At 41.1% G+C, this 72,089-nt stretch overlaps 1 protein-coding gene and 2 long non-coding RNA genes across 3 annotated transcripts; all 3 read left to right on the top strand.

The window, feature by feature from the left end:
* The first annotated feature begins 10,867 nt into the window (after window positions 1–10,867).
* On the top strand, window positions 10,868–15,952 carry LOC124276962. Its single transcript, XR_006898703.1, has 3 exons — window positions 10,868–10,933; window positions 12,092–12,592; window positions 15,915–15,952. It is a non-coding gene; the product is annotated as an uncharacterized LOC124276962 (long non-coding RNA).
* Window positions 15,953–16,381: 429 nt separating this feature from the next.
* Window positions 16,382–28,160, top strand: LOC124276950 (fibropellin-1-like). Its single transcript, XM_046712609.1, has 11 exons — window positions 16,382–16,438; window positions 18,661–18,802; window positions 19,411–19,524; window positions 20,454–20,567; window positions 20,966–21,079; window positions 22,636–22,749; window positions 23,930–24,040; window positions 25,165–25,278; window positions 25,458–25,571; window positions 26,175–26,288; window positions 27,495–28,160. The coding sequence occupies exons 1-11, from the start codon at window positions 16,382–16,384 to the stop codon at window positions 28,067–28,069; spliced, it is 1,683 nt and encodes a 560-aa protein (XP_046568565.1). The 3' UTR covers window positions 28,070–28,160.
* Window positions 28,161–39,998: 11,838 nt separating this feature from the next.
* LOC124276963 lies at window positions 39,999–43,425 on the top strand. The gene is made up of 3 exons (XR_006898704.1): window positions 39,999–40,354; window positions 42,775–42,842; window positions 43,233–43,425. It is a non-coding gene; the product is annotated as an uncharacterized LOC124276963 (long non-coding RNA).
* Window positions 43,426–72,089: the final 28,664 nt, after the last annotated feature.

Here is a 72,089-nt window from a genome sequence, read left to right on the forward strand (position 1 = left end):
TATAATTAACATGTTTCATGTGGTATTTGGGTTTGCACTTATTTGTATGTGAAAGGCACACAACGGATACGAAACGATGTATTGAAACCATTGCGGGTGGATTGTAATCGCTTTTAAAACCTTCTTCAACCCGCCTTTCTGACCCTTCGATCTCCCGGCAACCATGAGCCCTAATCTTACCCTCTGCATTACTCCAACAACTGTCAAGTACTCTACGAATTATATTTTCTTCAGCATCAGCTGGATGTCTTTTCACACAACGTTTAATCAGACGAAAGGGTTGATTTGGTCATTTCGATGATCATTTTAAATTATTTTGAGGGGGGTTGCAGTAAACGATATGGGTCACCATGACATTATTCCAGTTTATCACGATTGAACAAGATGGCGCCTCTCTTTCCCAACGTGAAAGTACGACATAAAAACATCGACAAACTCAACGCCGATTCTTCGGATTAGTGCATCAGTATGACATCCAAATTTCATTGCTGAGCAAGATGAAGCTGTGTGTGTCAAGGAGTAGATAGTCGTGACGTGAGAGAAACAGCCCTACAAATACGTCTGAGGTGTTACAAATACGCCTGGAATGCTACATGGAATACGGGCATGAAAAGACATGTGCATGAAAAGAATCATAAATGTGAATGTTGATAAGAAACTCATGGTGTTGCCAGATTGCGTTAAAACGTTTTGAGCTAATCCACCATTCCACAAAACACTGGACACATGAATTTATGGACGAGTCAGGATGACTATAAACTATAAACCAAGCGAGGAAAGAAGAAAATCCTTAATTAAGTTGCCCAAATTTAGTTTGTCGCAAGTACAGGAATGATAAAGCTCAAACACATCAGTTGTTTTCATTATATCACTATTGATTGATTACGTGCCTTATTATCTTGATATATTTGACAAATTCATAGATCCTAGAAAAGTAGAAAATATATTTTCGCGCATATGGTTATTCAGATTTGGCATAGTCTAAATGCTCTTTGACACAAATACATGTATCTATTCCTTCCCCTTTCAAAAACATCATGTTATGATGTTATGCTTTACAATCGATGTCTTGTATTGCTGAATGGTGCCATGTTGGATTCTTGGACGGGCTATACTATTTCAGTTTCAATACCAAGAGATGCTAAAAACAAGCATCACTTTGCCATATCCCTGTCATATCCCTGCCATATCCCTGTCATATCCCTGTCATTTTCATATCCCTGCCATATCCCTGCCATATCCCTGTCATATCCCTGTCATATGCGTCTTTGTGACCGCTGGTCAGGTTAGGTCATTCCGAGATACGCAGTACGTTAAACAGTCACTGGTATATTTTAACCATAAAATTTTCATCTTAAAAAAACACCTAAATGTCTGATCATTCATTTAAGCAAATAGACGAAATGTGTTTTGTTACTCAACCCTTACCATTGTTTTGTCCATACAGTATTAACAAGGTTCAGGAAAAGAAGAAGAGGTTACTGGTTTTGGGTACCTTTAACTTTAAGTGGCCAGTTTAACAGATACTTACATCGAAATTGTTTCTTCGAAATATTATAAAATTTCTTTGTAGATAAGCAAGACAAATACTGACTTCTTTGGTAATGAAATTTTGACGGGATACTCCCAGCGCTATTATATAACAAGAAATGAATGAAATTGTGTAATGTCTGCTACTCGTGAAAGTCCGGGTTATAATTAATCTTCAGCAACCCATGCTTGTCGTAAGAGGCGACTAACGGGATCGGGGGGTCAGGCTTGCTGACTTGGTTAACACTTATCATCGTATCCCAATTGCGTAGATTGGTGCTCATGACCACTGGATTGTCTGGTCCAGACTCGATTATGTACAGACTGCTGTCATATAGGTGGATTATTGCTGAGTACGGTGTTAAACAACAAACAAACAAAAAACAAGCATAATGTCTGGACTGAAACCGAACCTGTGGGTATTAAAACAATTAAGAATACTCTACACTGCACACAGAGTTTTCATCTCCCTTTGGACAACTGTCCGTTTTCATGTCACTGGTCAACATCCTTGTGCATGTCCGGCTTAGAACTGATGTCCAGCACCCCATTCTCAAGGGGCCAACTATCAGTGCGGGTGATGAAGTTAGAGTTCAGCAACCCATATTTGCAAAGGGCTCGCTGACATGGTCAATGAATGTCACGATGCCCCTGTTGTTACTGGAGTCCAAGCTGTTTCGTGATGAACGGGTCAGGGCCAATTGGTGTTTCATATCACAGACATTGTACGGATTACATTATATCATCATTGACTTTAAATTTACATAACCTAAATGAGCCTTAGTATAAATAAATCACTTTGCACAACAGCCTCTGTTTGCTTTCAAATTGCAGTGTTTGCAAACCCGAGCGTACTGCCTTGATGTTTGATTTGTGTATTCAAGGAGCACAGTCTTAAAGATCGTATATCCCTCGTTATAAGCCAGTAGCTTTATTACCTAATCCTGGTCAACTCCAATAGAGACTGCAATTAACGATCATGTTGTTGTCATTTCAGAGATTCCATCAACTCATTTTCCCGAAGGACAAGAACATAAAGATGTAGACTATTATGATATTCCGTATGGAGGTAAATACCACCTGCTGCTTTTTGTTGTCAAAACACTCCGGTCCACTCGGCAGATCAAGGCACCGACATAAAGAGTGCACATCAGGCAACACTTAAATATCTCGCTACCTCGCGACTGATTATGTGAACTAATTACGACTGCTCATAAATATCTGTCGACTCGTGACTAGTTAACCATTATGATAAATTTATTGATGGGTGATTGAGTGAGGGTGAGTGAGGGTGAGTGAGTGATTGAGTGACACGGGTTCGATTCCCAAAACGGGTACATTGTTTGAAGCCCATTTCTGGTGCCCCCCGCCGTGATATGGCTGGATATTGGTGAAAGTGGCGTAAAACTGAACTCACTCACTCACTCACTCTCTACAGTTTCATGTTACAATATTTCTATGGTGAGAGGGGGATTAACAATATGTGTCGTTTATGAAAATGCACTTTGACAGTTTTCCATTTGATTCTGAAGATGATGACCAAGGGTCGGGGAACAACACGCGTCAAGACGATGCTCTTCCGCCTATTGAGGCACAAGGGTATGTATGATGTTTTGTCACTGTGTCGTGAAGCATGTCCTTGCTGGCTCTCACCCATCTGATCTAAGACAAACACATACTAAGGTCCTCCATTATTTTTATTTTTTTATTTTTTTTTATTCCATTTCAAGTCTCACATAAAATACATATGGCAAAGAGGACAGCATCCAAATATATATGTATATAGCTTCAGTGATGTTCTGTAAGGTTCTATATGACATAAAAGACAGTATTGCAAACATATACACACTCGCGCACACATACATATATACATATACATACATATGCACATACATACACGCATGTATACATATATATAAATATAACATCATGAGATGACAACAATTATATAGATACCTAAGATGTCATTAAAGTTTCTGTGGAGGGAATATGAAATTTGAGGGGTAAGGTTGAATAGTATGGTTGTAGTGAGTAGGGTCTCGAGGTCCTCAATTATTTATAGACTATGTACATACGTTTACTCACTCGTAAACACTTGAGACCACTTCACTGTGTAATACTGTCATTAATACTACTAGTTACACGACTATTTGTCATATAGTATAGGATGGTACGGCCCGGTTGGATCCGCCAAGGAATTCAAAAGTGCAGTACCATTCCAAATTACTGGCAAATGGCCCTGGAACGAATTAATTTTTATTTAACAATTTCTTGGTGCTTTTGTGCGTTTTCCAGAACCGTGTTCATCCGTTTCTCATCTATATCTGCTGCGGTGTGGGACGCAAAGCGTTTCGCCATGTTTGTTTTCGTAACGAACATTATCGAACGATATTCAAACGGCCATAATTCTTGCAGGTTTAAAAGCTATGTTCTGAAGGACTTGTTATTTCAAGTGATATAACCGTTTAAGACAGATCTTTAGGTCCAATCGGTTTCCTCTTCATACACAAAAATAATATATTCTCAAAATACATGTGATAAACACAACTTTTCGTGATAATAATAGTTGAAATATCCAAGCCAGTTGGGTTTCCCTGAATGTCATTACATGATGATTACGGTAAACACTGAAGTGTGACAAATGCGACAATGTGTCAAATGCGACAGCCGCGATATTAAGATGCGTGTCCCTGTAGGTGCACGTTCAGGGCATACAATCCTCTGACCATCACTTTGGAATAGTCCATAATTGTCTCAGAGTCCATTACTATGGGAGGCCTACATGACAGCAGACTGGTGGTCAGGTCATAGTCTGCTCTGTCATGTAGTTTGACACTACACTCTACACAAATGATGTTGCACCATAAATCTTCTCGCAGGTCCTCTAAACTGGTACAGTGACATATCTGGTGGATGAGGAGGTCACCATACATTTGTCCGCGCATCTCACATCGTCCCCAAGCAGCACCTGGTCTCCATGCTGCACAAAGGTTCACTAAGAATCTGGCAGCAGTCTTCAGAGAAGGGCACACCTTCGCAACCTTCCAGGCCATGTGAGCGGTGATGTCTGGGTGAATGACCAGGAAGTGACGTGTGTCTGGGTCCGCAGCTAACCGTTGCTTCCACGCTACTAGTTCATACAGCCTAACCGTCTCCTTCACTTTCCTTTTTCATAACTTCTGAGCCATAAACGAACCGGATATAACAACTGTATATGTCCTGGACAAAACCTGAGCCAGATGCAGCACAGAGAGTTTTGTCAAAATACAACTTCTTTGGAAGGAGGTGGTTTGCACAGTGACAAAGATGCCCGAAGAAGAACAATTTTCGTGTATTTATTCTGGCTTCAACTGGGAGCCAACCCATGAGGGAACTAGCTATGTCCGTTCTGGTACGTCGAGTAGTTTCAGAGCAAAACGTTGGGCTCTTTCAAGAGCAATGAGTTCATGTGAGGACAGTTTCGACCAGAGTTCACAACCAAAGAGGGCTTTTGGGAAGCAAACAGACATTAATCAGTTTAGAGCTAGTTAGGGGGTTCAGTGCTTTAGCGTGGAGACCTGAGCTTATAAGGGCAGTAGAAGATGACCTCAGTTTGGAAACTGCATCAAGAGGTCTCTCCCTTGTATTGGTAGACGCTTCCAGAATGATCCCTACATGTTTGATTTCTGAAATGGTCGGGATTATTTTGCCATAGAGACGAAATTCTTTTTATACCATCTTCTTTTTTGAGAACCTCGTCAGTTTGCTTTTAGAGGGCGAGAATGTAAATCGCCAACTCGCACTATAAGCCTCACATATTGATAGCATGTGCTACACACACGTTGAGACCGGGCTCATGATAGCTATGGGCTCATGATAGCTATGTCGTCTGCTTGAGTTGAGGTGACGAGATCTGTAGGTCAAGGACAATGACACCTTTGCTGCTTGTGGACAGTTGCTCGAGGAGTTGATTTATGTATAAGAAGTAGAGTTTAGCGGAGAGCACACGGCCTTGTCGAACACCTCTGTACTGTGCGAACCATGAGGATACTTTGTTATTAACAAATACACAACTTTCCACTGACGTATAAATGTTGAAAAATATTGTCCATAGGCTGTTAGGGATTCCTATATTGTGCAGTTTGTACATAAGGCCGGTGTGCCAAACTGTGTCAAAAGCTTTTGAGCTATCTAAGAAAACAACATATAGGGAGTCAGATCTCTCCATTTACAGTTTCTTGCACAATGAATGGTGTGTCACAAGAGGACAATCCTTTCATAAAGCCGCACTGTTGATTGGATGGAAGCATCTTACTGTCTGTGAGCTGGGGTATCCTTTTGCTTATGACCATTTCAAAAACTTTATAGATCACTGGCAGTAGAGTAACGCCGCGATATGAGTCTGGAGAAGTACGGGGTTTCTTTCCTCCTTTATATATTGGCACAACCACGCCTTTCTTCCATTGTAGAGGGATGTATCCAGTGTAAAGTATGAGATTAAAAAGGCTGGACAGCATGCTGTATAAATACTTCCCACCATGTTTAAGATGCTCGTAGAAAATATTGTCAAGACCACATGCTTTGTTGTTTTTTTAGGTTTCTACACAGGTTGTCTATCTCCTTTTGAGTTGGGAGATTGAAGTTGATAGATTTTCTGGAATGTTTCTGGATGAGTCTAATCTCGTTGACACGTTTTTCGATATCCTGCCGAAATTCTGCATCAAAATGGGAGTCGCTATTGTCAGCAAAGACTTGTTGCATATGTTCTGTTATAGCTTCACAAAGCTCTTCATCATCCCGCATTTTCCTGTTGCCCACTTCAAGGGATACTATCTGTTGCTTCTTGTTTCGACGAATAAGTGACCAAAACTTTTCGGGTCAATCTCCCCGGCACTGTCAATTTGGTTGAAAAAATCTACTTCATATTGCGAAGATGCCTCTTGGCTTCTTTGTATGCTCTGTAGGATGGGTGTTCTGCGCCTCTTGGCTGTCCATCGATGATCTATTTAGATTGCTTATCTAACATGCGTTTGTGGCACTCCTTCACTGCTCCTTTCCAATATGGCTTGATGTATTTCCTGAATTTACGTACCTGTAGATTCATCTTGCTGCCAGAAGAGAATCAATAATCTGCATGCAGAATGTTTCAATGTCAGACTCGGGACATCCAGCCTCAGGAACCCACAGCAGGTGAGAGACTGCAAATGTGTAGTTTGTTATACTGTTGTCCTGTACAGCCTTGTCCGTGCAAAACTTGGAGTACACTGGATCTCCATTGTTGAAGTTGTGATTTGCACTCAGCAAGACACTGTATATGACTGGGTGGTGGTCAGAAACGTTTAGAGGGTTGTCATCGAGAACGCGTGCAGACTTTGAAAATTGCTATGTCATCAGATAGGAGGATATAGTCCACTATTGAAGAAGGTCCCCCAGCATAAGCTTGAAATGTGGTAGTTGGTCCACTACAATAGGCTTGGGCATTAACAGGCACTAGCTTTAGGTCACTGGTGAACTTCTCTATATGTTCCTGTTTCTTCTACTGATCGATGCTTGGAATCTCGGGCCACTCAGGGAAGCGGTCAGGTCACCCATGACAATGACACTACCATTCTGCAAATATCCAAGACATATATCAGTCAAATAATCAACGTAGTAGTCGAAAAGTTCATCTGATCGATTTGATGGTGGGAAATACACCGAAAGAACATACAGAGTCTGATGTTGGTTACAGAGAAGCTGGATACCAGTTACCCTATCACAGTCAATGTCTAGCTTCACAATGTTGTTTTCAAGGCCAGTTTTTCACAGAAGAGCAGTTCCACTGCAGGAGACCCCCTTTAAGAAGTCTGGGACCTGTTGCAAAATACAGAAGTAGTTCTCGTGAACAGAGTCCATGAAACACATGTTGAAGTCTCTAAGATGGTGGTCAGCAATGGCGCATATATCCTCTTTGTAGTCCTGTAGACTCTGGTTTAGGTGAAGCACACTGGACATTATCCCCTGACATTCCATGATATCAGAGATAAGGGTTGGGCGGAGTGTGACGTCAAAGTGTTGTGGGGACTTGCTCATGTTGACCTTGGTTTAGAGTAGTCTCCCGTTCTCTAATTTGACGCCAAAACTGTTCCCGTGACAGCCATGGCTTGATTATTATATTTTCCAGCCAGAAAGCTGCACTTTCTAGTTGTTCCTTATGCTCAGCAAGTACGTTAACTTGAGCAGATGCAGTTCTCTTCTCAGGTCGGTTGAAGAACCTTACGAACGTAACAACAACGTTGTGTTTCTCCAGGAAGCGTTTTAGGGACACTGAAGAATTATTTTTATGGATCCCACCAATATTGGGGGGCAGCACGGAATTCAGCTTGGTCTCGGGTAGCAGCACATTTGTCTGATCCTACATGTACTGCTATATTTGACGTCATTTCCTCAGATACACCATTGTCTGGTTCTACTTCTACAGCCGGTGTTTCCATACCACCAGCACATTGGGGCTGTGTGTTTGTCTTGGTTTAAACATATTTGATTTATGAAAGTGAATTTGAATTGGTGAACAAGCATTACTGCTTATGTTAACACCGCTCCCATGCAACATATAACACAACATGAAATGGAGGATTTGACTTCATCGATATTGACTCTTGCATAAATATAATATTTTAAAATATATATATAAATATATAGAGATTACATCAAATACAACTATTCTCTAGTAGTCATAAGTAAGAGAGTTACAGTTGTGTGTGTCTAATGAGCCATTGTAGAAATCAATCATGAGAAAGTTGTTGAGTAAATTTAATTATTTTCCTGAGAAAATTTGAAGCGTTGTGTCTTGATGATATAATCGTTGACGGATTCAACTATTTTCTGGTTAACACAAGGAGTAAATTCTTTGTTTCCATTCAAAATAGTATCCAGGTTATATCTGGTAGTGTAAACATACATATTTAATCCTATCTAAGTATAGTTACCGCAAGTGAGGAAATAGTGTAGGACGTTTTCACTCTGATATCCACAAGAACAACATGGGCTGTCTATTAAATGTCTGTTATACTTATCGGCGTTTAGGTCGCTACATGTGTGTGTTTGTCTTCAGACAGGAGCTGTACGTCGGTCTGTTGGCGAAGGTTGTGGGTATACTCTGTGGGTAGTCCTGGAAGTCGGTGTCTGTTTGCTGACGTTGGTTGACTGTTTCTATGCACACCGGTTCATTGTATTGCAAGATGCCAGAAGTAGTCTCTCGCAGTTTATTTTCACAGGTAAGGTCTTTTCTTGGTTCACTACCTGAGGATTTCTGGTGGGATTTTGCATCTTTGTCCGACGACTTGTTTCTGGATAGTGACTACAAGTTTTTCAGCTGTTTCTCTACTGTAGCTAGCCTACGTTTTAACTCAGTCTCTGACTTTGTGTTAGCACGACACGATTCCTCAATTCTGGCTACGTCATTCTCTACAGTATATAATCCCTTGTTGAGTAGGGTAGCTGTGGATTTCAAGCTTGATATTGCGAGACTACGGTCGTCTGAGATTCTTGATATTTCCAAGCATGTGTCATTTACTTTTGATTTAGATTCATGGACATTTTTTCTTCAAATCTCTGATCTTCTGTTCAACGTGGTGGATGAATTTGTAATTTTGATTGCATCTTTTTTCATGCCATCAATTTCTGATAGCAAGTTTTTGTAGGATGATTTCAATACACAAATCTCCGAGGTCTGCTCAGTGACTACTGAGTGTAACTCTGCACACTTTGTCATACGTTCACTGAGTTCTTCACGTCTCATCTTGTCCTCGTTACGCAGCTGTTCAACTGCTTTTACACTGTTACTTCTCAGCTTTTCAATTGGTCCCTTCAATTTGACAGTTTCACGTTTTGCTTCATCAAAGTTTTCAACTAGTCGTTTGTTCTCGACCTGCATTTGCCTTATCTTCGTCGATAAGCAATGAAGCTCCTGAGCAAACTCGCCTTTGATGTCCGACAGGTCACGCTCAAACCGAGCTATTGTCTCGTTGATTGTACTATTGTAAGGAAGCTGAAACACATTACCCTGGTCAGCTTGTGTTTTCCTACGTGACCCACTTACTACATCATACAAGTCTTCACAAAATCTCCCAATATGCCCGATATACTGTAAGAATTATCTTTTGCAAGTTTTCTCAATAACGTCTCACCATTTTTTGAACGTCGGTCCATTCTACGACGTAAACCTCCTTCTGTTAATGGAAATTTTTCTCTCAGTTTACAAACTTGTAACAACATATGTCTGATATCTTCTAGAGTGTTTGGCTCACTTTTAACTCTTTCAGTTAGTCTTGATATAACATCTTCTTTAGGACAGTTTCCTAGCTCTGAATTGAGAAACTCAAAATATTTTGAACTCATACCTTTGGTGTTTGAAATGTCCTCGGCACAACATTATACATCAGTTCTGTCTAGAGTTGTAATATCTTCATTCCGTGAATGATGTGTTTGATTATATCCCCATCCCGTGAAATCAAACACTTTAGGCACACGTTGTGTCAATTCAGAATGTCCACTGTCAATTGCTAATCCATTCAAAACTTGATTTGTTTGCGAGAGCAATTCACACACGTCTACACCAGCCGCCATATTGGATCTTTAGGTCAATCGGTTTCCTCTTCATACATACAAATAATATATTCTCAAAAACATTTGATAAACACAACTTTTCGTGATAATAATAGTTGAAATATCCACACCAATTGGGTTTCCCTGAATGTCAAAGTTCGGAAACTCTCAAGGTCGTCCATACTATCCGTTGAAACAGGGTAAGATGATTCATACCACAAGTCAAGCACTTGACTACAGTTTCACATGCATTGGGCATTAACCAATCAAAAGTCTTACAATTTATTAAGAGGTTAATAATGATCCACCCTGCTGTCAGATATTGTCTGATCCATTGTGAACACCCACGTGTGAACCAGTGGTCCAGGTCTTCGTTCAGTGTATTTAGGGACCGTTCATAATTTATGGCTGGGGGTGTGGGGGCTGGGATGTGTGTGTGTGTGTGTGGGGTGATGATAATTTTTATGGAGAATCATGTACAATGTGAATGACTCACCCCCCCCCCCTAAAATTTATGTACAAAATAAGCCCCACCCCTGCATGTCTTGTACAAAATCAATGACCCCCCTCCCTTCCCATAATTTCTAAGCATAATTTTAAATATATTTTCATGTACAAAATTGCTGACCCCCCTAGCCCCTCAGAACAAAATGAGTGACCCTCCCTGAAAATCATCATCCCCCCCCTCCCGAGCCATAAATTATGAACGGTCCCTTATTACCGCCTTATTAAAACTAAATCCATCGTCCTATTACATATTTTATTCATTGCAGATTGTCCAACGTCAGCAATGCTGTTATGGACATACTGGAAGATTACATCGACGGTACTGTCGACGGTAAGTAGAATTATTGATCTGTAACGAATGGGAACGTAATTGTTATATGCCAGGGTGTTGTTGTACAAAACAACCTTATAATTAGTACAAAGACTACCTTAGGTCTATGTTAAGGTATGGGAGTAACGATCACCTTGGTGCTATGATCGCTCTGTGCAACGGCACCCTGGTTGACAATTCCGGGTTAGAATTGGTCTTCTGCAACCCATGCTTGTGGTACGAGGCGATTAACGGGGTGTGGTGTTCATGATCAGATCGATGGTTATGATGCCAATCAGTGGATTTGTCTGGTCCAAACGTGATCACCTGCAGACCGCTGCAATATACCTGGAACTTTGTTGAATCCAGTGTTAAAGAACAAACACACAGTCATAAGACCAGGGTCCCCATAGTTTGTTTTATTGGCTCTTTGATTAATATTTTAGTATCATCTTTAGACCCCCAATGAGATGTATGGGTGAAATGTTCGGTAGTAAAACCTGGAAACACGAGAACTCTTTTCACACTTATTGTGTTTTTAACGATGTATGCAGCGCCGAGCATCTATGATGGAAGCAGGCGCTATACAAGCCAATTATTATTATTATTATTAACAACAATAATCATGACCAGGGCATATCCAGGATTCGAGCCTACAATATGTGCATCCAGGCTAGCTATTCTCGAAACGTTCGTAGCCCTTCGAACTTCTTAAGCCCATTCTTAACACATTGGCTACGATCAAAGTTAAGAATTCTCAGGATTACGAACGTTTGGAGAATAAGGGCCCAGGCTCCGCGAGCAGGGTCGCCCAACAGCACTTGATCATTTTCGGCCCTGAAATAGGAAAGCGATCAATGGTGTTCATTTCATGAAATCTTTATATACAATGCTGACAACGAAAGGAGTTGCTATATTTTATGTAGAAACAGTGGGTATTTATCCTATATACGTGTCTACCTTTCGCTAGTTACACGTAATATGTGATAGTCTAGTCGGTACGGTGTTCACTCGTCTCGCTAACGTCTCGTGGCCTCACCTGGGTACATTGTGTGGAGCTCAGTCCTGGTGTCCCCCGTTGTGATACAGCTGCAATGTTGGCTAAAAGCAGCGTCAAATAGTACTCACTCACATTCGACTGTATTTAAGCAGCAATAAACTATTTTGGTTCCCTTACAGAAGAAGACCAAGTACAAGACTCCACGCCTGACGACTCCACGACAAGCAAACCAAATGCCAGTGCCGGCCAATCGGGAAAACAACCTGAATCTAAACCTGATGATAACCCCAACAGAGGCACAAACAATCAAAATAAAAATGAAATAACCTCTCAATCAAGCAGAAAACAAGCTGTTAGTGATAGTGCCAGTGATCCTTCTGGTAAAGCACGAACCACCACACCCGGTTCTGGGAACATAATCTCCACTCTGTCTAACGGACAGAAACCAAAACAGACTACGGATATATATGCCAGTGAAACTACAACAGGACTTAATGGAGACAGGCAAAAGACACGTCAAAGGTTACAGGTGGCAGCACACCCCTCTCTTCAAGAGAGGTCACCACTCAGGCTGACGTAAACGGTCCCCAACAAACAACAACAAAGTCGGCAAATGAAGTCACGTATCCGTCTGACAGAACAGATCAGCCGAACCCAAAAGAGACGAACACTCCAGAATTGTAAGTTCAGCCTGATCAAACTGATCGAAGTTACATACCCTCCAGTTTTGTTTTGTCGCGGTTATCTGCACAATCTCCCAACCATATGTGCCAACATCCATGTCATTCTGCATCTGTAGCTTTAAAAGCAGTACAGAGGGGCAGGGTACACACGAGCAAAGGAAAAGCTTTCCATAATGTGCAGAAGGATCTGCTACAAGCAGAGTCCACAGTACATATACTGTATCTGAGCCTATGTTCATGAATCACTGACAAATGCTGATCAGAAGGTAACGATACATATGTTCCCGATATGGCGAGTGCATCTTGCTCCGACTATGGCACACATCACAAACACATACAAATATGAGTCATAAACAAATACAAATGTGCGTCACAAACAAATACAAATGTAAGCCACAAACACATACAAATATGAGTCACAAACACATACAAATGTGAGTCACAAACACATACAAATATGAGTCATATACACATACAAATGTGAGTCATAAACACATACAAATATGAGTCACAAACACATACAAATATGAGTCATAAACACATACAAATGTGAGTCACAAACACATACAAATGTGAGTCACAAACACATACAAATGTGAGTCACAAACACATACATTACATGAGGGTGAGTTACACATACAAATAATGTTGGCATATGATGCATAAATGCATATACACATACAAATACAGTCATAAACACATACAAATGTGAGTCACAAACACATACAAATATGAGTCATATACACATACAAATGTGAGTCATAAGCACATACAAATGTGAGTCACAAACACATACAAATGTGAGTCACAAACACATACAAATATGAGTCATATACACATACAAATGTGAGTCATAAGCACATACAAATGTGAGTCACAAACACATACAAATGTGAGTCACAAACACATACAAATGTGAGTCACAAACACATACAAATGTGAGTCACAAACACATACAAATGTGATATAAGAAGGTGACAAGATGGAGTTTACATACAAATTTGAGTCACAAACACATACAAATGCTGGTCACTGGTAGTGAGTCACAAACACATACAAATGGCGTAAAGTAAGATAGATAAGATAAGATAAGATAATGCGTTATTGCCCGACAGGGAATTTTGTGTACATCAGAGTTAAGAACATCAGAAAACAACATGTAAGACATGAGCAGCAACAATGACACTGAATGCATAGTAAACAACAGTATTTATGAGAAAAACATCTTACAATAAATATACTAAGTAAATAATGTTTAAGACTTGTTTATAAAGGATATGTTAACTGGTACAAAAGAGTGTTTACTTCTCTTTGACTTTACATTTGGTAAAACGATACCTACAGCCAGATGGTAAAAGTGTACAACAAGGGTTTGAAACATGTGTTGGGTCTTGTAAGATTCTGACAGAAAGATTTAATACTGATGACATGTACAGGGTGTCTGAACTATCAAAATTACAACAAACATTTTTTCCTGCAACTTTAACAATGTTGAATATTGGAAAGTTAAGAAAATTTAACCAATCCAACTTATCCCGAAATAATTGAAGCGGTATTGTCCCTCTGAAGTTGTCAGATATCAGATCAAAGATACATCTGAGGTTAAGGATCAACTTACTGACAAGCAGAACGTGTGATTGATATTGACAAAGAATCTGATTAGAAAAGATAGGAGGACGACCGATGCCTATTAATGTTCATCGTGCCAAATTGTGATATCGCCTGGTTTCACCATGCAGAGTCTCCAGCATTTCAGTCATTGATTTCTCAATAAACCTCAGAGGATATCCACTTTCTTTTTCGACACACTTTCCTGAATATTAGAAAACATGGTGACCACATTAAGTAACAAATGCCCCATAGTACAAGGAATGGACATATATTATATTTGTCGTGTGGGATAGTGGCGTAACAAGAGGAAACACTTTCAAACATCTTTTTTAAGATTTTTAAAAATGATACCAATCCACTGAAGTCAGGAATCTACGTGGTATCATTTCAAAGTGCCTCATATCTTGTTTGCCATCAGTTATGCGATATAGAAATAGAAAATGAAATTCACCTTGTGTTCGTCTGTCCATTTTATAGTGACCTTCGAAAGAAATATATAAAAGATTATTTGACAGGGATGCCGCCATTGAAAGCTTTCGTATATATTTTAACGACTAAGAACGAATCCCATATATTAAACCTTTCACTATTAAACATGCACTAGTTAAAAGAAATGAACTGTTTAAAGAACGTGTTACTTCCTGTGTGTAACAGTATGATGTGTATATACTCCCATGTATATGGGCCAGAGGCCTTCTGTACAATAGACCCTCTTATGACTTTTGACTTTGACTGTCGTGTTTGATAGTGGAGTAAAGAGTGGAAACACTTTCAAACATCTTTTTAAAGATTTTAAAAATGATACTAATCTACCGAAGTCAGGAATCTACGTGGTATCATTTCAGAGTGCCTCATATCTTGTTTGTGAATATGTGTATAAAAAACGCCAATCATTATAGCATTAATGATGTTGGAATCTTCGAGATAGTGATTTGTTTGTACACATGCTGGACCCCACAACGTATATAGATGGGCCTTTTGAGTTAAATGTTGATAGTACTGACGCATTGTGTGGGCAGATCTCTGCCTCGGTGAACACAGTTGTTGTTTATATTGCATTGTTTGAAATGTTAGCTATACCAAGTCCTTCATCTTTCATCAAATAGTCAACCCGTGAAGGTCCGGGTTAGAATATTGATCTTCAGTAACCCATGCTTGTCGGAAGAGGAGACTAACGGGATTGGGTGGTCAGGCTCGCTGACTTGGTTGCCACATGTTATCGGTTCCCAATTGCGCAGATCGATGCTCATGTTGTTGATCACTGGATTGTCTGGTCCAGACTCAATTATTTACAGACTGCCGCCATATAGCTGGAATATTGGCGTAAAACTAAACTCACTCACTCACTCACTCACTCATCAAACAGTCAGTGCAGCCATGGGAGTTATTTTATCGCGGTACCTGTAGATACATGGACAAGAAGGCATTGCCTTTAGGCAAATTATGTAGGTAAATTAATGTGTTAGATAAAGAAGAAAGGTTAGGTGCATGTAGTTAGATAATTATAGTACTTTACCATGTGAAATACGAAATACTGGATATTGTTAGCAAATACTTGCAGTGTGTAACTGGACATTTTACAGGCGGAAACAGTGGTTTTCACTGACTAAACGGTGAAGTAAAAACAGACAGTCGCTTGTAATCTATGCCTCCACATACGTTTGTCATTAGATGGTAAACCTTTAGAACATTGGTATTATGTTTTCAGGAACGGTACGGTTGCTGAGGACACCACTGAGAAAAATGGTAAGCAGTGTCTCTCAGGTTAAAAGAAGCCTTAAATGAAACGAAATATTGCCTCAGTAGTTCAGCACACCATTTTGTCCTTATATATATTCGGTGAGTGTCAGGTTCTGGAAAGTGATATAAACTGCCAGACCAATTTTAAAGCTTATTAACCTCAGCACCCGAGATTAAATTGGGAAGAAATGTAACTCCAGTCTTGCCAAAAGCGACAAATTGAACAGAGGTCAGTCTTGGTGTTGTGGTTGATTGCATATCATCAAATCCCAGCTGCGTGGATCAATTCTTGTGATTTTAGAAACTGGGTTGTTTGCCCAGACTGGATTATCTACAGACCGCTGCCATGAATAATGCCAGAATGTGTGTTCCCTCCAGATGTTCCTAACTGTGCGAGCCACCCCTGCATGAACGGCGCCTCGTGTGTGCAGAACAATGGCACCTATACTTGTATCTGCAGACCAGGCTTTAGTGGAGAAAGGTGTGGTTCAGGTAGGAGTTATTTGTCTGGACTTATGGACATCAGTGAGGACACAGGTTATGACACACACAGTGACAACCTTTCACATGGTCTCTCAGAGGGTGAGGTCATCTTTAGTATCTTCATCTTCGGCAACCCGTGTTTGAAATTCATGTTCAGCAACCCATATGTTTCGTAGCCAGAATGTTAAACTGCATCGGACATCATTGTCACTGATACGTCAGGTTTGGTTATATCCTCCTCGTGTCTAATGTTTTGAAAGCTTTACTGAAGCCTGGGTGATGCACAAAAGCATATGATAGAACTTTGACTCTGGTGCTGAATAATGTCTACATAATGTACTTTCTGTCTGTTATTTGTAAGTCATCCGTTTAGTTTGGCATGATTACAAACCCTTCAGTTCGTTGGATGTTATATATCCACTATGTACATCAGTTTAAACAGTTTGAAATAAAACAATTTCGGCCAGAAACGTCTGAAAGAAAAAAGAAAATCTTGCTGAAATTTCTGCAGTAAAAACAATTCATGCAGACATTTCTGCAGAAAGGCATTTTCTGATCCCATTTGTGGGCAAATTGTAATAAGTGCATATTGGAACAGGTTAGTTAGATTAATTCATCTAATCTTTCCATTGATATAAAGCATGTGTTTGTAGCTCGATCCCTTCTGTTGGTTAAGTTAGGACTACTGGCCACTCCTTGGTTGTCCACTCATTCTCAGTCAGCCTGTACATTTGTGATCATGGAAATCGGATTTTTTTTTATCTGAACACAATTTCTTCGATATGACAACGACAAATATTATTTACTTGACCTATGTACAGAATGATAGGATACAATGTCTTATGGTTTGTTAATAAACGGCAGTTACTAACTAGCAGTTGGGGTATTTTCTAGTGTATTTTATGTCACACAAAATAATTTGATGTTAGATATATGTAAAACTATAGTACAACTTGTTTTAATTGTTTGCTAAAATCCTTTAACAAACTAAAGTTAATTTCAACACAAATAAAGAAAAAGAAGTATTCAGATGTTACACAGAATCTTACCGTTACATTGACAATTGGTGAAATTCAAACAAGAATTTCCAAATAGATTCTCTAGTTCATCTAAAGTAATACTGAATGCCTTACACTGACATGTCTATATTTCTAGACAACGTCAAGGAGTTATGCGACCTGGGAATATATTTATTTGCCCCATATTGGTTATCGAATGTATCACTGTGAGGTAATAGACATTTAATACAACTGTAACGTAAAATACTGTCAAACATAACGGATGCAGTTTTTGTCATTTTCAGAACACTGCAAATACAAAAAAATTAATTACATGTCTTTAACAAATGTTTAGCAACAAACGTCGGACTATATAGGCATTTGACGCATACCCTCAAATATTAAGTTAAATTATTACCTCTTTGATTGGCATTCTAGAAGTTGGGTAGATGAATAGATGAAGAATGATGACTAGTTTATGGATATACAACTTCTTTATTCTATATAGGCGACATTTCGACATAGATTCTAATGTCAGTGGTGCTTGACACTTGCTTGACATTGACATTAGAATCTATGTTGTATATCCATAAACATAGTCCTCATTCTTCATCTATTAAATTATTACCTGACAGTAAAATTCAGCATGATATATTCCACATGATGCATGAAAAGATAACGTTCACTATCACTAGTGTTATTTTTGATGTAACAAATATATACTCCGTGGCTGGCGACATCAACTTTAACTAAAATGGGATGTTATACATATCGTAAGAATATATTTTTGATGTATTATGGAAATGGTAATGGTAAATTAACACAGAATACCCAAAGTATCTTGATTTCCAAATGAACTTTTGTGAAGAAGTTCAATATTATTGCACTTACAATCATGCGACAACGCAATAGAGTAAATGTGCATGTTGAGTGAGAATGAGTGTGTCCTGACCTACTTTACTTTAAAACTAACACATGCAGATATAGTTGAAATGACAAATCACCATGGTGACACGGTTGCCGCTTCAGTACATGCATTTCTACACCATAAACATGGCATCATCAGAAAAGAGATGCATGGGTGTAGGAAATGTACCACGACATTGTTACTGAGTGAGACGTGGATGACTGGTGAGCACTTTTCAGCTCTGGTTTCTTCTCACAGTGAACGTCTAAATACACGTCTGATTTCCCTCTCACAGTGAACGTCTAAATACACGTTTGATTTCCCAGATATACGTACGTGTGAGAGCCAGCCCTGCCTCAACGGTGCTACGTGTACACAGAACAGTGACTCCTATAACTGTAGCTGCAGAACAGGATTTACAGGACGAACTTGTGAAACAGGTGGGAAACATCTCCTTCTTTATCATACGTTTGTCGTTACGGGCAGTGACAGTGGCCTTGGTTGGTGTCTAATCATCCTTATACATGAGAATGTATGATACTATCTGTAAAATCATAAAATACTTTCAAAAACAGACAGACGAAGGGGAACGAAGGGGGAAATGCTATAAGGTGTTTGAGGAAGTGATACAATGATGTAGAGGAAGGTGGTACGGAAGGGGAACGAAGGGGAAAAGCTATAAGGTGTTTGAGGAAGTGATACAATGACGTAGAGGAAGGTGATACGATCCAGGTAAACAGAGTATTTGATATTGTCATTCATAATCTTACAGTGACATACTGACCATCCAAACAGTATCGCAACCTGTCGACAGTAACTTTATTCCACACAAACTGCTACCAGAAGATCAACTTACAATGCTAATCTGTACATGTCTTTAAATATTTGTGACCATTTTGGACCCCTGCAAAATCTTTGTTTCAAGTAACCCGTGGTCTGTGTGAGGGGCGACATAATAAATGCAGGGGACCATTTCTCATGATATGGACAACCGATTGCTGTTGTCATGACTTCCATTTCTTAAAGGATACCTTGATATGTATTTAATCTATCATCCTCTCACATTTTTGTACCAGACATTGACGAGTGCGAAAGCAACCCTTGTCATCATGAAGCTACTTGTGTGGACGGTGCTGGCACCTACACGTGTGTCTGTAAACAAGGGTTCGTTGGAGGAACCTGTCTGAAAGGTAAGACCAGTCAGGACTTGCTTGAAATATCACCAGAAGGAACGTCATGACATGACTGTGTTCTATTTGTAATGCTTAGTATTAGCTGAATTAGCGCAATAGGTAGGGAGAAGAGTCTCCTCTTTCGTGATCTTTCAAGGCTGGCACTGGAACCTTTTATTTCGTATTGCAAGTGTTGACTGTGATGGCACTTTGTTGACTTGCGTGGCAGCGCTGTGACACCACAAAGTGTTTTCTTCACTCAGATGTCTCTGTACGATTGTGAAGGAATGTATTACACATGTATGCCACCATCTAGTCCAACGTTATAGTGTTAACTATGATTAGACTTTATAGGTCGTAAAATGCGTGCGTGCGTGCGTGCGTGTGTGTGTCACACTTTAGGTCAGCTTCTAGACCCGTGTAACAGTGCTGACTGTGTGACACGCTGTAGGCTGGACAGAGAGTCCTACTTGGTAGACGCCTTGTGAGTGAGTGAGTTAAAGTTTATAGTCACAGCGGCAGTATTTCAGCCATATCGTGACTTGAAACAGTTATAAATTCACGATAAATGCTCATATTTTAAAAACCTGTCGACGAAGGACAGTAAAAACAACTAGTATATCACAGTAATAAAAACAGCAACTAGCATATATCTCTAAAATAGGACTTCAAAGCAAGACAATACAGTATACAAAAGGGCTGACGATCGCCAACAACTGAAGGTTGATCACGACTCTAGGGACCATTGGGACTTGCAGTACTTTGGCTACCTGCATGGACCATAGCAGGATTTATACCATCCCGTGACGCCTTGTGGACTGGCGTGACACGTGCCTACTTGAAGGCTTTCAGGACACTGATGGCTGTGATACAATTCTACCATTTCACGATAAGACACATATTTAAGTGAAAAGCGATAAAGATATATATTACATGTTTTTCTCCAGATACACGTCACTGTGACCTCAAACCCTGTCTCCACGGCGGCACGTGCGTTGATGGAAATGGCACCTACACGTGCATCTGCAGCCCAGGATTTACAGGATCCACGTGTGAAGCAGGTTGGTTACCTCCCGCCATTCCCTGTCAACCAGATGTATCTGTTCAGGATAGATATGTCGGCTATGAATCGTACCAGAGTTTGCCATATAGTGGTCGTGAAAACTGCTTTACCTCTGAGGAGGTGCCAGAACTGCCAGGAATCAGTCTGTGCACAATTCTCATTTTACATGAAACATTGTGTAATTAGGCTATGATAGCAGGATACAGAGAGCTACCAGTATGTCCAGTGATCAACATCATGAGCATCGATCTACGCTATGTAATGGTGGTTTTCCTAACCTTTCTTCGTTCCTCCTATATTATCAGCTGTTATCTCCATCATTCATTAGTCATTATTCGCGAGACTGTTTACTTACAGATTTACAGAAACGGTAATAATGACTTCGATATGTTCCAGATACACGCCATTGTGATAAGCAGCCGTGTAGGAATGGAGGCACGTGTACTGACGGACTTGGAGACTTCGACTGTGCCTGTGTGAAGGGCTTCTCAGGACTGTACTGCGAATCAGGTAGGAGCAGATGGTTTTACTATCGGCATGTCCACATTACCATACGAAATGGGCTTGAATCCTCCCGGTAGATGCCCGTCACGTTTGGGAAATCGTGGACGAGCATATTGACGTAAGCTTCTTATTTAAAGAGTTTTCACTGTAATGAAAAGCTTCTTGTCATATAGCTTTACCTGAGTAAATCGTGCGTAAATGTACAGCTTATAATCCTATACAGATTATAGATCGAAGAAAGAGTACCCTTTGACCTTAAAATATATTCTAGATCTCTTGAGATGACATCATATCTCTTTTGCACAGTAAGTACATTTGTACTAGATGAAGCCTTACTGAAATTGAGGATTAAAAAAACATATTATAAAACAATATACACATTCATTACAAAACACTTACAAATATTAGCTTTCATTGTAAATGTGGAAAGGTTCTGTAACGACAAAAGTAATAAGATCAGGATGGAAACATAACAAAGGAAGCCAACAGTTAATTGGGGCTGATTGGTCATTAGCAATGAACAAATGAAACCCGTGGTCACTGATCAGTAGTACCGATGAACAGTAGGAGTGAGTGAGTGAGTTTACTTTTACGCCGCACTCAGCAATATTTCTGCTATGTGGCGGCGGTCTGTAAATAATCGAGTCTGGACCAGACAATCCAGTCATCAACAGCATGAGCATCGACATGCGCAATTGGGAACTGATGACATCCGTGATGAACAATAGGAAGTAGCATTGACTGGTAATAGCAATAGACAGGTGGAAGCCAAATGAATTAAAGAGTTATGCTTGGGATGAGTAGGTAGGTGGACAAGAGCAACATAGAGGTAAGCATAATGCTAAGCAGCAGGCAGATATGTTCCTAGTGGCTGGCAGGTATCTCCTTGTGGTCTGTTATAGCTTCTTTCGACACCAGTTATTACTTGAAAATATCAATCTGTGCCATCTATCTGTCGCGCTCTCTTATGCCCCGTGTTAGGTTTCCAGCATTGGTATTTTCAGCTGTTCTTGCACTTACGTGCACATGTACAGACACATGGCCAAACAGGTCCATTCACCTGAGAAAAGCAGTAATCATGTTGCCTGTACGTTCCTCAACAAAGTTAACACCCATATGTCTCTGCCTGCTGTGTATCACTAAATGCCATTATAAGACTGAATTCATGTACAATAAGATCATTCATGACCACTTCTGTCACTTCAGCAAAGTCACCTTTGCGAACTCAAAAACTTTCATTAGCTTTGAAAGTTTATGTTATATACAGATGTTGTTTAACTCGCACTCAGCAGTATTCCAGTTATATGGCGTTTTATACAAGTTTTGTTTATATAGGCATCGATATTGTACACAGAATGAGATAATCTGTCTGTAATGAAACGACGCTCTATATTTTGGGAAACTGTGTGTGTCTGGAATTTAAACCGTTATATCGCCTGATGCGACATGACGATAATATGTATTGAAATAATGCTGTAAATCAGCATCCAAAAGCGAACACCTGTTGAAAGTGAAAGGTGATAATAAACGTATATCTTTTAAAAGGTTTCTGTTTTCCTCAGACCTACGCACCTGTGAGGACCAACCCTGTCCCCGAGACCACGTATGTGTTGAGAGAAATGACACCTATGCTTGCATCTGCAGGGAAGGCTTTACAGGGCCCAGGTGTCATACAGGTGAGGTAACTCTCATCAATCGTGTGTGCTTCAATAGTTACACTATTCAATAACTATCCATGTATTTCGACATAACCCGTTGGCCAGGATACCGTGACACTACAAGGATGGTGACTGGGTGGTAAAGGGTGACTTAGACAGACTCCTGGAGACACTGATCTGTTGCCGGACTACAACCTTCATGAGCAACTTCACACAACTGACGACAGTAGTGTCAAACTATTTCATCACTCTACCGAAACTCACACTAAAAGACACTATAACAATCCATAGATATTAATAGAATGACAAATGTAAAACGGGACCAAAAGGTCCTGTAGCTCACTTTACATTAGAATCATGGAACGTTAGCCTGAGCTGTCCTCAAAACAAAATCAGTTTGGTGTAATTGTTTGTGAACAACATATGAAAGGAGCACTGAAATTCATCAGTGATGACACCTGATAAAGCGCTAAAAGCAGCCTAAAACCATTTCAACTTAATATAATTTCTTAATTTTGAGACCGATTCGAATCTTTCAAAATGACCGCCTCGCTACGAAGATTTCAAACAACATGAACTGATTCGTGCTCAAACGTACATTGATCAGGGTACAGTGACACCAGAAAACGGACGACCAACGTATATTGTGCTTGGTAAAACCAGGAGGTATTTAAAAAGCATTGTCACGTCATCATTGACTGACTGACTGAGTTTAGTTTTACGCCGCTTTTAGCAATATTCCAGCAACATCACGGCGGGGAACCAGAAATGGGCTTCACAAGATTTTACCCATGTGGGGAATCGAACCCGGGTGTTCAGCTTGACGAGCCAACGCTTTAACCATTAGGCTACCCCACCGCCCCACGTCATCAATGAAGTATCACAATAGAAATGATATACGACCCTGGATACTTGGCCATCCTTGCATTTCAGCATAATTAGCCATGTGAACCCAAAGATGTCGAAGTTTAACAGACGAACGGATGACGAAGAAGGTATCACGACCTCAGTAAATATACGTGAGAGATGATGAACGAATGGAAGGATTGCGAACGAATTAGTGACTGAAGAGCCGATGACAATGTGTGCACGGACAAACCGAAACATTTATTTCAAGAAATGTTGGTTTATTCTTATCGGCTACTGTGGCACCTGATAATTAAACATATAACTTTACAAGAACGTCTGTTTTACCCAGATATACGCACGTGTGAGGACCAGCCGTGCATCAACGGGACCTGTGTGCCAACAGATGACACCTATTCTTGCACCTGTATCACAGGCTTTACTGGAGGGACATGTGAAACAGGTGAAACATTTCACATCCTTCCTGGTCATTAGTCAGTGGATAACGATCTTGGCCTCGTGTATAAATCCTATGGTCGTTCTTAAACAGGACTGTATAGCATGACCTGGGCTTTTCTCTCCAGTTCTTTGAGTCCGTCAGTTAGTAATAGGTCTCTCTATATCTCTTCATGTGACTTATAAGCAGGTAGAACATTGTGGTAGAGGATGGTGGCACGAAGCGAGAAAGGACGGTGATAGAACATAACAAAGGAAAGGGACAAAGATATGGGGAAGGTTGTACGTGGAGAGTAGGTGGAGAAGACGTTGGTACAGGGACGAAGGCGAGGGGTAGAATAAGGTGACACAATTGGGTAGTAGAAGGGGAAAACATGGGTAAAAGTAGGTGACACAAGTGGGTAGTAGAAGGGGAAAACATGGGTAAAAGAAGGTGACACAAGTGGGTGGTAGAAGGTGACTCAGGTAGGTGGTAGAAGGTGACACAGGTACGTGGTAGAAGGCGACACAGGTACGTGGTAGAAAGCGACACAGGTACGTGGTAGAAGGCGACACAGGTACGTGGTAGAAGGCGACACAGGTACGTGGTAGAAGGCGACACAGGTACGTGGTAGAAGGCCTTACAGATGGGTAGTAGAAGGTGACACAGTTAGGAAGGCGAAAGTGATACAGGTGGATTGTAGAAGGCGACAAGTGGGTAGTAGAAAGTGATACCAGAAAGTGAAGGAAACGTTTACGCACTTACAGGATGTTTCCCGCACGCCCACAGTCCGTTTGGCTCAAAAAGTGGACCGACGAATTGCAATCTAACCTCGAGAACTAATAAACATAACATACTCAATGAAACACTGTTCATAATCAAAACATACCAAACCCTGTGAGGTTTTGCAGAATTTATGTCCTAAAAATAATAAAGTCGTTTAACAAACTATCACTAAAATATTGACACAGTTCACTGTTTGTTACGAAGGAGGAGTGCAGAGAAAGGGACAGCCAGGTGTTAGAGAAGCACGTTCACAGACAAAGTTATTTATTCATTAACCTGTGCTGTGCCGTCTCCATCCGTTCTCGAACTAACATATATTACTTCGTTGCAAATTCCGCATTCACTCATTCATTTTCAAACACCAGATATCGACGAGTGTGAGAGCAGTCCTTGCCATAATGGAGCTACCTGTGTGGATCTGGTCGGCAGGTACAAGTGTGTCTGTAAGGCAGCATTCTCCGGAGAGAACTGTGTTGAAGGTAAGGCCAGCGTCACGGATGTTGATGTTTCTATACTACTCTTTGTTAACCCATTCAAAGTCCTGACCGAGAATCTTTCAAAGGCGCTGGATTCTTAAGAATCTCTTTTAGATGAGACATTTATTTACTGAAATATCGTTTACTAACTTAATTTTTCAAGAAATATATTTGTTTACCAGATTTACGTCACTGTGACAGTGAGCCCTGTCTCCACGGTGGCACGTGCGTTGATGGAAATGGCACCTACACGTGTATCTGCAGCCCCGGTTTCACAGGACATACGTGTGAAGCAGGTTGGTAAACTCCCGTCTTTCCCTGTCAACCAAATGTATCTATTCAGAACATTGTGATGCTGTTCAGTCAAATATCTTTACCTCTCCGGCTGTGCTAAACTTCCCAGGTACCAATCTACACACGAGACGATACACACATTCAATGAAATATACAGTAAACGTGGGCTCACACTATTATGCACCATATTAAAACAAGTCCCCTGATTGAGAAATTCTAAAGACATTGCTTGTAATAAAACACTTAAACACTTACTGGGATTCCGGAGTGTTATGAGCAGAGCTTTCATCACGTGACTTGACGTCAGAGTGGAGACGTTCAGGCGAACACTGTTTGTGAGCTACTAAGAAAGCATAAGTTGTAAATGTCACCTATCAAGCATGAACGATTTAGATTTGTTTGTGAGCTACTAAGGTAGGTCACTCGTCCACGGCACTCGACATATAACTAGTGATTTAATAATTTGCTGCCAAAGCCAACCTAGAGAATTTCCAATGTCGGTTATCCGACGAAACAGATTCCATGAAACAATTACGGAATAAACAGGCTTTGTGTGTCCTATTTGACAAGATGATAAAGTTGTTTCTTACGCCTATACGTTGTAGATGTACGTCATTGCGACAAGCAACCATGCTTAAACGGGGCCACGTGTACAGACGAATTTGGCGAGTTCAGCTGTGCTTGTGCGGAAGGCTTTTCAGGAATATACTGCGAATCTGGTAAGAATAGATGCATAAGCTACCAACATGTGGCATTCTATCTATACCCTGGAAGTAATCGGTCTGTGTCGTCGCGATAGGCTTTGGTTACTTCCTGAAGAAAACTGCACATGCTCTTGGCTTGAAACGGAAGCTTCTTATGTCAAAACATTTGCTGTATAATCCATTTCCAAACTATACATTCCATGGTAGAAGTAAATAAAACAATGATCGTAAACTTAATATTTTTAGTAATGCCTTATTGTCCAACGCGTGTGCCTTCTCGGATATTGGCAAAGACCAGATGGTAAAGTGCTTCAAAAGCGTTTCGGTCGGAATTGTTACTTTCCCATGCTGTGACGTAAACAGGAATTACGTGAAATGAGTACATCCACGAGAATGGACAAATCGAATTCGTAAATTAGTCTTCAAATGAGAAGCTTATAATGAAATCCATGACTTGATTTAATTTCAAAATCTGCTTTGTTACATGGTAGTAAATTAGACAAGTAGTATCCGTCTGTGTGGAATCAGGATGGGTCTGCAGCCTCTATTACCTGTGTTAAATTGCGACACACCTGGCTGACTATAGTATCCCGGGTTTCTCTTGCCAATGTTCGAGTATGTAAAGGCAGGATAATAATGACGATGATAATGATGTTGTTGATGACGATGATGATACGTACTGTGATTCACTGCTCCTAAATCGAGACAAATTGTCACAAGATTGTATACACACTTGTAACTTTAGAACATTCGCCCATGTGCAAGTTCGACTTGTATTAACCTATTCTCTGATTCCACAATGCCATTTAGAAAGTGGTCAAATGTTACATATGCTATTTTTGGGATTACACTTTCTGAGTAAAGTAAAGATTCTAGAACTTTTGTAAGGATTCGAACCGACAACCTCAGAGTCAGGCACCTAATCGCCAGCACATAAAGTCAGTCACCTAACCCGCTCAGCCACCGCGACTTCCACAAAAATGGAAGTATGACAACTGGTAGTCTAGACTGCAGACTTTGTGTACCCCTCTGATAAGTGTAAATTGACACGGCTCCCACGGCCGAACGCTATGATTACACAATGCCATTTAGTAAGTGGTCAAATGTAACGTATGTTATATTTGGGATTAGGATTTGTTACAAAAGTAATAGAATCTGTACTTTACTAAGAAAGTGTAATCCCACACATGACATAATTATGTAACCTATTCTCTGTTGCAGTTTGCACGCCAGACAAGGTGGACCTTCTCTTTATGAAAGACGTGTCAACCACAATCACGACTCCTTACTATAACAAAATGGTTGCTTTTATGAATAATTTACTGAATGAGCTTGACATCAGACCAGATGGCATCAACGTAGCTCTGTCTGTGTTCTCGGGCCGTGTAAAAGTGGACTTCCATCTGGATGATTACAGATACAACAAAACAGGAATGCTACTGACTATCAACATGCAGACATGGCGAGGTGGCAAGACGTACTTGGCCCTGGCTTTGGAAATGGCAGCACACGAAGTCTTCAATGAAACCAATGGTGACCGACCTGATGCCAAGAACGTTGTAATACTTTATACTGATGGACGACGCACAGGAACGATGGACATCACCGCTGTTATCAAAGACGTCCAAGCCAAAGCCGAAGTATTTATGGTGCTTACCTCCAACAATGTCGATATGGATACTGCCAGAAGGGTTGTCTCTCCACCTGCGGGGAACCACTTGTTCCATGTTGATGATGAGAATCTCGTAGACTTGTTAAAGAAGAAGATTTCCACCGTCACTTGCAGGGGTACATAGCGTGTGTTCCACGCTAGTGGTTGGTCACACTGTGACAAAATGTTTGGGGCAATCCAACTATAAGTAAATAAATATTGCATATGTGTGGACACCATATAGTTTTTTGTGGTTTATACGAAATTTGGAAGGTTAAAGGGGAGATAATGCAGGGAAAGGGGCTGGTAGCATGAGAGGCAGCATGGCGGGAAAAGCGGTCGTTCGTCTTGCCGCTGATCCGGGCTCGCTTCCCCGTATTTGCGCAATGTTTAAAGCCATTTTTTGGTATCTCCCGTCGTTACATTGTTGGTACATTGCCGAAAGCGGTGTAAAACCATACTCACTCACGCAGAGACTGATACTTGGGTAATGAGTGCTGTGATGAATTCCCAGGTAGGTTCTGTCTAACTGCGTAAGAGCACGCACTTCCATTGGGGCTGAGGGGTAGCCTTACTCACTGCACATCCATTACAAATATTAAATTGAGCCCTACTAGCAAGAGTGAGTGAGTGAGTGTGACTTAACGCCGCTTTGTGCAATATTCCAGCAATATCATGGCGGGGAACACCAGAAATGGGTTTCATACATTGTACCCATGTGGGGAATCGAACCCGGGTCTTCAGCTTGACGAGCGGACTTTTTAAGCTTTAGGCTACCCCACCGCTCCGATACTTTGGTAGGTGGACATACAAAATGTGACATACAGAAACATAACGGTCAAATATATTGACGGTCTGACTGTATGATATAGACTGAACGATATCGAAGTTCACGCAGTCGGCAGCAGAATCCATTTTCTGTAAAGATGCAGGCCTTCACCTCATTAAGACCATAGTGGGTGAGTGAGTATGGTTTTACGCCGCTTTTATCAATATTACAGCAACATCAAGGCGGAGGACACAAGGAATGGGCTTCACACATATGGGGAATTAAACCTGGGTCTTCGGCGTGACGAGTCAACCCTTTCACCAACATGCTAACCCATCGCCCCATTAAGGCCACAAATCATTAACGAACGACTTCGGCGAAAGCCATTCCATATATGAGAAAAGGATAAACCGGAGTTGCAATAACGTTACACATGTTCTATTTGTGATTACACTTTCTCAGTAAAGTACAGATTCTAGCATTTCTAGTGTATAGTTGGGTTGAGTTTCATCCGGGATTCGAATCCGCACTCACAGAGTCACACACTTAATTGCCAGCAAAGTCAGCGATCAAACCCACTCAGACATCGCGGCTTCCACAAACATGGACATCTAGTAGTCAAGACCCCTCTTGCAATAGCGTTGTTGCCCTTTTTGAGACTAATGTCTAAATAGAGCGCACCAGTGCCTCTTACTGAATATACATGTACACTGTAAACAGTTGAAACATTATTGCTTAGCGTACAACACTGCCTCATAACAATATACATTCTGAATATTTGTCCTGGCAGTTTAATATTGGCAGAAGAATCGCCTTTGCGGAGGGTCGATATTTACCACAACTCTACCAGAACTTTTGAAACCCAAGGCGTAATGGTGTACAAAGAATGGGTGTTCCATTTCTCACAGTACAACTTGTGAGTCCGTCAGGGAAAGCGGCGAAGTACACGGGCTGGATTGACTGGTCCGATCGTCCCTTTTGTCACTGGCTTGCCTTTACTTCTGGTCTGGTCTGCCGACTCTCCTCTGTTTGCTTGTCCTACCTGCTTTTAGAGGCAGAGGAATTTGACGTTCCTCTTGGAGATGAATGTGCCGTGTTTGGTGAGCTTCAATTGTGTCTGTTCAGAACAAAATGTCTCCTGAACACACAGACGTTTATCTATAGAAATATCTATTGGGATTCATTTTATGAATTATAAGATGTATTCAATATTGGTGTAACTATTAAGTATGGAAGAAAATAGACAATGTTACCAAAATTAATGCTAAAACGAATGGACGAAAATGGTCATTGGCAACTGAAATTATAAGATTCATCTGCATCTATGGTTTTAATTATGCACGGGATTTCCAGAATATTGTAAACACTGATTCATTTATTTCATAATTCACGCAAAGGATTTAAGATTGTAATACCCGGTCTCTTCTTTCCATGTTAAATGACCACACTAATTCAAATTTCTACTCCATTATTCAAATTACTTTTAAAATGGAATCATGCCTATAGATGATATATAATAATGATTTAGGACGATATGAATCACTTTTAAGGTTAGGTGAATTAAAAATCGTGAAGAAAACTAGTAGAAAAGATAGTATGCCTCGAAAATAAAACTTTTGTCCATTTTGTAAGAATATCTCAGACGATGCGTTACATTTCATGCTAGAATGTCCAATCTGTAATACGTTGCGACTAAAATATATGATAGATATTGAATATGTAAATAACTATTGCCTAATAAATCGTCTTCAAAATGCCTACCAAAATTTATAGCTCTTTATACAAACTTTATCAAAGAAGCTTTCATGTTACGTTGCTCATTACTGTAAATGTAAAAGTACGTATCTCCAAAATAGATGCTGTGACTATATGTTATACATATGCTGCTTTTGCAAACCTAACCACCTTGTATGTATATAGCTTGCATTCATATTGCACTTGGACCGGTGACTTTTATACTGAATAAATTCTTCTTCTACTGATGCATGTAATGTAACATGTCTAAAACGTTTAACTGTATTCCATTTCTATTGATAAAGCAGAAAGGATTCACCGTGCCACCACAATAAGGTAATACGATAATTGCATTGAAGCGGCCATACAATTTCCGAGTATCGTGCTGAGATTGAACCACAGACAATCTCATCCAAAGTCGGACGCTTTGTTCACATGATCAGGAGAGTGTACGGTTCTCCACCGGGAGCACAGCCCTTCTGACTCTCCGTGTAATGTAGAAGGCTGCAGTGTTAGGGAGTCACCATATTTTCTGGAAAGTTCTTGGTGGGTTTGACTAGGCAGCACTCCCAGTCCCGTTCGCTGCCGAGTCGAACCCAAATATCAAAAAGGACAAGGTCAGGTTTTTGGCATGAATGCTTGTTAGGCTGTATTTAGGCCTATTGAAAATAAGTTCAAAAGCAAGATTTTCCATGACGACATGTTCACGATCCTATCATGGTTGGACCTCGGGATCAAAGAGACAAACGTGGCGAAGGCGGTAATATAAGGACCAAGCATGGCCACCATGTCGCTTAAGATACGTACTGTGTCTGTGCCAGTGCTGGTCGTCAAGTGACACGGCGTTGGTCAGTCTCAATACACAATCAACAGTTCACAGTTACATTTTGTATGCATAAAATCATACACTTTTCAAGCCAAGCGACTTCATCCAAACGAAGGTCTCCGCAGGACTGCTCTTCTCCTAAACATACTGCACGTAAACTCGAGTCTGTGCGATTTGATACGTCACTTCGCTTGGTTAACATACATTTCTGTAACACCCAGCAGTACAGTCCCGTCAACAAAATCAACACAGACGTTGAGATTTCATCCAACATCCTTGGAGAGCCTTGTTGTCATTATGTTTTTGACTTGCTTCACAAGAAGATCACCAGACAAGTAAATGGGTGCAAAAGTGCATAGGACAATGCTGTCTCGAATAGCCTTTACCACAATCAAACCACGGCCTCCCATTTCAATTGATAAATATAACGACTGAGTTTCTTTGAGTGGCATATTTAGAAGTCTGTGAATAAGATATTAAGGGCAAACTTTATGGATGAACAACTTCTTTATTCGGGTGATAGGACGTTTCGATACAGATTCTTGTATCGTTGTCTCTGGACTCATAATTGCTTGACAACGATTCCAGAATCTGTATCGAAACGTCGCATCACCCGAATGAAGACATTGTTCATCCGTAAAGTTTGCCCTTATCTAATAACGACTGAGGAAACAGCAAAGGTTGTGGGCTCCTTTGTCTGACATGAGACTTCCGGTAAGTGGTTTATTGAGTGCTCTTAATTTCTTGTTTCGTCCAATCAACAATATCAACAGAATATGGGAGGACGGGTACAACATCGGTATTTATGGTTTGGACCTCGTTACGAGCGTTGAGCTCTGAGCTCACTTTTCTTACGTTTGCATTTGTATTCTGCCTGTGTCCTTTATACAGGCTTTCTGGAGTTCGTCCCTAACTTGCATCCCTAAGTAGGTATAGGCCTGAGTTTCCACAAGCTGGTCAGTAACTCCTCCCACAAGTACATTGACTGAAATGACGGTGGGGTAGTCTCGTGGTTAAAGCGTTAGCTCGTCACGCCGAATACCCGGGTTCGATTCTCCACATGGGTACAATGTCTAGTGTCCCCCGCCGTGATATTGGTTGAATATTGCTACAAGCGGCGTTAATCCATATTAACTCACTCGAGCCCGAACGACAAATAATACGTACTTCCTCAATGCTCGTAAGGTATCCCAACTCCACAACACACTAGTGTGACCAGTTAGCGTGACAATAAAGCTCAGTTTGTGTGACAAGGAAAACGGCACACGCTGTCACAATAACGTAACAGTTTACTTAACATACACAGCATACACCCGTAGAAGACACCCGGAGCAGAATACGTGTGTTGGTCGTCGTATATACCATGCTGTGAACAATATGGCCTGGCAAAACCAGCACAAGCCAGTGTTCAGTGCATGTAGCTGTCTGATATCGCTTGTTCTTTTATTACACGTCAAACGGAACTCTTGTGGACGTGAGTATTGATATTGCCTGTTTTGTCGATTGTATTGGTCTCAAATAACGCATTTGTGTTCACGTCTCGTTTGTTGCTCTCACAGGTAGCGTCTCTTACCCCGAGTATGTATCAGTTTCTGTCTGTGGCAGATTTGAGTGAAACCAATACACACATGTGGTCTCACCTTAGGCAAGTGAGTTTGTTCAAAATTGTCTCTGTTCACCCAGCAAGAAAATGGGTACCCGGTGGAAAAAGGTCATATGACTATAGCCTTCTAGCGCCTAACAGGCAGCTTGGGTTATCCGGGGTAATAGTGTGCTGTGCCTTGATTGTTAGCGTTATCAGCATACCTAGTGTGGAGTTTGGCGCTATATAAATGGACACATTATTATCATTATTATTATTATTATAGTGTAGGGTAATTACAGACTTGGTATGTAATCACTAAATAGGACATAGGATTGACAAAACTTTTTCCATGATTGTAAAAACCTGTTCTGCAAGCAGAGGTGAGGTGAAATGGGGTTTAACGTCGTACCTAAGAATATTTCGCTCATATGACGACGTGCATGCGTGTGTATGTGTGGCTGCTTGTACTAGCCCAGACTTAGCTGGTTTTATAGTGCTAGCTCACTGAGATACCATTCCGCAGTTAAGCATTAATACCCCACTCAGACACATTATACTGACTCCGAGCCGACCAGTCCTTGTTTGGCCCTTAATGCAGAACACCAGGCAAGGAGCACAAAGTACCACGCGACCTTCAGCTCCCGCCCGGGCGCTCTAACCACTACACCACGGAGGCGGTCTTTCAAAACAGAATCCATGGTACGACTTCAACTATAGGATAAACCGGTGTCAATGAATCATGTCCACACAGTGATGAATACATGTGTCACACGTCACAAATACAAACAAAGGCATGTCAATTCTCTTCATCTTACACACAAGAAAAATGTATATATGCTACGTGTGAAAGCAGAGAGCACCTGATGCCATTTTGTGGACTGTTCCTCAAATTTGGAAGCATGTCCACATATCTTCCACAAAGTATGTGGTGCCTGGTATTCCTACATGAATGCCTGTGTACAAAAGATACATGTAAGTTTTCATTGTAGCCATGACATGCGGTGGTGTTGAATACAAGTCCTTCACGAACTTGGAACAGAGGATGTACACGTTTAAAGGGGAAGTCTTCGATGACTACGACATGAGTACTGAGGGGGCATGGTATGGGGAGCCGGGATACAAGCTGCTGGAGTTTGCCCCTGGACTACAACATTGTGGAGGGAGGTACCCGGTCTGGGTTCAAGGTTTGATATGTGCAAACAGTACCCTACAACTACTTAAAGTAATACAGTCACCTTCCATATTTATTCTCAGGTTGTGACCTTTACCTTCGTATTTTTGGCACTTACTGTGTCATTTTTTGTATATTTTGCTCGCCTGTCTCCGTTTTGTCTGAAGTAATAAAATACCTGAACGTCGTTTCCCCACCAATGTTGTTTCGGATCCATGTCCGAACTGACTCATCCCAGATATCTACATATAAACGAGGTGAGATGAGGTGAGGTGAGGTGAGGTAAGGTGAAATTGGGTTTTACGTCGTGCTTGAGAATATGTCGCTCATATGACGACGTGCATGCGTGTGTATGTGGGGCTGCTTGTACTAGCTTAAGCTGGTTTTATAGTGCTAGCCCACTGAGATACCATGCCGCAGTGAAGCATGAATACCCCACTCAGACACATAATACTCAAGCACGACGTTAAACCCAATTTCACCTCACCTAACCTCACTAACTCCGAGCCGACCAGTCCTTGTTGTACCCATTAATGCCGAGCGCCAGGCAGGGACCAACAAGTACCATATTTTAACGTCTTTTGGTATGACGCAGTCGGGGATCGAACCCGCGACCTTCCGCTCTCCGGGCGGACGCTCTAACCACTACACCACGGAGGCGATCACATACAAATGAAGTCAGACTGAATTCAACAACTACCCATTAAATAATATACAATTATCAGCTCTATTATAGAATCAACTAGGTTTATAAAACCCAACAAAGTACTGCAAAACTGTCATAATGACAATATCAAAGAGTATTTTATACAAGAACGTTTCCATCATGACATTCACTAATCTGCTATCTGCATAAACATTTGCATATTTTGCCCGATATACAATTCATGTCATGTGCATTGGTACACAGAACCAACCACAAACTTCTGTAATTGATCATTAGTCTATGTAATCACGCATAACCCCTTCTATAGCAGTCCTGAGTGAGTGAGTGAGTGAGTGAGTGAGTGCGTAAGTTAATTATTAGCGTCACAATATACCAGCCGTGAAGATATAACAGAGAAAGAACAATCTACCCACCAACATTTGTCAGAGTGTAATTCAAGCAACTTTTAAAGTATGAATCAAACCCCGTTGTTTGGAACTTATGGTTGTCTCGAAATAAGAACTGTCTCTACGTGTGGTTGAGACAATATTTTGCTGTTGCATCCTACCTAGGATAACTCAAAGAATGTCCGCAGTCCCTTAAACTTCGACACAACAGTGTATGACATCATTGTGTTTACATTCCTGTAGTTATGCTTCCAAGACGCTTAACAGTGAAACCTCACTCCAGGTAAACATGGCGGAGACTCCCAAGGTCAACACCAGCTGACCATGTGCATGCAGTATTTTTGGGACGACTGCTATAGGACATGGACAATCGATGCGATGTCGTGTGAAGACCAAACAATCTACAAGCTGACCAAGCCTCCGACAGATAAGATTGTTTACTGTGTTGGTAAGTTTGCAATGTTATTGTACAGCCACAACCATAAACCAACAATATTATATTTTTGGTGAGTGTGCACGTGATGAACATGAAGTTGAAATATGACATTGTCGTTCATGAGAACACTAAAGGTACGTGGAAGCTATAATTCGGCGTTGTGTCGTCATCGCTCTGGAGTATGTTTCGCTCTGGTGTGGATAGTGCAGGATACGCTGATCTTTCGAAGAACACCTGATATCACGACTGTTTGATAGTGTTTTATAAACATATGATCCTAATGAAGTTGGAATCGTAAATTGACTTTGCTTTTAGAAATTAGATTTTCTGAGTATTCAAATATTTTGTCGAAATGAAACATCGATATTTTCAGTACATTACGTCAACCACTCTACATGAAAAGAATTGTTTGTTTTGTCATGGTCGCTTACTGTATATTACGTAAACGTAAACGATTACACCGAACTACGGTTATAACGAAATAAACTTAGTGGTGCCTTAAAGTTCGTTATAACCGTAGTTAATTGTATATACAATCATGTTATCATACGGTTAGAATTACTGTAGCTGACATTTGAATTGGATGGATGGATGTTTACCGATATACCGTTAATATACCGATAAACTCAACTAGGTTAATAAAACCCAGCAAAGTACTGCCAGATTATCATAATGACAATATGAAAGTGTATTTTATATAAAAACGTTTGTATATGGGTGTATAGGTGTGTGCACATTGATGTATGCAAGACTGAATGTGTTGTGTGTAGAACGTTCATGTTATAAATACTGCTTCCTCCAACACTATGTCTGCTTAGTGCTGCTCTATCTACAGCTGCTACTAACACTATTCCTAATGCATGTGCTGCTGCTGTTTCTTGCTGCTACCTCTTTTGCAACAAGTACTCTACGTAATTGTAATAATACTTTTAGGTATTTCCTCTTTGCAAATGACTGCGCATTCACTTATTGATTTTTAAGCTGAACTCGTAGTTCCATTATCTGTATTACTCTTGTAAGGTTTTAATGTTAAGTACGTTGTTAGAAGAATACCGGCAAAGTTAACACTATTTGTCAAGGTACATCTTCATAACATTTCTCATCAAACTTCATCATTTGATTGTAAATGAAATATTAATATACTCAAAGAACTTAGTTAAGCACCCACTGACATATCTAACGATTGAATGAGCCCCGATGGTAACCCTTTGGAGCATATCTGGGACATGGTTGTCGTCGTGTGCAACAAAGGTCCTCCTGTACAGAACCTGTCCTAATTGGAAGCTGCCTTTCAAGAGGAACGGCGTTGATTGCCCCTTCAGAGGATCAGGAGGCTGACAGGGGGTATGAGGAGGTGAGTGCTGGCTGTCACACGGTCACATGAAGGTTACACTCGGTATGGACCTTAAATTGTGTAAGACACGCAAAATGACATTTTGAAAGTTCACATTCACCAATAAATTCAACATTAAACATCCCAGGGTCATACTTGTACAGACAGTTCTGCATGAAAATCAGTGTTTTTAAATGAACAATTATCATCTTAAATCAACACGGATTCCAATCATTTTGTCAAAGGATCATATGGGTCACCATGAGAAGTTTCATGTACGTGTTGAAAACGTATCATTGCAAAAAAACATGGGGTGCTTAATTAAGTTCTTTGTGTATATCAAATGAATAATTATTTCAAGCAAGCTCCTTACTTCATGTGTATCATTCACTTGTAAAAAGCGGAATCTCTGATATTCAACACAATAGTCTCAATTCAAAGTGAACAACTGGATTTTCTTAATCATCGATCACTTGATTGTCTGGTTGGTTTACAAGCCGTCCTCGTTTGTCAGGAGTATGTTCGGAGTCGGTCTGTGAATACTTACTTTATAAGCAAATGTGTATATTTTTCGAAAAACAACACGTCTTTTCTGAGGTTTTATATATACGTTGCTTACATCCATTCAGCTACGTGTTTTCTGCATTCACGAGCATGTTAAGCATAGCACACTGAAAGGACACCATCGTTCCGTAACGTACAAGTCAGGGTTCAAATGTATACTCAGTAACAGTCTTCCACTACCTTGAATTAAATCTGTTGGTGGTCACGACATATATATCCCCTGCGTCCTGTTTGTGATACCTGTGATTTCTAAAGAGGTAGCTGGGTGGTTTTCAATATAGACAGACATGTAATGAATCATGCACATAGAATAACAGAGTAGAAACAACACATGCTGTGAAGGTAACCCTTGCCATAGGAGTCCGGAAGGTCGTGCCGGAATACGGAATAGACAGGTGCCGGATTAGACAATGTTGTAATGATCATAATAGCATTGTAAACTAGCGGGACCAAAAGTTTATGCCGGTTGTGACTGTATGCCGGATTAGACAGGGGCCGGTGTTGGCAGGTTTCACTGTATATGTCTAACCTGCATATATCCCACCTCCTCGTCCATATCAGCCACGTGAACAGAGTAAATGTATTAGACATGCTTTTACCTGTAACATGAACTCCCATGTCGTGTACCAGATAATGGCGTTGTCATGTTACGTCGGACCTTTGAATCTGTACGCATGGATCATCGGTTATGCAGGTCTATAACTATGCCTTTTTCTCATGTAACAATTTTATACAGATTCAAGCTCATATCTGTCATGCAATTGCTGTTCAGTACTGTTTATGTTTTTCCTACAATGACATAAGATACTGACTGGCTCTTTGTGAACGTTGCTCTCAACCCAACAGGGAAGCTGGCTGCTTGACCCGTAAACATTGTTGGACGGGTAATCAATACCTACCCTTTCGTGCAGACTGCAATTGTGCTGTTACCAATGTTCCACACGGGTGGGCACCACACAACAGTCAACGTGGATTCGCCACGATAACATGGCACGACAGGAACGACTGATCTGTTTGCTACCTGAGTCAGTAGTTACAATGGACAATATCTTCCCATCAACTATGACAGTGAGAATATTGTGTATCAGCGTTCTGTTCCTTGTTGTAGGTAAGTAGTGTCACGCCATGTATTCGCTAGTCATTTCGGGATGAAAATAGCAAAACAATTTAAAATACATGCGTTTTAATAAGAATACATTCCGTTAATCAACATAAAAGACAAAGAGGTTATTTGTATCAATCAAGGACACGGTGTACGCCTTTACGAAGACAACAGTGCCCAGATTAACAATCATACGTCACAGGACACTCACTCCTAATCATAGGCGGATCCAGAAGGGGGGTGCAGGGTGCGCGCACCCCTTTGTTCTGAACTTTTATTAAATGACCATTGATATTCGGGTGAAAATGAAATGTGCACCCTCCCTTTTCTCAATAGTATGCACCCCCCTTTCTAAAAATGTTGTATCCGCCCCTGCTAATTATCCCGAAACGGTTGACAGAACCAACGATGGAACTGATATTGCTAATCTCATTCGTTCTTTTACGACCGCCTCCATGGTGTAGTGGTTAGAGCGTCCGTCCGGAGAACGGAAGGTCGCGGGTTCGATCCCCGACCGCGTCATACCAAAAGACGTTAAAATATGGTACTTGTTGGTCCCTGCCTGGCGCTCGGCATTAATGGGTACAACAAGGACTGGTCGGCTCGGAGTTAGTAAAATGTGTCTGAGTGGGGTATTCATGCTTCACTGCGGCATGGTATCTCAGTGGGCTAGCACTATAAAACCAGCTTAAGTCTGGGCTAGTACAAGAAGCCGCACATACACATACACACGCATGCACCTCGTCATATGAGCGAAATATAATTCAGCACGACGTTAAACCCAATTTCACCTCACCTCACCTCACCTCACCTCACTGTTCTTTTACACAATGTACATAAAGACAATGGCGTCTATTTTAAAACTTCAGCGACTTCCTGTGAATGAGACTTAAATTTGCAAAATGATTATAACTGGATTTCACTGATGTCTTCAATGAACATAGAATGCCCAGTACGCCAGCCGTTGGTTCAGTGCCCTGTTTACAGCTTCCGACCCCTGCGTGGACCACAAGTACATCTACGACAACGGGGGACGCAGCCCTAAATGTCCCTACCAGCCGGAGGAGTGTGACCGCTACATCACGGAGAACTGGTACCAGGTGGTCAACTACCATGGGGCTCTGGAGATGCCGACATCCCACGTGGACATCAACAGCTGCGGCCAGAACATACTTTGACAATTTTACTTCAGACTATATTCATTTTTGTCAACAGAACCATAAGTATATATATATATATATGGGGATCAAATATGTGGGATCAAATTTGGTTTAAATATCTAAGCTTATTGTAATCATGGATCCTAGGTTTCAGTATGTCACTGCATCTTGTGGATCCCATACCTGCTATTGACAGGTGTTGTGTACTTGTCAGTGACGTTTTCCATGATTTGCAAAATGGTTGATTGGTGCCAGGAAAACCATTTTTATGGTTACTCATGTATCAAGTACATAAGGTTAGATTAAAGTGACTGTTTGCCTAAAGAGGGGTTATCATAATATTATCTATCCAGTTTTAAATGGATGCAATTCAAATCATAAATCTACGTTTAAGTAAACTTGTGAATTCTTGTGATCCTTAGCAAGGTGTGAGTAGTTATATAATCCCTCAGAATATCAAATGGTTTGTCCCTAAGGCAGAACACTTGTATATATAATGTTTTCAGGTAGGACAAGTGAAACACATTTAGAAATAAGAAGATGTGACATTTGTAGTTTACATTTATTCATTTAACAATTTATACTCATTGATTTGATTCACTCAGGAACCCTTCCCTCTGTCTCAGACGACATCGTGGACATGACTGTTTGTGTCAGTTTCTACGACGAACCCTGCGAAAAGCAAGTTACAATCCAGGTGAAAAAATGTGGTGATTTCTATGTTTACTGCCTTATGAAGATGGGCGGCTGTCCTGAGAGATGCTCCAACAAAATGCTTACAAGTACCTAAAACAGTGGAAAGATTTTTTTATAAGTGACTCCATGACCGCAAGAAAAATATTGTCCATTACGTAAACCTTAAGGGTGTGTTTGCAGTGAAAATGACTCCACCCCTCTTGCCCCGTCCCCCTAGCCCCTACTAATTAGTACCTGTAGCCCCACACCTGGCTGTTCTGTTAGCTGTACTCACTCCCCTGTAACTGGATTAACTGCTACTATTAATTAACTCGTTAGATCAGGTGTTGGTTGCTAGTAGGTGACTAAGGGTACTTGGTATAGATAATAGAGAATCACGGCTCAGTGATCATTATTGATCAGTAGATGATCACTGTTGCTAACAATTGACAAAACAAATATGAAGATTCTATATTTGTTTACATTCACAAATATATTCATTCCGGTCTTGACACATTGTCTGAATGCAGAGTAAGATCAGTTGTTTTTACGCACCATACATATACTCTCCCAAAAGAAACGCATCATGAAAATAGCAACTTCATGTAGCAATGAATAAAAACGTGATTCAGTTTACAAAAGGTTTTGCTCTGTTTATGAGTCCTATGGTGTTTATGTTTTGAAACATCACAACAAAACGCACCATCCGTAAAATACCCGTATTTAACAGCATGATTTTCAATTTCGGCGTGTAGTGTCACAGAATACACAATTCACATGCAATGCAAGCGAAAGTTGGGGATCAGATAGTCTCAATGATGGGTATAAAAGGTTGATCGCTGTCTGTCGATTATTCACTGTATTTGGAATATTGTTGACGAACGCAAAATGCCACGTCTAAGTGAAGCCAACCGTCATATCGCCATTGGTTTGCTTGAAGCTGGCCAGTCTCAACGTGCAGTTGCCCGACGCATGAATGTTCACCAAAGCACCATTTCACGGCTCTGGGAGAGATATCGCCGGCAGAATGCGGTAGCAGATGCCCCTCGTAGTGGGCGACCTCGAGCGACCACTGCGGCGCAGGATCGCTACATCCGGGTACATCACCTGCGTCATCGAACAGCTACGGCGACCAGTACCGCTCGACAAATACCCGGATTGAGGAGGCTTTCTGCACAGACCGTCAGGAACAGGTTGAGAGAGGCTGGTTTACGTGCCAGAAGACCTTATTTTGGCCCTGTGCTTCGACAACAACATCGTCGACATCGAGTTCAATGGTGCACCAACGTTCAGGCCTGGAACCTACCGAATTGGCGTAGAATCTGGTTCAGTGATGAATCACGATTTCTATTGGAACGACGCGATGGAAGAATGCGGATGTACAGACGTCGACGTGAACGTTTCGCCGACGCTTGCGTTCCCCAGGTGGACAGATTCGGCCGGGGCGGTGTTATGATGTGGGGAGCGATCACCTGCCGTAGGAGAAGTTATCTGGTGATGATCCAGGGCAACCTGACAGCTCAACGGTACTGTGACGAAATCCTACGCCCACACCTCCTTCCAATCATTGATCGCCGGAGGGAGTTGTTTCAACAGGACAATGCCAGGCCCCACACAACAGGTCACACTAGAGACTTCCTCCAGAACCACAACATCAATGTGCTCCCCTGGCCCTCAAGATCACCGGACTTAAACCCGAACATCTGTGGGATGCCCTGGACAGACGGGTGCGACGCCATAACCCTCAGCCCCAGACACTTCAGCAACTCGCACAGGCACTACAGGCAGAGTGGGCTGCGATTGGGCAACACGAGATTCTGAGACTTATTCGTTCGATGCCGAGGCGATGCCGTGCAGTTCTGGATGCCCACGGTGGTCACACGAGGTATTGACTTCAGCGCCACCACACGTCTCCATGTGACACTCAAACTGACTGAGTTGGTGCCAAAGACGGATAAGTCTGCATTCCCAGGGTGCAATTTAGCTATATTTCATTGACTCATAAAGCCTACAAGATGTTTCAAAATAAACATAAAAATACAGATGAAATTCCTATATGCGTTTCTTTTTGGGGAGAGTATATTATCCATCATATGTCCAATGGCACACAGGTATGAGTCAAGATTTCTTTATACAGCAGATGAAGGAATAATTAGGAAATTCACCGTATAGTCTCCATATCTAAAATCACTTTGCAAGTTATGTTGTCAAAGACGTGCAGAAAGGTTCAGTTTTTTACTATTTCTATTTCCTCTGGGGAAAGTCAGAACAAACAGAAACAATTCAAACAACCTGTCGGTGAATGTCTCAAATCGTCCCAAGGAACAATATGAGCATACTTTAAGATGAATAGCCAACTGTTCCCTTATCATAAATATTATATACCTTTAATAGGTATTATGTTTTGAAAAAAATGGAATGTTAATATCCTTTTAATGACAGTTTAAGAATACTCGATGCACCAAAGGAGATGGAACTGCTGCGTGGAGCGACCTATTTATGAGATAATGGTAAATGATTCCAGACATATTCAGCTACATAAGCACTCATATATCATGTTATACCTAAACATTTTGCAAACTGATGGTTGAGCATGATGGTAATAGTCCATCTGTGTCGATAGTTCCTGTTTAATAGTTATTAGTCATACTTCCATAATGATCAGATTCGATCATAGAATTTAAATCATTCATTCAAATCACTATACATCAACATGCAGCTCTGGTTTTCAAGACACAGGGAAGCAGGTCTGGATGTTTTAAAAATATCAAAACTAAATCAATGTATAGAATAATATCAATCCAATGTTCACAAAATTCAATTTTTATTCTGTATTTAATGTAGAATAATTTTTACAATTACATTATTTTGATACAATACGGTGTTTTCTTTTGGTCTAGGTTCGACCCGTCTGCGAGTAGAAGTTAAACAGTCACCTGAAAAAGGAGCCTGTCCTTATAAGGAGTCTGGAATATAATCTGGCCTACATGTGGTCGGTTGTTCGTTCATTACACATGTCAATAATACATGTATGTTGAAGAGAAATGTATTTGCATATATTTGCATATATCCATATATTTCAACGTACTGAATGTCCATATTCTACTCATGTTATCGATCAGTGTAATATTGTAATAAATACATTCAAATAGCACCTGAAGTACATCTTTCTTGAGCTGGAAAAGTTTAATTCAGATTACTTGCTGATGTCACTGGTCATGATTAGTTTGAAAATGCGAGGCTTAGATTTTATTTGTACCTTGCTCAATGATTTTCTACTCAGTATACACTGCATAAATATGGGGTAGGTTTTCCCAGAAACTGCGGAAGTGATATGAAAGTTTGCATTCTTGTCTAAAAGATGCTGCGAAGAGAGCGAATGGTGGGGGTAGCCTAGTGGTTAAATTGTTGGCTCGTCACGCCGAAGACCCGGGATCGATTCCCCAGGTGGGTACAATTTGTGAGGCCCATTCCTGCTGTTCCCCGCGTGATATTGCTGTAATATTGCTAAAAGCGGCGTTAAGCCATACTCACGCTCTGTAAAGACTGAGTCCGAAATTTGGTACCGTACGACTGGTTTTACACGGTTACGGCCCTTCATCCATATTATGTTAGGGCGTCAGCAATGGGGCCAAGGTTCCCCAGAAACTACTGTAGTAACTGAAACTTTGCAGTCGTATCTGTTGGGAGTGAGTAAGTGAGTTGAGTTTTACGACGCACTCAGCAATATTCCAGCTATATGGTGGCGGTCTCTAAATAATCGAGTCTGGACCAGACAATCCAGTGAACAACATCATGAGCATCGATCTGCGCAATTGGGAACCGATGACATGTGTCAACCAGGTCAGCGAGCCTGACCACCCGATCCCGTTAGTTGCCTCTTACGACAAGCATGGGTTACTGAAGGCCAATATTCTAACCCGGATCTTCACGGGTATGTGTTGGGATATCGCTTGAACAGTAGACAGGGCTGTATTTCATATTCATAATTGTATCTGTGAGAAACTTGATTCCGCCAGAGAAGGAACCTTTTAATTAATTTCACTTTCAATGTATTTTTTCTGTTGCCGCAAATCAGACCTTGTGTCTAACTCTTCTTTTGGCTTTAAAGCACTCTATACACTTTTGTACAAAAAACATTGAGGCGAACATATTTGAAACACGTACATTTTCACCAAGTTGTACACTCTTCAAAAAAAGACACGTATATGTGGATTTGAGAATATTAGACTCATGTAGCTGCGGCAAGAAAACACACAGATATACTATTTCTGTCCCAAACGTCGTCTTTGTGTGATTGTAAACAGCTTCAGCGCCATTTTAACTGTTTCCCTTATTTTAGAAACGTTTGAAGAAACATTTGCCTGAAGGTCACCAAGAAAACATGCAAAGCAAAATACACGTGCAAGTAAGCGGAAAAGCGTGCGGTATCGGTCACAATAAAAGGCAAACGTTGTTTTTAATTCTGTCATTCGTTTTTTCCATGGAAAAGCCGAAATCATCCTGCCACGACTGACTGCCACCAATCGAAAAATCGCCATAGGCCGCCTTGAAGCTGGGGAGTCGGAGTCTGCAGTTGCCCGACATTTCACAAGAGCACCATATCTTCCATTCGGGATCGTCTCCTGCAGACCAGTTCGGCCCAAGATCGCCCGAGAAGCGGCCGCCCAAGAGTTAACCCACCCATGCCCAGTACCGCTATATCCGAGTTTCTCACTTGTGTCATCGTCTTGCCACAGCCATGGAGACTGCACAACACATCCCTGGTTTGAGAAGAATTTCCGACCAGTCTGTCAGGAATCGATTAAGTGAAGTATGGCTTCGACGAAGAAGGCCAGTTGTCGCCCCTGTGTTGAGAGACTTCCATCAGCGCAATCGTTTGCGGTGGATTCGTTGAGTCCGGGTGCGGTGGGGTAGCCTAGTGGTTAAAGCGTTCGCTCGTCACGCCGAAAATCCGGGGGTTCGAATCCCCACATGGGTACAATGTGTTAAGCCCATTTACCGGTGTCCCCCGCCGTGATGTTGCTGGAATATTGCTAAAAGCGGCATAAAACCAAACTCAGTCAGTCAGTCAGTCGTTGAGTCCGAAACTGGAACCTTAGAAACTGGAGGCGAGTCACTTTCATTGATAAATCACGATTTCTTCCTCACCGGCGAGATGGAGGACAGCATGTTTACCGTCGGAGAAATGAACGTTTTGCCCTGATTTCATCTGACAGGTCGACAGATTCGATGGAGACAGTGCCATGGTGTGGGGTGAGATATCCAGCACACAAAGAACAGATTTAGTGGTGGTTCAGGGGAATGTGACATCAAATCGGTACATCAACAAAGTCCTTGCACGTCACATGCTGCCGATTATAGACCGACAGAGCGAGTTGTTCCAGCATGACAAAGCTATTCAACATACAGCACCCATTACGGTCCGATGCCTTGTCAATTCTAACGTCAATGTCTTGCCATCACCAAATCTAAACTCAATAGAACACCTGTGGGATGAAGTCGATCGACGTATACGTCAACGTCAAAACACGCCTCAGACACTTCCACAACTGGCCATCGCATTACAGGAAGAGTGGGTAAGAATTCCGTAAGAGCGACTTCGTCGACTTATCCAGCCTGAGCCGAGACGGTGCCGAGCAGTAGTTCCTGCCAGTGGTGGCCATACAAAGTACTGACTTTGGCGCTATCTTGTGGACTCAGGCAGGGGCGGATACGGCTTATTGAGAAAGAGAGGGTGCACACTCTTGAGAAAGGTGTGTGTGTGTGTGTGTGTGTGTGTGTGCGTGCGTGCGTGCGTGCGTGCGTGCGTGCGTGCGCGCGCCTTATTCAATGAATCTTCTGGACAAGAGGGACCCCCTCTGGACCCGCCTATGGACTCAAGTAAACAGAAACACAACAATAAAGGCTGCTGTTGGCGAACTCTTTGTCTATAGACGTATGAATTTTCACCTTTTTCACCACTGAACTTACATGAAATAATTGCTCTTCAACTATCGCAATAAATTCTTCTAAAAAATGGCTTATGCGTTTCTTTTCTGTGAAGAGTGTAGTTTCACATATTTGTATGTAGTCTTTGAACTGAATTTGAAGTGATACACATATAAGTCAAAGGTTTATGTATGTCAACGTCTTTGTTTGAGGAACATGACGTTTCGGAGAATCGTATTTCTGAAAATAAAGACGTTGACGTTGACATCAATAAATTCTTGCCTTCACATACGTGTAGATCACCCAGGTGTTGATTCACATATTTATCAGTTAGCCATTATGTAAACCATCCCCCAAGGTTACATATTGTCACAGCGTCACAACCTTATTGGTTTTCATACTCGCGTTCCTGTTGCAGCATTCAATATACAATTGTGCTCTCATGTTGCTCCTAAACTGTTTGGGGGCATTGTCGTGACATCCATTATCTTCAGGAATATATATTTATAACCCATGTATGATTCGGACTAGATCATGAACACGTATTTATGAATAGCTGTCAAACAGTAATGATACAAGAACATGTGAGCCTATATTGTGGGGGCGTGGTGGGACAACTGGGCGAACTGGCTATAGCGCCAGGCTAGTGATCAAGCGAGCTTGAGGTGCCGGGATCGAGCCCACCTGTGACCGGGTAGCTTGGAGTCAACTTTGTGTGCAGACTCTTTCAGTGTTGTCACAACCCCTAGTGTACAGTACTCAACCCTGTGCACTTAAAAGAACCCACGAATCCGTTGGTATATGACCAGGTGGTGGCCACATGAATACGTGTAAACACCTACTTGCGGGTACAGCAACGTGCAGTAAACTTGGACAAAGTACTGTGACTATGTGTCCCAGTCCACCCAGCTGCCAATGGGTACCTCGTAAGGATGGGAACGCCACACTAACTCGGTGCGCCTAGTGGCTGCAAGAGTTTTATGACCCCCAGGGAGTTGAGATTGATAATACGACGTGCCATTGAGATTGACATCCAGTGATCGAGGGAAAAAACAAAGCGCCTTTGAGCAGCTGAGATGTGTATGAATGTAGACAGTTGCTTGTCTGTTAAGAGTCAGGAAACAGTTACTAAGTTACTAAACACGATCCTTGAACATTCAGGATAGAATTGATCTTCTGTACGTCCTGTCATGAGAGGCGATGAAAGGGACAGGGTGGTCCGACTCACTGCCGTGGTCTCTGCATGTCACCGTATCCCAACTGCGTAGAGCGTGATGATGTCATCCACGAGCAAAACAACATGAACATGACGCCTTGGTTCCACTGACACACTGTCTCCAGGGGAAAACTCAATTGTTGAAGAAATAAAATTAAGTAATGGCATCTCTGTTCAAAACAATTTATTAGGCGATGTGAAAAGGGTACCAAAATTGTATACAGGTTTACTTGAATCTGTTCTGGCTGCACAATCACAATCGAACTAAACGTTCACGTTGTCCTCCAAAGAAGAGATGCTGGCTTTCAAATACAAAATTACACGATATGTACATATATCAGGTATAGGCGGACAAAAAGAACATGTGTTTGTTCAACAGGAGTGATGTAAGGTTATGATTTAAAATATACACAAAACAAATGGCACTTTTGGAATATGCAAACGTGGCCTGTAAACACAAATGATGAGACAATGATTTTTTTTATCCATTTAAAACGCACCGGTGAGAGAAAAGCGTTATGTCCCAACAATCTTATGACTTCTACTTGTTCAAGTTTCAGTATGTACCTTTTCTGAAGAATATAATGTCTTGCGCGCAGTGAAATTAGTTTGGTTGCTGTTGAATGAAGTATACAATGATATATACCCTTGAGGGTGTGTGTTCCAATCTGACGGATTCGTACGTAAATACTATACCAGCTCAAATCTTCCCATGCCGTATATTGGCTCGAAAAACATATTTATTTACAGGAAAGCAACGGAGATGTTGTAGTTATTTAGCGACCAGGAAGAAAAACGATTCGACATACTTTTAAAGTAAAAGACAATGTTCGACTCTTGTTTAAATTAACTGTTATTCAAATCCGATTACGCATCCAAAATCCTTATCCTCATTGCAACCCTACTTTTTGCCACATGTCAGATTTTCCACCGACCCGGGTCTGTACATGTGCTTTTTGGTATAGAGCATGGCAAGCATGGCTGGTGCTGTGTTGACCTTGTATAGACTTGGAGGGTACGGCTATGAATGATGAAATAATCTAACAATTTAACATGAACTCTATAACTAAGCCATCAGCATTCCGAGGCCGGCCATCAAAACCGCAACAGTTCCTGTACCACCTGTGGAAAGTAAGGAAATCACAATATTGTTTCACAACTTTCATACACAATACATTTATCCCAGTCTACAAATTCATAGGCGTTTCTTTCACGTTATATCAAATGACGGGATTTCACAGGTTGTGAGTCAGTGTGCGAGTTGTGTATAGAGTCACATTTAGAATGGAACAAGTGTTTGGCATGATAAACCAATGCTTTTTGATTTTCACAGCTTATTGGACGTTTCCGCCTAAGGGATTCTATTCTGCGTTCTTTTGCACTGCCGTTGTATGTTTAAACCAGCCACCTGCCGCGCAGAATTATAATGTGTCAACAACATTCACAGTGTCTTGACAACAGTAATACACACTTAGGGTGCGTTCTCACGGTGCGACTTGTAGGATAGAACTTGTAGTAACAGCAAATATCACACGTCAATGTTATTTACGTACTTTTTAAATCGCAGAGATTATCTCGTATGACTTCGTCGAGTAAAGAAGAAACGCTAGCCTTAATATCAGTCTACATATCGCAGTCACTAAAGAGAAGAAGAGAACGCCTAAATCGGTCCACACTTGAATTCTTAGGTGGATCAAGGCTGGAGCGTAGAACTCGCTTCTTGAACACGAAGATCCAAGGTCATGAAGAATTTTCTCCCTTTGGACAATTAAAATTTAAACATTTTGTTGGAGAAAATTTCGCAATACATTGGGAAGAAAAGTATCCCCATGAGAAACAGCATTCCGGTTGTATATTCCATAGACATTCCTGTGACAAGTAAAAACCTATAAACAACTCGGTTATTCTTCTTTTGGTAAGGTCGATTTTTTGTCAGCCGTCACGCTCAGGTGGACACAGATCAAAGCGATTTCATTGGTCGAGAACTTGAGACTTGTAGTAGGATTTAGGACAAAGCGGTATGCGATTTCAAATCGTTACGATTTGGGTGTTCTGACGTTGCAATTTTGTTGCATGCTAAAAGTTGAAGCCACAAGTCGCACCGCGAGAGCACATCAAAAGAGTAAGTGCTAAATATGCTGATGCTAGTGGTGGTGGTGGATAGGTGTGTGTGTGTGTGTGTGTGCGTGCGTGTGTGTGTGTGTGTGTAGGCGCGTGCGTGCGTGTGTGTTCGTCCATGCGTATGTGTTCGTACATACATACACGTCTCTATGAGATTAATATGTATACCTTTTTGAAGTTTGCTTCTGAAGGAACAGGAGAGTCCACACATGTATGATTAGCCTTCCCGTTCTCGTGTTCCGGGCTGGTTGTCTCCCCTTGCTCTCGTGTTGCTTCCGTTAGCGTAGAAGGGGAACAGATGCCATATATACCTGTCAGTGGAGTTTGTGTTGGAAGTTGTGTTGACAAAGTTCCCCAATAACTACTGCATAATTATATTCAAAATATTTTTGGTTAATGTGTTTGAATGATTAATTTCATTTCTATGGCAATCCTGTTTGCAGAACGTATCTACGTTGGCAATACACAGAACATGAGCGCTTCACTATACCGTATATATTCATATAAAGATTTCTTCCATAATCAACAGCTTCTGCAAGGAGAGTGCAATGTTGGTTCTTCCTTCCACCATTTAATTACTATTTACAAACAGTGGTCTACTTACGACAGTTTGATCAGAGGTCCAAAGTGTATTATGGCAGTCGACAATAGACTTGCCTTTGTTTGTGACGGGTATCACAGGTGGGGCAGAATTCGTTCAACACTTCACGAACACCTCACTGCAGTAGTATCCGATAGTGCTTCATGCACACATGCTCGTGATAAAGTCGGAAATGAATAGGACACATTGACGGACCTAACGCATGAATCACCATCACTGTTGACAATACCAAGTGGGCGAGAAAAAGTGAGAGTATTTTGAGATAGACTTTAAATTAACAAAAACTGAGAGAAAACAAAACACCTCATAGATGCATCATAAAGGTGGTTTAAAATTCAGCTAAGGTCTCACACTTGGTATCCTTTATGATATGGCCTATGCAATTTGTTTCGCAACTTACATTTAGCTGTTTTCTAGGTTTTGTTCTAGGTCAAGTAGTCATCACGCTATCAGACAGATGTTGCTAGTCTTCTTAAGTACCTTAAAGAATCTGTCGACCAAATGTAATGCCAACCTCTACGAAAATCCCTTTCAGGTATTTGGGAAGTAGTACATTTAACTTGTGCAAAACAATCACCAGAACCAAACCCTTTGGATATTCTAGCTTACCAAAGCAGTATCTCTCGGAGCATCCGTGCATCTTCATTAGGTAGTACACATAGTAATGGCCACAGTTCTTCACCCGGATTGTTACTTGCTTCCTGCAAGGGTCGTTGTAGCCGCTGACGCACACTACTCTGTACACGGTGCCGTCGTTGATGGATGGGTGCGTCCCTGAAACAGATGAGGTGATACGGCTTGGATGTTTCGGTGAGTAGATCTATCTATAAACAGTAAGATACATCCAGTTCTGACTTGATCATGTTCAAGGGGGCGGTGGGGTAGCCTAGTGGTTACAGCGTTCGCTCGTCACGCCGAGGACCAGGGTTCGATTCCCCACATGGGTACAATGTGTGAAGCCCATTTCTGGTGTGATATTGTTTGAATGTTTGCTAAAAGCGGCGTAATACTCAACTCACTCACTCACTCATGTTCGGGCAGCGGAGTCAGCTGGACAAAAAACCATCAAAGTGGGGTTGGGGGGTGGGGCTGGAATGTGTCTATGCTGTATCGGCTATATCCAACCTTCAAATAATAATACGTTGTTGACTTGTTGCGAAATCATGTTTCACAAATAGCACGACCTTCCAGTCAGCCATTTAATATCAGTTCACCTTCAGTTACTGAGGGGGTGGTGGGGTTTAATATCAGTTCACCTTCAGTTACTGAGGGGGCGTGGGGTAGCCTAGTGGTTAAAGCGTTCGCTCGTCACGCCGAAGACCCGGGTTCGAATCCCCACATGGGTACAATGTGTGAAGCCCATTTCTGGTGTCCCCCGCCGTTATGTTGCTGAAATATTGCTAAAATCGGCGTAAAACCAAAACTCAGTCAGTCAGTCAGTCAGTCAGTTAATGAGTTTTTAAACTTGTGTGGTTTTTTTTGTGTTTAACGCATCAACACTATTCCAACTGTGTGACGGCGGTCTGTATATAATCCAGTCTGGACCAGAGAATCCAGAGATCAACAGCATGAGCATCAATCTATACAATCAGGATACGATAACGATAACGATAGACTCCTCTCACCACAAGCATGCCGGGTTGCTGAAGATCAATTCTAACACGGATCTTCACGGGTCGGGTTTTTAAAGAAATTGACATAACTGATACATTTAAGAATATAAATTGTAAATAGAAAGTAAAAATTTGATTTTGAAGGATGAATAAATGACTGTGATTGTTTGTGGATGTACCTTCAAAAGGGTTTGAAGTAGGGTAAACTAATTATATCCCTAAGAGGGTAAGTCCAATTTCATTCAAAGTATTGTTCATTCTGTGTGGTTTTAATCGTAGAATATTTGTTCTTTTAATGTATGGGTAATATGTACAAAAATATGCAACAGCTGAGGGATGGTGTAAACCCAGCTAAGGTCCATGCAGGAAGCAGAAGTACTGTTAGTCCCCATGGTTCCTGGTATAGTGTTCTACCTTCAGTTGTTGGTGATCTATAGTCCTTCTTCATATTGTATTGCTGTCTATATCTTTTTATGATAAAATGTAAGGTTTCAAGTACAAATCGGTGATACTCTTGTAGTTTTACTGTCCATTGACGACAAGTCATCTTCGATAATCTCCAGGGTATACGTTACGAGAAATCTCCACTAGTAGGTTCCACTACACTAAATGAGAATCACCTGCTGAGCCGGACCGTATGTGAACAAGTGAAGAGAGACAGAGACATGTGACAGCTGTGATTGGATGAAATAGTGTAAGATGTGTATTTTTTTTAAAAGCACATCCAACCAGTAATTAATACTGACCACAAATTTAAGTATTTAGTGCTGTGATTTGTATCACCATGACTTATGCTTATTGTGTGTAGGGATATTTTCCAGTAGGTGACATTTTGTGCGGAGCTGGGGTTGATATGTTCCGCTTCCTGTGCTCACAAAACAAGCCGGACAAGTTGGCCAGATAAGTGTGTTTTATTGTAGTTTAAAGGCCAGAGTGGAATGGCTGTTGATAGCCTGGATAATCTTTCAAAAATATAAGGTTACTATAGAACTTTATGGGAAAAAATTTGGTGTTGTGTAACCAGTACCCTGGATGCATCTATGGCTCGGCCCAATAATTTTATTACCTCCATTTGCTGGCTCCGCATTCTCACAGTAGCCAATCAGCTAAACCACCGTAACAACCGATCTTGCCAGTGTCAATAAAGATAGCGGTCGCAGTGCGACTCAGATTTGGGGGGAAATCATACAGACAAATTGACAGATCTGAAACCTTAAAAAATATATGCAAGAACTCTTTTTACCCCTTTCAGAGTACCTCAACAATTATGTTGCCAAGTTGAATCGGTTAGATAAAAGGAGCGAAAGTGAGTTGTGATTGATACGCTCAACTTCCCAGCGTAGACACCTGATTGGATAAAAGCCAGCCAAGGGAGGTAATAAAATCACGGGGCTGAGCTGTAGATGCATCCGGGGTATAGTGGGGATTTTATCGGAACGTATACCCTGGAGATTATCGAGGATGACGACAAGTTTACATGTTCTAAATTTATTTATTTTGAATGAATAAACTGTTCTCGTCACGATATGACTGAAATATTGCCGATGCGACTCTTGATATAAACTCACTCACCATTCAGCCAACCGGGGTAGTTTGCGCCGCAGCTGTTGATGTCCACGTGGGATGTCGGCATCTCCAGAGACCCATGGTAGTTGACCACCTGGTACCAGTTCTCCGTGATGTAGCGGTCACACTCCTCCGGCTGGTAGGGACATTTAGGGCTGCGTCCCCGTTGTCGTAGATGTACTTGTGGTCCACGCAGGGGTCGGATGTTGCCGCTGACAAAAGGTGAAAGATATTAATATCTGTAATCGGTCGGGTTTACATTTACCAATGTCAATAGGACTTAGACGGATGATGGTACTATTTCAACCGCTTCCTGTTAGTGTTTAAACGGACTAAGATTTTGTTGTGCTTGTTTATTTGGTGTTTAAGCCGCTCACAACAATATTCCAGCTATATGGCGGCGGTATGTAGAATAATTGATCATGAAATTCGATCTAACGCAATTGGGATATGATCATACGTGTCAACCAAGTCAGCGAGCCTGACCGCCCGATCCCGTTAGTCGCCTCTTACGACAAGCATGGGTTGCTGAAGACCAATTCTAACCCGAATCATCACGGGTACCAGACATTATGTAATCCTATGACCAAATAAATATATGTATAAAAGGAAGAGTGGTGGTAAAACCTTAGATAGCTCACCTGTGAGTTGCGCTATCATAGCAATAGTGACAATGAGTTTCTCTGTCATGTTGGTAACGCTCATGGCGGATCTGTGTTACGCATATGGAAGAACTGTGTACCCGACCACGACGCAATGTCACGCTATATTTTCTCAACAAAGGTGTTTGGTAAACTGCCAGAGCAATGCTACCTGAAATGCTAACTCGCATTCACATGTAACTGTCTTACGTTGACCTGGCTCCTCGGATCAAGAGGCGACTAACGGGATCGGGTGATCAGGCTCGCTGACATGGTTGACAGATGTCATCGTATCCCAATTGCATATATCGATGCTCATGATGTTGATCACTGGATTGTTCGGTCCATACTCGGTCTGGTGCAGCGTTAAACGAACAAACATTTGAAATAACCTCTTTAGAAATCATTGCAGTTGCGAAGGTGAATATACCATCCGGATAGGTTACGTCGGAGAAGCATGTAAGGACTGACTGACTGAGTTTGGTTTTACGCCGCTGTTAGCAATATTCCAGCAACATCACGGCGGGGGACACCAGAAATGGGCTTCACACATTGAGCCCATGTGGGGATTCGAACCCGGGTCTTCGGTGTGACGAGCCAACGCTTTAACCATTAGGCTACCCCACCGCCCCAGAATGTAAGGAACAATATCACGATCTTGCACGTATTATGCTGAACTCCAATTATCGAGACGTATGTCGCCCATGGACCGACGTGGTGGTGGTATTGTCGTAACAATTATGACTTATCCGCAGAGAAACTGTGGGTGTTATATCGAGGTAATGTAAATAATAATCTATTGTTTCACAGCACTATAGTTAATAAGACTCTTGAGCCTGTATACATATTGTATAATAAATATGGGCAAGGTAATAAATTAACAGATGTAATGCAATTACAACACTATTTGATCATTTATGATCCTTTATGATCAAATAGTGTTGTAATTGCATTACATCTGTTTCTGTTAAGATTCAGTGGAAGTTTATAGCATTATGCTTAAACCATTACTGCAATGTTAATGTGAGTAGTGGTGTGAACGTTACCATATCAACTACTCGAAGAGTAACAAACCAATCCAGAAAAATATGAAACTATCTAGAATGTGAATGACCATATAGGTAAACAAGCGCATGTTGTCGTCCGCTCATATTACACCAATGTCAGCTGATGTGTACAGATCATATTTACATGCTAAAGTACTGTCGGAAATAGAAAAAAACTGTATTTTCTCATTTATCTCTACAATTTATGTAGTTGATATGTGCAAGTGTGAAATATCTGTTAAACTAAGTTCGGCCTAACTACAGTGTCAGTGGTAGGGACATAAGAAACGTAGAAAAAGGACTTTACTGAGGAGAGATTAGTGCTGAAATGAGCGATACGAAGGGTCCAAAACGATTTATTTGGAACACACCATGGCTTTATGCAAATCAGTGTGCGACGATCTTGTATTACAAAGGACACTTTTATAAATGCCCAATTTGAAATTAGACGTAGCTTCATTATATACGATAGCTGGCGTAAAAATAATAACTTTCATGCTGAAACTATGAAGGATGTAACTACCATGGAGTCTCACTGTAACTATAAAAAGAAACAGATAGGGGGGTTCGTCTCAAAAGCAAAACCTGGAGGTGTGTCGCAGACGATCGTTGGGGTCGGGTTGGGGATAGAGATATCAGCTAAGATGAGATAATCCTTTAGGGCAATTATACTGGGAAAGTACACGGCATGTCATAACAATCTACAGTTCTGTAGATTTTCGCGTTTGGGTCGTCATGCCACTTATATATTTTGAGACATTTAATACGATGCGTTGCTATGGTTATCAGGTATAATACTCTTTTACATATCTCAACGTAAACTTTATGAAAGAAAGACACGTAAGATGTTAATCAATAGATGAGACATAGTCAACACACATGAAAAAGCACAAAATATCTTTGAGATGCCCCCTTGTGCCTGTAGGCAGCACATGCATTTCATGCCAGGTGAGTCGACGGTCCGTCGTCATACCTGGCTGAGCGACCAAATTGCCATCTATAGTCTGATCTATTGTTTTCAGCAGCTATTCGTATTTTTTCAAAGTTTTGCCCGATTTTACGAGTAAACATGCTTTTCTGGATATCCTATTACGCAGCCCACTGAATGCCAAGGCCGAAGTGGGTTATTTCGACATATGCTATTTGCAGTTGTGTAAATTTTAGGGATACAGAGTAACAGCCTAAAAAACACTTTTTTGTATATTTCCGACAGTACTTTAATATCCAGCCTGAACCAGGCTTGGCAGCTTGTTTACATTGTCTGCTACATATTATTATCATTATGCTTCAATTGCTATTGTACTCTCTCTCTCTCTGTGCGCGTATGCGTCGTGCGTGTGCGTATGTGTGAATGTGTGCATGTGAAGTATTTGTCATAGCTGACTCCTAGGCCTATAATACGAACATGTAACACGCACACCCACGTACATACATTTAGGTGCCTATATTACTATTACGACGAACCTTGGCATTCTTTTCCTCCTCGGGATTGTCATTTTGAAAATTAAAACTTTGAAAAGGATGCATATCAAATGTGGAAAATGCGGTTCGTTAACACTACTACTCGCACAAACATAAGATACACACACAATACAGAATTAACGCCACTGTTTAGCGCATGTGCATTTTGTTCCCATCGTTTTCTTTATCCGAGGGAGTGATTGTATCCTGTGGGGGCTTGATTGTATCCTGAAGAGAGTGTTTTGATCCTGACAAGGGACTCATTTGTTCCTTGGACATTATCAGTTCTAGGATGAGGGTATATAATTACACATAGAGTAAATTTTAGGGGGTAGTGACTTAATCGTGCCCCTCCGGCTTGGAACAAGCACTTTGTGACTTTACCCCTGATGTGGAAAGCCGAAATAGTGGCATGTGAAGCAAAGAGTTTTACTCTCAGCAAAGACAAGACAGAATTAACACCACTGTTTGGCGCATGTGGATTTCGTTCACATCGTTTTCTTTTTCTGAGGGAGTGAACAATCACTTGATGCCCATACCCCTGATAATGCCCAAAATAGTGGCATGTGAAGCAAAGAGATTTACAGTCAGCAAAGACAAGTCCTCACGAGGAAATGACAAGCATCCATCAGCCAAAATCTCTTTGCAAGAGGTCACACTGAAGACTGCAGGAGCTGCTAATGTATTGAGATTCTTATCTTGTTATAGTTGTTACCGACAAGCCATTTTTCATTAATATTGGATTAAAAGTGCCTGAGAAAAGTTGAAGGAGAAAAGGGGTGAAATTACAGCAATATGTGAAGATAAAAATCGCAATATCCTCATGATCGTTCCTGTGATGGCTTTAGGAAGAATGGCAGCTTGCATATTTACTGGTCATCAAACATGTGACAGTTTCACGTAACATATGGGAAAGATTGGTAAGACCACGTAGTACCATAGACACTTTAAAGGTGCAAGAAAGAAACATTATCAAACCTCCCAAGTCTGTTGGTTGAAGAATATGAAAGAACAAAATACCATTTCAGGAAAATAGAAACCCGGGAAGCAGCGATGAGCAAGATGTTACTACCCCATTCAAATCGCCGAGGGTGCTCAGAGGCAAAGTGCAATCAGAGCCACCACCCTGAAGAAGAATGGTTGCAAAGGGAATGCAAGATGGCGAGAAACGTCAAGGTCCCGGGGTGTTCTCACCTTCCAGCACTTAAAAGAAACGTGTCCATTGAACAAGAAACAGACTAGAGGCAGCAACACCCATTTGTAAAGTCACCAAACGATAATATCCAGGAAAAATGGAAGATCTATTCTTACTAGTCAGTGGACTAATAAAAATCTGTTCTTGTAATCGCTGACTATGAACGTAAATAGAAATTGTAAAACATAATTACTGTGCGGGGAGAATTACATCTATTTGGGATTCTAACTAAATCAGAACTACAACCCAGAACGAGAAAGGTTCAGTCGGACGGTGTTGATACAGACAGCCAACTGGCATTGTTAGCGCAAAGCCCAAGTGAAATGAGTTCCCTAACAAGAATTCTCTCCTCATGCGGTTTGTGTCAAGATCCCGGAACGAATATGAATGTGATCTGCCTCTATAATATCAGAGCAAAAGAAACCACTAATGCACAAGAGCAGATGTTCAGAGTGAACTGAATTCATTACAGACATTTCAATGATGGAAACATCGTAACCTGAATATACCAACTTTCTACCTCTGTCATCCAGCATATCTCTACCAAGTACCTTAACTCTGACTCCAGGAATTTATATATACTATCCAAAAAAAGAAACGCATATGCGATTTGTATTTTTAAAAATCTATTAATTACCTACTGTGTTCAAACAATCGTCAAAATATGTAACAAAAGTGTTGATAAGATGATGTTACACAACTGCATAAGTAAAAAATCGATTTTACCTGAAAATGTTGATTTTCATGAGATTTCTTACAAGGATTAAAAAGGCTTCGCCACAACGCAACAGAAATCACCTTTAGGTTGAAATTGTGCAGCAAAGGCATGCACTGTCTAGCAATAAAAATCCAAATTACTATCAGAAATCGGCATTCGTTTTTAAGGATTTTCAAGGTCAAATCACTACGCCACGTCTTGACTCTGCGACACGGAACATCGCCATTGAAGAATGCACGCTGGAGATTACCAACCTTCTGTTGCCAGGCATCTGAATGTTAATCTGAGCACGATATCACGGCTTGCAGCTCGTTACATCACTAGCTGGCGATCTATATGTTCATGTTTATCACTCTCTGTGATATTCTAGTTGCTTCTTTGTCCTTTGTCGACAGATTTTATAATATACTATTCACGCTTTGCTAAGGATCAAATCATGGATTCAACAGAAAATTATGATGTGGGTTCAAATTTGGTGTAAATATCTAAGCTTATTGTAAGCATGGATCCTAGGTTTCAGTATGTCATTTCATCTTGTGGAACCCATACCTGCTATTGACAGGTATTGCGTATTTGTCAATGGCTCGTTCCATGATTTGCAAAATGGTTGATTGGTGCCATGAAAGCAAGTTCTATGGTTACTCATGTATCAAGTGCATAAGGTTAGGTTCAAGTGAGTGTTTGCCTATAAAAGGGTTACTATATTATTATTTCTCCAGTTTTAAATGGATACACTTTCAAATTATAAATCTACGTTTAAGTAAAGTTGTGAATTTTTGTGATCCTTAGCAAAGTGTGAGTAGTATATAACATTCTTTATTATCACTGTATGATCATGGACTATTGCCGATGTGACTATAAAGCTCAACTCACTCACTCACTCACCCCATGCAAGTAGTAAGGGATTTTAATCAGAGCATATGTGTTGTCTTAATCCATGGCTGAATTTGCCAAAATCACCAGGGATTGAAGGGATGATGTAAATTTAGCTAGAGTACATGCTTGTAGCAAAAACACTGAAAGTTCCCATGATCCCTGGTAAGGTGATCAGCCTTAACATGCTGGCGATCTACAGCCCATTTATATATGATATAGCTCTAACGATGTAAGAATCTACATCGAAACGTCGCTCTCTGCAATAAATAAGAAGTTGTCATCCATAAACTTGTATGTTTCATTTTTCATCTCACACAGTCTCTGGGCGATTAAATCATCCTTCAGAGATCTGATTCTCAGGTCAGTTTGCCGATACTTCCTCTTTCTTACAGGTCCTCTGCTGGATCTTAACCTCAGCCACTGACTGTTCTTACTGAATGAGACGTACGAGTTCATAGATGTTCGGATGGGTTTTCTATGCAAATTTGTTTATTTTGTGGTGCCAGCCTTCAAGATTGTTGTTGGTACGATGTCCATCATTACGAAAGTGGTTCCACATAGACATTGGCCAAGAGTCTTCGATCCAGGTTGACGTGATGTAGTCCATCAGATGTGTTGTGTTGTTAACTCTGTACTTGTATCCCTGATGATAGAGATGTCTACCACCACGAAGGTTGTCTATCAGCGTCACACGTACCAAAGCATTCTTTGGAGATTTAACAAGCACTACCAGCGTAGCCGATTTCGCATTTGGTGATAAATTCATTCTGCAACTGACTTATATTCACCAACAACACTAATTGCTTTAACTCAATAACTGATTTACTAAGACAATCCTTAGTCAGGAGATTTGAGCAAAGGATTATCATTGACTTTGTTCTTTTGTTCTTTTAATGTAAAAAAATAATATCTAAACACTAATGATCTTCTCACTAGATTATAAAAAATTTAAATGCCATTAATCTCAAAACATCACTACTCAATTATCTAAACACTACCCTGGAAGTCGACAAAAGCGGTACAGCACCTGTCTACAAACCGGGACTGAGTTTGTCGACTTCCCGGGATAACTGAAATTTCATTTGTCAACTACCAGGAAGAACACATTCTGGAAGTACGTGTGCATATTCTTGTGAAATACAAGCCGCGGTTGGTGGGCAACCAGATGACACTCCTCGCTCGCATACCGGTGACGTAAAATGGCAACTGGTAGAATAGTTATTAAAATAGTGTTGCGCTTCTTCCGGTAAGTAAACGCATGGCCACAATGAATCACAGAGACCATATCTTAAAGGAACCACGATCTATGCTCATGGTTAAACGTGCTTCTCACGCCTTGGCCTTAGTCTTGCAAGGAGCCTACAGAGACATGACACCATATGATAGTCTTCAGGTTTGTGTATGTTTTGGTTGAATGATCTGGTTACTGTTGTGTCTGTACAAGAATATACCCGTAGGTATAGTTTTCAAGACCAGCAGGTGGTCGGAATTTGACACCTAGTCTTTCTGGGATCTATTTCTATTTCACCGTCCTTCCATAGTTGTCATTTATGTATCCATTGTTATGTCTTCGTATGGCCATTGTTGTCTTTTAATATATATGTTTCCATTGGGCAATCTGGGATTTCGACTGCATGTGACGTCCCGAAGCATGATATGAAGATTCCAATTTTCTCTTATTCAGGTTAACTGAAGAAACCACAGGTATATAGTACAATACAAGTGTGTACAGTTGCATAATATTTACAACAGATTATCTATTGTTGAACCCATGATAGATGTTCGTTCATAGATCGTTAACAATTTGTAATTTTGTTGCTTTCAACAATAGTATTATGCATGTCAACTCATTCTTTATTGTATACACAACGTTTCTGGGCTCTTCCTTGCCCCTTCGTCGGATGAATGACGAAGGGGCAAGGAGCAAGATCTAGAACAATTCCCCGGGACTGCATGGTTGTTGTGAAAGGGGCAAGGAATAGCCCAAAACGTTGTGTATACAACGCAGAATCCATAATATTGTGTCTTATACTTGAATACCAACTTCTATATGCCTTTCAAGAACCCCAACAATAACTTTAATTTATATTCACAATGATTGATACGGTAAAATGGAAGGAACAGTCTTAAATTGTGAAAATAAGGACATTTTCGAAAACACCCTGACATTGAGCTGGGGCTTTGCTCACTCTATCTATATCAGAGCCCGAAACTCAGCTAATTGCTGTGCCTGTGATTTCTGAGCTTGTATTAAGTTCATTATGTAATTGTTAATTATTGATTTATTTCGTGAATTTTCGTATTTTCCTTGTTATCTGTTCATTCCCTTTCTAGATATGTGTTGACTGCGTGATAAACATTGAAGTGTCCATGACAACTGAATAAAGGTTACACATCTGTCTGAATATGTATATTCTCTGTTGTAGGAAAATGTCTAGATGGCTGGAATATCTCTTGTGAACTACACTGATGACAAGAGCTCTGTATACGACTTCCTACACCGTCCATCATCTGAGGAACGCCGAACGTCGGACAAAGGCAGTGTTTTGGCCTCTCGGGAAGTGTTGATAATCGCCATTCCTGAGCAACTTGGTCTTGCTGTGGTGAGTATGTCTTATTGCTTGTCCGTGTTGTACGTGTCACGCTGTCATTTATTATTCTCATGAGACTAGGGTGTCGTTAAATACGAGTAAGCTAGAACTACTTGTCAAAAGGACACAACAAATATGGCAACTTATACCCTGGTAATGAGTGATTGTATCAGTTGGTTGCTTGGTTGGTTTACGTCGCACTCAGTAGTGTTCCGTCTATCTGTTAATCGAGTCGGGACGGTGGGTTAGCCTAGTGGCTAAAGCATTCGCTCGTCACGCCAAAGGTCCAGTTTCGATTCCCGACATGGGGATCTCACTCACTAATCGACTCTGGACCATCCGAATTAGAAATGGACTTCAGCAACCCACGTCTGTCGTAAGAGGTAACTAATGGGCTTGGTGCCACATGGGTATCTATCTACATCGCAAGAACATTATTCAAGAGACTATGTCCCAAGTTTAAGTGCAAACACCACCCGGGCACAGTATACTGACTCCGAGCCGATCGACCAGCCCCTATTTCATCCCGTAATCCCGAGAACAGGCAGGGCAAGGAGTACCATCATTTAAGGGGTTTTGTATGATGCGGCCAGGTGAGGAGACTTCAGACCTTCCGCTGTCCCATCACCCGTTCCACCCACAGCATCACGGAACCAATGTAAACCGGAATAACCTGGAGAAATTATGCTCAAATTATGCCAAAATATTTCACAGATAGTAACATGAGCACACATCCTATTTTTTGACCCCTGTACAGATTTCCGTTAATGGGGTCAATTTGAGTCTTCCTGCTGCTAAATGTCAGCTGAAAAACGAGGCGAATATTTCCGCCATCAGCCCGCTGGAGCGGATGTATAAATATGGTGTTTAAAACCGAAGTTTCTGTGTTGGTGTTTTGGGGCAATACCAAAGCTCAGGGTCGGTCGACCAACTCTGAAAGCTATATCAGCTGTTGTTTGCCAACAAGTGAGTTGTACAAAACACACACGCACGCACGCACGCACACACATATACCGGTCGTGCATTACATGCATAACGGTGAACTTGGACGGTAATGTCAGATTTATGTGGGTGGAAGGTCCAAGTCGATGCAGGTTCCAGGCCATTAACACTTTGTTGAAACCCACTAACACCGCTGGGAGCTAACGATCAAGAACCGTACTCGTCACACACCTCGCTTGATCTGAGAGAAGCGTTTATACAATCTCATAATCACCTCAGCCAAATTGACGCTCACCACAAAACACCACTCATGATAGCATTCGCTCTGTTGTAAATGCCTCTGAACTAATGAGAACTGTAAACTTTATTCATCGCGCGAGGGTTTCATGCAATATAGGAAAGCGAAAATGTATAGTTTTCATTATTACTTGTTCTGTATCAAATGCATTCAGAAGTTTCAAACCTGATTATCTGATCAGCAATCTAGCAATCTCGTGTGTCAATAATGAAGGATACTGAAAGTACCTTTAGCGTGATAACGGTGTACGAATCTACACCGAAACGTCCTTCTATGCAATAAACAAAGTTGTCATCCATAAGTCGCATGCTTCACTAGTATCAAACCTGGCAACATTTCTATTTACAAATGTGGAATTATCTCCAAGCTGAAATACAAAAGGATCATCAGAGATTTTATTTCCCTCGTCCAGCTTATGATGAGAAATCATGAGATTTGACCCTGTTCATATTTACCGGGATCAAATTGGGTTGAGTTTCGTTGTCCGAGTCGCTTAATGTCAACAGTATTGAATTTATGAGACTAGGGTTGAGCTCTTCACGTGACCACCACCCACAGTTCTTGGGGCATGGCAGTTCCCGTGTCCTATGAAATAGCGCGTTTTTCAAGCGACCACCTGAACTGGATATCAGATTAACTGTACGGACAGCTGGCCTCGAGCAATCTCGAGCATCCCTCAAGCGGCGGGGGACGAGCTGGAAGCATCTCAGGGTCTGTGTACAACAGAAGCCTTGAACTGTCGGTTGACAAAAGAATCTCAAAAGTGTTTAAGAAGCCTGCAGGCAAGAAAGCGTAACGGTAGACGGGCAGCTTTGTCAGTGAACACGTCATTTCGGAGTGTGTTGTTTCAACACATGTGACTCTGACGTGCCACCTCAGACATTAACATGTCCACTCAGAGCTGTTATTGCGACATAATCTGTCAGCGAACACCCAGCTGTGTCGCTGAACACATCGTGAACACATCCACTTGGAGATCAAGTGTTGGGACAACACATATGTCAGTGAGCTTCTTGTTTCATTGAACAATTCGTGAACACGTCGACTTGGAAATCAGGTGTTGGGACAACACTTATGTCAGTGAGCTTCTTGTTTCATTGAACAATTCGTGAACACGTCGACTTGGAGATCAAGTGTTGGGACAACACATATGTCAGTGAACTTCTTGTTGAGACATTGAACACATTGTGACCACATCGACTTGGATATCAGTTAGCAGCCAGTTGTCAACTAAAGGAACAACATTTATATCAAGAATCAAGACACAAGACGAACATAGAGGTTAATGGATGTCCAAAGAAAAGTTCGGGTTCACGAAAAGCTGAGGCGAACGTCTTCGGAGTATCTGTACGTTCCAGATTGTAGCTATGATCCGTACAGTGATGAGATAGAGGTACGTTTTGTTTATACATGACTATATAACTCTCCATTATGGGTCTATTTAACATTCTGTTGCCTATTTGTAAATACCGTTGTCTATATAGCAATACTGAAGTCTATGTAACAGTACTGTAGCCTAGCCTGCTGTAGCTATTCAACAGTACTGCAGCTATTTAATAGTATTGTAGATATTTAACAGTATTGCACCTATTTAACAGTATTGCACCTATTTAAGAGTACTGCAGGTTTTTAACAGTACTGCAGGTTTTTAACAGTACTCCAGCTTTTTATCAGTACTGCAGCTATTTAACAGTACTGCAGCTATTTTACAGTACTGAAGCTATTTTAAAGTACTACAGCTATTTTTCAGTACTGCAGCTATTTAACAGTACTGCAGCTATTTAACAGTACTGCAGCTATTTTACAGTACTGCAGCTACTTTACAGTATTACAGCTATTTTACAGTACTGCAGTTATTTAACAGTACTGCAGTTATTTAACAGTACTGCAGCTATTTAACAGTACTGCAGCTATTTTACAGTACTGCAGCTATTTACAGTACTGCAGCTATTTTACAGTACTGCAGCTATTTTCACAGTACAGCTATTTAACAGTACTGCAGCTATTTTTACAGTACTGCAGCTATTTAAGAGTACTGCAGCTATTTAACAGTACTGCAGCTATTTCACAGCACTGCAGTTATTTTACAGTACTGCAGCTATTTTACAGTACTGCAGCTATTTTTTTACAGTACAGTACTACTGCAGCTTTATTTTTTACAGTACTGCAGCTATTTAACAGCTATACTGCAGCTATTTTACAGTACTGCAGCTATTTTACAGTACTGCAGCTATTTTACAGTACTGCAGCTATTTTACAGTACTGCAGCTATTTTAACAGTACTGCAGCTATTTTACAGTACTGCAGCTATTTTACAGTACTGCAGCTATTTGCAGCTATTTTTAACAGTTACTGCAGCTATTTTTTAACAGTTACTGCAGCTATTTTCAGTACTGCAGCTATTTAACAGTATTGTGTTGCATTGCTTTTAACAGTACTGCAGCTATTTAACAGTACTGCAGCTATTTAACAGTATTGTAGCTATTTAACAGAATTGCAGCTATTCAACACTACTGCAGTTATTTTACAGTACTGCAGCTATTTTACAGTACTGCAGTCTAACCCTACTGTTGCCAGTCGTACCTTATGGAGCCCCATATCCCCTCATGGTATAACAAATAATGTATCCTCTCTTACCATACTACAGTCTCTCTTATCACAGACGAGCGTGTCTTCCCATACATTGCTTTAATCAACGTTTTCAATTAACAATGTTTTCATACTCCAATATTTCCAACTCAATTTATCAGCGAGTTTCCAAATCTAACGTAGATTATTTCTACCCATGTGTAGCGGTGTCACCTGGATGACGTAACTGATCTGTGTTCCGACTACAGGTCACAGCGTTCTCAAATAGAGTTTGAAACAAAATTCACGTAATTCAGTCCCACAGCGTTGTAATCACTGTTACCCCTACCACAGGTGTAATTGACCCACCTCCAGCAACGACAGACAACGTTCTTCTTCGGTTGTCGTTAACAATACCCATTCGGTGGAAGGATAGTTGTGTTACACAATAGTACATGATAGTCCCCAAACCTGTTTAAACCTGACGTATAATTTCACAAACAGCACAATATTTATTGACCATTTAGGCTTGAATTGTTGTGGATGTTGATGGTAACATCTTGCAATCCAGATCGACTTATTCGACAAATCGACACATTTATTTCCGTTGAAATAGTGCTGACAACCTGAAAACCTGATATATCAGGTTGTCAGTTAGAATATATATATATATATATATGTATGTATGTGTATGTGTGTGTGTATGTGTGTGTGTGTGTTTATTATATATTTTATACATATGAATGTGAGTGTGTGAGCGCGCGCGCAATGTCCCTATTCAACCACTTCACACAGACGCATACGCTCATATATAATGTGTGTTTATGGGTATGAAAGGGAGTTTATATGGGGCTTCTAAAGCATATCATAATATGTTTTATACTCAATAAAATCATGTTCAATTTTTTAGACTTACCTATAATGTTGAGAGCATGGCATTGTTTGCCGTAATCTCTCCGCTCGTATACTTAGGATGCACAACTATTGTTCCTTATACAAGGCACTGTTTCAACCTAAAGAGCAGCTCTTGATAACGGTAATGTCACTCCAAAATAATGACTGTTAAACAATGAGGACATGCAACCATGACGACAGGAAGCACTTGTGTTCTATTGGCAATATCAACACTAATGGACGTTCTGTACCTGACCATGTCGTGTTTACTCAAGGTGATTGTGCGAATTATTACCACTTGCTTCACTGACATACATTAATCCTTCACCAGTCTAGCGCATGACAATAACATGAAGGATATGTTAGTAACTTAATGATATTATCTTAAAAAATATCCAGATTAATAGTCACATTCATTGTTTTAATGCGTGTGTAATGAAAGCATCACGAAGCATCTGCTTGGTTAATCAATTTATTTTCAAATATTTCTTCTGTGGTTAGCCACAAAAGAGCGTCGTGATACGTCATATGGACAATACATATCCGTCCAGTACAGCTCAGAGGCCACGGAATAATAAAGAATGCGGTTTTAAAGAATACGCATATGTGGTATATTTTGGATTATAGTATGAGGGTATATATTAAAGAGAGTACAATGTATACAGTAGGGCAGTTTAGTATTGGGTAATATGACATGCGGGTTCGTTATAGCATGGGGATATACACTAGGAGAGACCGAGAAACACCACTGAGCACGGTGCAATGTAACAGAGAGTAGGATAACATCGTATAGCAAATAAGGGGCAAACCTGGGACATTCAACACGTGGCAGTGCAGTAGAGGTTAGGACATTATACAGCAGATGGGCAGAGAGCCATTACAATATAGCATACAGGAAACTAATTTAAAGACTGCAATACAGCGTAGAGAACAATACAGTACACTGGACAATACACTCCAGAGGACAATACAGTACATGGGACAATACAGTGAGGAGAACAATACAGTACATGTGACAACACAGTGTAGAGGACAATACAGTACATGGGACAATGCAGTGTAGATGACAATACAGTACATGGGACAATACAGTGTAGAGGACAATACAGTACATGGGACAATACAGTGTGGAGGACAATACAGTACATTGGACAATACAGTCCAGAGGACAATACACTCCAGAGGACAATATAGTACATTGGACAATACAGTCCAGAGGACAATACACTCCAGAGGACAATACAGTACATTGGACAATACAGTCCAGAGGACAATACAGTACACAGGGCAATACAGTGTAGAGGACAATACAGTACATGGGACAATGCAGTGTAGAGGACAATACAGTACATGGGACAATACAGTCCAGAGGGCGATACAGTACATGGGACAATACAGTGTAGAGGGCAATACAGTGTAGAGGACAATACAGTACATGGGACAATACAGTCCAGAGGACAATACAGTGTGGAGGACAATACAATACATTGGACAATACAGTGTAGAGGACAATACAGTACACAGGGCAATACAGTGTAGAGGACGATACAGTACATGGGACAATGCAGTGTAGATGACAATACAGTACATGGGACAATACAGTGTAGAGGACAATACAGTACATGGGACAATACAGTGTAGAGGACAATACAGTACATTGGACAATACAGTCCAGAGGACAATACACTCCAGAGGACAATACAGTACATTGGACAATACAGTACATTGGACAATACAGTACATTGGACAATACAGTCCAGAGGACAATACAGTACACAGGGCAATACAGTGTAGAGGACAATACAGTACATAGGACAATGCAGTGTAGAGGACAATACAGTACATGGGACAATACAGTCCAGAGGGCGATACAGTACGTGGGACAATACAGTGTAGAGGGCAATACAATGTAGAGGACAATACAGTACATGGGACAATACAGTCCAGAGGACAATACAGTGTGGAGGACAATACAGTAAATTGGACAATACAGTCCAGAGGACAATACACTCCAGAGGACAATACAGTACATTGGACAATACAGTGTAGAGGAAAATACAGTACACAGGGCAATACAGTGTAGAGGACAATACAGTACATGGGACAATGCAGTGTAGATGACAATACAGTACATGGGACAATACAGTGTAGAGGACAATACAGTACATGGGACAATACAGTGTAGAGGACAATACAGTACATTGGACAATACAGTCCAGAGGACAATACACTCCAGAGGACAATACAGTACATTGGACAATACAGTCCAGAGGACAATACAGTACACAGGGCAATACAGTGTAGAGGACAATACAGTACATGGGACAATGCAGTGTAGAGGACAATACAGTACATGGGACAATACAGTCCAGAGGGCGATACAGTACATGGGACAATACAGTGTAGAGGGCAATACAGTGTAGAGGACAATACAGTACATGGAACAATACAGTCCAGAGGACAATACAGTGTGGAGGACAATACAGTACACAGGGCAATACAGTGTAGAGGACAATACAGTACATGGGACAATGCAGTGTAGATGACAATACAGTACATGGTACAATACAGTCCAGAGGGCAATACAGTGTAGAGGGCAATACAGTGTAGAGGACAATACAGTACATGGGACAATGCAGTGTAGAGGACAATACAGTACGTGGGACAATACAGTCCAGAGGGCAATACAGTACATGGGATAATACAATGTAGAGGGCAATACAGTGTAGAGGAAAATACAGTTTATGGGGCAATACAGTGTAGAGGACAATACAGTACATGGGACAATACAGTGTAGAGGGCAATACAGTACATGGGATAATACAATGTAGAGGGCAATACAGTACATGGGACAATACAGTGTAGAGAACAATACAGTATATGGGACAATACAGTGTATGGGACAATACAGTGTAGAGGGCAATACAGTATATGGGACAATACAGTGTATGGGACAATACAGTATATGGGACAATACAGTGTATGGGACAATACAGTGTAGAGGGCAATACAGTGTATGGGACAATACAGTGTAGAGGACAATACAGTTTATGGGACATTACAGTGTAGAGGGCAATACAGTACATGGGACAATACAATGTAGAGGGCAATACAGTACATGGGACAATACAATTTAGAGGGCAATACAGTACATGGGACAATACAGTGTAGAGGACAATACAGTATATGGGACAATACAGTGTATGGGACAATACAGTGTAGAGGGCAATACAGTATATGGGACAATACAGTGTATGGGACAATACAGTATATGGGACAATACAGTGTATGGGACAATACAGTGTAGAGGGCAATACAGTGTATGGGACAATACAGTGTAGAGGACAATACAGTATATGGGACAATACAGTGTAGAGGGCAATACAGTACATGGGACAATACAATGTAGATGACAATACAGTACATGGGACAATACAGTGTAGAGGGCAATACAGTACATGGGACAATACAATGTAGAGGACAATACAGTACATGGGACAATACAATGTAGAGGACAATACAGTACATGGGGCAATACAATGCAGAGGACACTGTGGTGCAGAGGAGAATACATCGCAGAGGTAGTGAATGAGTGAGTTTAGTTTTACGCCGCTTTTAGCTACATTCCAGAAATATCACGACGGGTGACACTAGAAATGTGCTTCACAGATAGTGCCCATGTTGGGAATCGAACCCGGGTCTTCGGCGTGACGAGCGAACGCTTTAACCACTGAGCTACCCCACCGAGTCTCGCAGAGAAAGACGACATAGCGCCATATATTATAACTTACAATATACCACAGTATACAGGGCTTTATTACATACTGCAATAGAATATATGGCAGAATAATGACTGAGTGCAGGTCACATGTTAGAAAACATTCTGGTGAACATGTGATTAACTTAACACACGCACTGCTTCTTCAGCTGCACTGACGTAACAGGTTGTAATAAGCTTAAATGACAAATCGATACGGAATTTGAAACAAACTTCCTGTGTTGTCTACCAGTCACCCCCCAACCATATCTCCTCGTTATCAGACCGGAGTGGCGTTGTACCGACTTCGTGTTTAATGCCAGTTATACTTTGGTTTGATTCTCTTGTCCGGTCCCATATCACGATCATAATGGTAGGACTGATAATGAGAGGGTGTTCAATTAAGCATCATGACTTCAGTTGTTTGCATGCTGCAGATGCTTGTGATGTCAGTCACTGGATTGTCTGGTCCACACTCTATTATTTACAGACCGCTGGAATAACTGGACACAACAAGGACAAAAAAGAAACTTTCTTTTTTTCCGGCAGTTTAGGATTGTATGTCGCGAAGCCGTGAACGTAAAGATGTCTGGACTTGAAAGTTATCTCCGTCATGCCAAAACATCCAATGGCCAGTCCATTTGTAACAGCAGTTGTTAAAACGGACACACTGCCCTTTCTTTTATGGACACCCACAAGCTGAATTCAGAATATATAACTATCACGCCTTATATTATTTATTTGAACATAGAAGTGTATTGATTTTTATAATAAGCCAACAACATGTGATAAACGGTTGCTGTGACAACTAAAATAATATATACTTATTAAATATTATATAATGATACTTGGAAAGTGTGAATACAACACCAGCAGCTGTCTCGGTGTGCGGCTGATATGGTTGATGCGGCATGTTAATATCAAGCTGCAGGTGTCATGAGGGGGATTGTTTACAACATAGAAGTCGTGTCTGTGAAACATCCATTAAGGGCTGTTAGCTGTGTATCTTGTCTGTCATCAGAAAGCCTCTCTTTGTGTAATATAGATGATGGCGTCGATATGGATTGACAAGGGAGATTTGTCACTCTGTGGCACGGAAGAGCGTAATATTTATTGTTAACGTTAATCTGTAGCTAATTATTGACCTGACTTTGTCCCTATGTTGTACCGACCCGTGAAGATCCGGGTTAGAATGATCTTCAGTAACCCATGCTTGTCGTAAGAGGCGACTAACGGGATTGGGGGTCAGCCTCGCTGGCTTGGTTGATACATGTCATCGTATCCCAATTGCGTAGACCGATGCTCATGTTATTGGTCACTGGATTGTCTGGTCCAGACTCGATTATTTACATATCGCCACTATATAGCTGGGATATTGCTGAGTGAGGCGGAAAACTAAACTCACTCTCCCCCACCCCACACACACACACACTACCATCCATCCCTTCATGACATTTCGATGTTCTTTGTGCTACACGCATATTCTGGGGAAGTTCCGTTTTGTTGTTTAACGACTTTCGACATCATCCCACTTATACGGTGGTTGTCTGTAAACTGTTACAACTGGACAATCCAAGCATGTGATCGACCAGACAGGCAAGTGATCGACCAGACAAACAGGTGATTGATATCATGAGCTCAGACAGCGCAGTGTGGACGTGATGATCGGTCATATCAACGAATCTGACCTCGTCTTACGCAGCAGGCATCGGTTTCTGAAGA

This window comes from Haliotis rubra, unplaced genomic scaffold (genome assembly GCF_003918875.1).
Source record: "Haliotis rubra isolate DU_JTF1 unplaced genomic scaffold, ASM391887v1 Scf216, whole genome shotgun sequence".
NCBI lineage: Eukaryota > Metazoa > Mollusca > Gastropoda > Lepetellida > Haliotidae > Haliotis > Haliotis rubra.

Bases quoted from the DNA above. Each gene is read 5' to 3' on its own strand.
- LOC124276950 (XM_046712609.1), top strand. From the start codon at position 16,382: ATGGCACCTATACTTGTATCTGCAGACCAGGCTTTAGTGGAGAAAGGT. The intron at 22,750-23,929 runs GTGAGGTAACTC...TGTTTTACCCAG, and splicing joins AGGGCCCAGGTGTCATACAG to ATATACGCACGTGTGAGGAC. The intron at 25,279-25,457 runs GTAAGGCCAGCG...TTTGTTTACCAG, and splicing joins CGGAGAGAACTGTGTTGAAG to ATTTACGTCACTGTGACAGT.